Here is a 72,089-nt window from a genome sequence, read left to right on the forward strand (position 1 = left end):
AATTTTACATGGAAAACACTAGACTACAAACTTGTGCAGTCATTTACGTGCTGGTCTGAACGTTTTGTCTTGATGAGCTTGACTTTTGGCTCTTTCCATTCATCTATGTCTATCATAAAGAAAATTCTGGCAACATTTAAGAATTAAAAGTGTACGTCTATCATAATGATAGAGCGATGTTATGTTGAGATAAGCATAAAAACCAACACAAAACATGACAGATAAAATATACAAGATTTAATACTAAAATAATGAATCGAATATATTTCGGTATATTGAATTGTAAACTAAATTGTAAATTGAAAGCTATCTATATAATATAATGTGACAATTAAATAGTTTAGTAAAGACATAAATGTGAAAAGCGAGAATTATCGAAAAAGTAAATGTTCAGAATGTTATATCAGTTTGTAGTTTTCTTATCGGCAACTGAAAAGATTGTTTTATTTAGGGATGTGTGTCGCCATTGACGCCACGTTATGGTACGTATCACGTTAAAGAAGTTGCAATTCTGTACGTATCACATTACGGAGGATGCAACACTGCGTATCATGTTAAAGAGGTTGCTATATGACCGTATCACTATAATGAATATCACCGCCATTGTTGAAAAACATGTCTGATTTGAGGCAAGTTTTTACCTCGAATATTGATATAAGCAATTTTGGGGGTGAAAACGAGGTAGCGTACAAACATACGTTGAAATAGCATATATTTTTCTTTGCTTTTGATGTTGTTTTTTTGTGTATCTGTGATGCTTTCTTTATTAGGCTGAGTTCTAAAGCTAATGCAGAAAAGGCCAGACTCAAATGACCCTGACATAGTATGGAAAAACTGTTCCATTATGCTAACATTGGATAATTTTTGCTTTGTTATCGAAAATTATTACTACCTGCCCACTAGAATATTGTTTGAACAAAAAAAAGCAAAAAACAAAAATCCATGCAATTGAATCTGTCCGCAACTCTAATAACTAGCCAACTTGTAAGCGTTAATAAATGTAACAAAATATGCCATTAATTCTGTTCTTATGTATTATTAGTCATATTGCGATGCGGGTGTGACAATAAGTTTTATCGTACATATATAAAATATCGATATTCTGAATTCGAAATTGTTTTATCGTCACAGCTCTTGGTTTACTTTTTTTTTTAAAAAAATGAAAATAGCTCTCATTTAATACTATAAGGTGCATAAACATGAAGTAAATCTTTCCAATTAACCCATATTAAAAACCAGCAATGTGGTTTGAGCATGTCGATATAGAAGAGAATATCAATTAATTAAAATAACTTAGCCACGGTATGCTTGAAGTTTGACAAGAACCAATTAGTAGCATTGTCTTTTGGCACATTCTGACAAACCCCGTCATCATCTATTCGTTCAGTACCATAATTATTTACATACAGGCAGTGGAGATTTCATAGATGAAATTAAAATGATGTCACCAAATACTTGACTCCGTGATTACAATAACAAATGGATCATTGTAAATTGCTAGTTAGAGCAAAAACAATCTTTGTTATGGATGCGGTGTTTGGAAAAACGGGAGATTGTGACATTATGTCCGTTTGGATGTGCGTGTGTGTGCGAGTTATACTGAGCCGCCACTCCAACGCAGTTTAAACTTTGGGATACAATTTGGGGTTGTATGTTAATGTGGATAATGATTTCCAAAAAAAAATCACTCCTAGGGGTTAGGGTGGTTTTACAGGGGCAAACCTGCTAATCTGATACATATAAATAAAAATCATTCTCATTAAAGACCTGCCTCAGTGGATACATTTTTGCAAAGCATACCTGCTTATAAAAGACCCGCTTTAGTGGAGACCGTTATACAGACCGCACCTGTTCATCAAATAGAAGCCTTAGGTACACCGTTAAACAAAATAAACCTGATCATCAAGGACCTATCTCAGAGGACACCTTTATTACAAACACACATTCACATAATGGATACGTTTTGAAAGTACACCTACTCATAAAGGACCTGGCTTAGCGGAAGCCTTAACAAAAACCAACATGCTGTCAAAGGACTCGCTTCTGAGAACACATGATACAAAACGTGTTTGTTCATAAACAAACATGACTCAGCCGACAACTCTATAAAAAACACACATATTCACAAAGGACAATGTCAAGGATTATTATAGTATGGCACTAGGTAAAACAAATTTTGATATATTGAGTGGCTTCCCCTGTACCTATATGATTTGACAGCGTGCTTGTTTCATATTAACCACCAACTAGTCAGAGACCAACCAGTCTTGAGCCCTCAGCTATGACAGTCCACTACAATTACATACACGTCGTTCTGCAAAACCTAGCCCAGAAACAAACTTCCGTCAGAAATCGATAAACTTTCCTTTTGAATTTCATCTCAGAATGAAACGTATCGCCAGACAGTGTTATTAAATTAAACCAGTTTTTGCGCAGAATTCATTATGCTGGATCAGCTTCGTTTTAGTTGTCACCATTGTGATCCTGAAAAGAACAATGCTGAATTGGCTGATTAAAGAGAAAGACGTGATGCGATCCAGGTACCCTTTAAAATGATAAGATAAGAAAACAATTCTGTTGGGGCCTTGGCACCTTGAGAAAATAGAAAGCGTTATTTTGAAAGCAGCTGGAGCGGAAGCGTTACAATAGAAAAAATAGGTACATATAAAACGACTCCGTCAATGCAGGCAAAATAGTTCATTAGGTAAAACCAGGTAATTTATCAAGACAAGTTACAGTTAATTCATTGTTTTGGCATGTAGTACTTGGGTTCTTTTAACAAGGATTTTTGAAGAAAAAATTACAAATCGTCAAGAAATCGCTAAATTTGTAATTTATGTGCAACGTCGATGCACAAGTGATTAAATACGCAAGGAAGATTTAAAAAATTGGTGACGTCATCAAAATGCACCCATTAACACATTAACCACTTTTGTTTTCGTCTGAAATTCGAGTAGGAAACGCATTTTGAAAGCTATTTTTGAATACACCCTAAAACACCAACTTCCAGGTGATCTTCCAATAATATACTGCCTAGCTGTGTTAGAAACATCGCTTTTCATTAGCCATTTGGCTCGGGGACGAGCAGAAGGGTAAAAGTTAGAATGTTTTAATTTTTTTTTTTGCTTAACGGACCCATTATTTTCGTATCGAGACCACTCTTTATTCCAAATGCCCATCTTATCCTATTTTTGGCAAAGGTTCATCTGTCTGTTTGCAGTTCATACCGGTCTGCCTTAGATCTGAGACCAGAAAGTCTAAAATCCGGACACAAAATCGGATTCCGACCATGGGCGAATTTTGGGTAGAAAAAAATCGGGTCCAAAAAAATGAGGTTTTTCCCTCTGTATTTTGTAGTGCAACTAGAAACTCCAGATTATTTGGTATCATTGTAGAGCTACATCTGTCTACCTTTCTATATTACCACCCACTTTAGTGTACCTTACATGACCTTGATGCTACAGAGCTCAGCAGTAGGCTACTACCTTAATGTGTTAAATACAGTATTGTTCATTTCCATCTGTTCTTTAAATGAAGACATCGCATGTCAATATGGCTTTAGACATCTTGGCAGACTCTTAACATCAGATCCCGTTTTCAACAGCATCTCAACACTTATCATATCAGGGTTGTAGCAGCCGAAAACTGGATAGAGTGGCTGCGACATATTGATCGCATCGAAAGTGTGTAAGATACGGTCCGCACCCACATCTAGTATTATCCATTTCTTCCGTCGGGCATCGAGGAGAAATCCGTAGGTCACATGAACTTCAAGACCCGCTTGATTTTCCGAAAGCGGGACGTAGGCAAGAAGGTCGCGATCATGCCAGAATTCCTGAGCCAGCTTTCCACCTTCTGGGTATCTAGCTACGTAGAACGATCGCGCATGCTCATGACGTTCGACAGTATGGTGTTTGTCAATATCTTCTAGACGACACAGTCCGATTTCAAAGACCAACCATGTTTCTTCAAGTGGTTGTTGGATATTGAAAGTTACATCAAGTTCAAAATAAAATTTCCCTTGACCCTTGAAACCACGCGTTCCCTTTGTCCCTTTGTACTGTTTAAATTGTTCATTAGACGTGTTGGATGTGTCACTGCTACCGATTCCGGTTCCTGTTTTCTTATTTCTTAGCAGCTTTCCATCGTGTACAACTTCTCTTTCTTGATGGGCCGTCGTTGAGTCGAAAAGGAAATCTGGACCTGTAGATAAGCAAAGAACTAAGAGGTATTGTTGACTTTTTTAAATATTACATTCTAACCTTTTGTAAAATTTACAAAAATCAAAACAAAAGACCGTCTTGAAATATACCATTTAGCATTATTCTATTAATTTTTTTTATTTTCTTTTCAAAGTTGCTTAAGTATCTAAAATATTTTTGAAAGATATTAAGAAAACCATCTCTTTGTGGGGAAACATTTTCACTTAATTCAACAACTCTTATCCGTTTTCTGTCTATTGATTCTCAACGCATGGGGGGAGTGTGTGTGTGTGTGTGTGTTGACACTCTTGTACACTTTACGTTGGTACTATCTTTTTTCGTCATAAATGACAATGGTCACACTAATAAATTCTAATTCTGTTTATATTTATATATTTGGATAAATCTACTATATCTCTATAGCAACCAGACTCAAATGTATAGCTAGTACATGAACCATAAATTAATCAATAAATAACGCATTACTAAAACAGGTTATTTCCTTGTGATCAATGTGTCATACCACAGACAGTTCCAAAGCCTAAAAACGGAATATTATGTTTCCAAGACTTGACCTGCATACAAAAAACGAAAATGTTACTGATTAATTTTAATTTCAGCACTAATTTCATGAACTAGTATATTATAGTCATTATTATCGCTATACTGAAATCGTGCTACGTCAGTATGTTGCGATCTTAAAGTTCATGTATGCAGTAAAAATAAAAGCAAGTATAGTGCACTGCCGTAAGTGCAGTGAATCTAACACCACACAGAATATGTTAATATTGTTATCTTATACGAAATTTAGTAAGAGGTTGATGGTTATGGTGCAGTTTCTGTTATACTGCCTGCACATGACAAGATTTGGGTGTTAAAGGGGTGATGGTCGTGGTGCAGTATCTTTTATACTGCCTGCACATGGCTGGGTTTGTGTGTGAAGGGGGTGGTTGTCATGTGAAGGGGGTGGTTGTCATGCTGCAGTTTCTGTTATACTACCAACAGGACAGAGCCTAAAGATACTGAGGTAGGTTGTGTTTGTATTTTGCAAAGCATTTTGATAAAGGTTAAAGTGACTCCTCTGGAAGGTTAGTGGTGCAATTTCGATTTAAATATACCCAGGTAAGATTATCTAAAGACAGTGAGGGGGGCATTTTGCATTTTGTATGACGTTAAATGCTTAAACACAAATGGTTACGTATACATCGACGAACTGCAAGTTAAATAAATGAAAATGGCGACTTCTGTTCTCGATGAACCTATGCTAAGACAAGTGAGAAAATAATTTATAAAAAATAACGTTTTTAAATAAACAAATGTAAACATAATCATCGCTAACAAACTTATAGATTCATCATAAAGATATATATATATATATATATATATATATATATATATATATATATATATATATATATATATATATATATATATATATATATATATCAGAAACTTTTTAACAAACCTCCTACACCATAACATACAGATAACAAGACTTGAAGAAAACAGCAAACAAGAAACCACTGACCGTGATCAAATATAGTAAACAGTTAACTGGACACAGTAAAATTTATGATGTGAAAGTTAATTGGATATCCAAATGTTTGCACGTTAGAGAGGGTTAAAATTGAAGCAGCGACTAAACAGCGCATTTAGATTGCATTCGTCTCCAGGTGAAACCAGCTTTTGATTTGTCAAACGCTAGTAATGTCGCAAATATATAAAAATAATGGATTTGAAAAAAGTTATTGCTTACACTGTATGTCTCCAAATGAGGTGACAGATTGGTTAACGGGACTTACTGGCGTTCTGGGTGTTGTTGGCGTCGTTGGTGAGAATACTGGTAAGAACTGCGTCAAAGATGACGGAGACTGAATGACAGGCGACCTGTCATGTGTATAAGAAACTTCATGTGTCTGCCGATTGTTGCCATCTAGAAAAAAGCACGTGCATGTCTACTAACCATGTTCATTTCAATTCAAGAAAAAATTGAGCTAAATATATTGAATAGACATTTGAAAACCTACAAGTATGACGCTATTTGCAGACATTCCCAGACATTTTTTATAGTTTATAAAATATTCATAATAATGGAGAAATCCGGCAGATATAATGGATAAGAAAGCAACAAGAGGTTCATATGTGCATTAAAAATTTTAAATTGTATTTTTTTAGAGAAAGTTGCCTTTGACTATGAGAAATATTTGTCAATTTAAATTAACTTCCAATGCTTAAATTAAATTAATAACAAATAATATTACTATCAGCTACTCTGTTATAATGTAGATTACAAAAAGGCACCAAATAAAAACGTACAGTCATGGAAACCGTTACTTCCTCCTGCCGCAGGCTGAAGGCTTGCATTGAAAGGGTACTGACTTTCTGATGAATCCAAGCTTGCTCCTGTTAAAATATTTGTAATAAAGACAATAATGTATTCCATGTACATGTATGTAAGTATGAATGTATATATATTTATATATGTGTGTGTATGTGTGTGTCTGTGTGTGCGTGTGTGTGTCATTTTGATATTCACGAGGAACCGTTCAAACATTTTCTGAATAAGAGTGGGAAAAAATTATTCATTTTAAAAGGGAGACAAAAATTGGCAGTTGTATATTTCTGCAAAAATTTTAAGATAACATAGTTTCTAAAATATGAGCCAAAATCTGTGTTGTTGCAATTTAAATTAAGCAATCATTAGGCATCTATGAAAGAAAGACGGTAAATATATTAAATGTTTGCCTTCCGTATGTATGTAGGTAGGAACGTATGTGTATGTTTGTCTGTCTTTCTGAATGTATGTATGTACACACCTACATATTTATGATACTGGGAGGTATTTATGCGTCTGTTTACTTCATGCGTATAAAATGCCATTGTTGTTTAGTGATGACATTAGTTATTATTTTTAGAACATGGATACACTTACAAATGGGTACGAATTACGATTATTGAGTTAGAGTTCGAATAACATTATCAGATTGTGTGTGTGTGTGTGTGTGTGTGTGTGTGTGTGTGTGTGTGTCAATTTCTGAGAAATCCTATGTATGATTTAAATTTAAATATATTCAACTTGAACGGGAATTTTTATTAAAGAAGTCGCACAACCGTAATGCATTATATATATTAAGACAATACCATAGCACGTACCGTGATGAAATGTAAGTGTGCATGCCAGTGAAAAACGATCTAAGCAAATGCTGGAACGTGCTCAGCCTGATGACGAGAGTTTTGTGAGAAAGGCATGCAAAGCTGTTACTTAAAACATTGAGTGTGCACATAAAATTAATGAGATATTAAAGTAAACCAAAATACGGGTTGAATAAAGCCCAGAGTAAATATGAGTAGGGATATTTTTGTATAGACCCATGCACAGAACTAGAAAGATGAAGTCGAAAATATTATAGTGAAATATGGTCAGTAACACAGATCATAGCTATGTGCATCGAAATCTCTCTTGCTCTATCATCTGTAATTGACAAAGTTTTGTTGTTCTGTTCATAAGATTCTTTTATGTTTGCTTGTTTTGTTGTTGCTGGGGGGTAGGGATAATTTCTCTCATTCGGTTTTCACAATAATGACGATGCGCCTCCTAACTTGTCAGCTACTGGAACTCGTTCGACCTGTACTTTCATTGATTAGAAAATAACAGACTGGTGACTGTAGAACGAACAATCACAACATCTCGGGTCCTTCCGCCAAAAGCCCTAAAAAGCCTCGCATGCCATTAACTGTTCTTCCACATTAAAACTATTTTTGTAAAATCCATAGTAGGTCCACCACTGAGTCATACTTGGTCTTAAATGCTACTACTGCCAAAAAATCCCAAAAGTATTCCGATTGGAATTCGATTGACTTGGGTATCGTGTCCCTATGCATGGTACCCTACCCGTCTGTATTTTTGTACTGATGATAGTGCAGTTAACCGTGATACCTGGATATCACAAGGATTATACAGTAGACGAGGAAACCAAGCGTAGACACACAGCAGACTGCAATCGGATCATCGTCATATTTTGTCCAAAGAGACACACTTGACTGTTTACCGAAAGATGTGTACACAAAACTGCATGCGTAATTTGTTCCGAGTCAGTGAAAAGAAATATTTGGATATGGCGTAGGGATACATCAATGCAGTCATGCAATAACAAACGAGTTATTTCCCCCGACTGAGTACAAAAGAAAAATGTGGTTTTGCATTTATTATATACCCCCCCCCCCCTTTCTTCGCTTTCTAAATATTTTCTAAATATTTATATATTTACTGTATGGATAAAATTCAAACGAAGTTTATAATAAATAGTACCACGCGAAGGTCAAAGAAGGCAGCTACGTGGTTTGAATCAGGGTGTGCAATGCGGACATAAAGACTAAACAGCTGAATCGAACACCGGATCAAACATTTACAATTAAGTGGGTATGTAAAACAAATGATCCATTTGAGTAGTAAACCGTGCAAGCCTTCATATGCCATTCGTTTTGACCTTCAGTGGTTAGTTGTCTTGTTAAAAGAAAGAAAACAACTTCCACCATCGGAATGACATTATTCAAGCATTTCATACCTTCAGTTAATCTTCGTTATATTTTCTAAAAGGTACTATTTTTGGTTAAAGTAAAATAGTAACTTGCATGATACCTACTCGCTGCAGGGAAAAGATATTATTACACAGCTGTGTGATATTATTGGTTCTAAATATTTATTCACATGTATATCACAATATACAATACATTTTCTGTCATTGGATCAGACAGTTTCATTTGAAAAAGACAAAATACAACCACTATTACAACGAAAACAAAACCACCATTAAAATAACATTAATATCAACATTACAAAAACGCAATTAAATGCACCATTAAAAAGACCAAAAACATCATTAAACTTATATATTCAAAAACATAATTAAAAAGACCTAATAAAAACCAATATTCAAAAGGAAAAATTTAAACCACCATCAAAAAGACAAAGTAAAAACAATCACAAAAAAACAACAGAAAGCACAGTGTGTTATTCTGTAAAATCGTGTTATACAAATTTATAATTTTACAAATATAATGAAAAAGTTTTGATTACAATAGGGACTGTAACTATGAGAAAGATCATTACCTTTTTTGTCATTAGATTCCCCGACGTTAAAGACTCAGTCACAAGAAATTGGGAAGAATATGTAATAGAAATCCAAATAAAGTTCAGTCGTTGAATGTGCATGGAGTCTTGATGAATCAGAAAGAAATAACCCAAAACGCCTTTAAACGAATTCGAAGCAATTCAAGCAGTTACTAAATCCAAAAGGTCGGAGCACTTTGTAATTCCAATGAATAATCAACATAAAAAATAAATCCACTCAAATGATCACACTTATTTGTCTCTTCTAAGACTGGTGTTAATTTCCAGTAAATCATCCCTTATATCCAAAACTGAGTAGCAATACAGAAAGCAGAAAGAAGCTCATTTTGGCATTTCGAAATCACTAATTGTAAACATGGTCAGTACTTTATTATCCAGCAATCAAGAATTAGGTTAGCTGGATTCCCTTTGGAGGAATCATATGACCTGTACTGAACTCATCAACATGTTTACTTCAAAAAAGAACTTATCAATATCCTTGATACTATGAATAACCCCATCTTAGAGTACAAACCCACAAATATATATATATATATATATATATATATATATATATATATATATATATTATTTAGTAGTTGACCTTTCAATATGAAATCTTGAAGAAAAAAATCAACACACATAATATAGATATACATAACATGTCCCAATCTCATCCAACTGAACTAGCGCGGCTCCCAGAAACCAACACAGAGACCGTCGTGGTAGATATATACAAACCGAAAGAATATGTTTACGTAGGGTAATATGTATTAAAAAAACGTCAAGTGGCACAGATTTTTGCCAACTGCAGATTTACTGGAAAATGCAATCTATGGATTAAATAAATATAATAATTAATGTTGAAAGCCAACATTGTTAGAAAGACAGATATTGAGTTGTGATTTTCTGCCATATTTATGTGGATTCTTTAGTTTCTTGCTCTTTTTCCCATCATTATTGGTAACGTTCTGTTGGAACAATATTAATACAACAACAGAGAACCACATTGAGGAATCTTAGATTTTTTGTGACGCCTGTTATAATAGTTCAAATATTAATTTCATTTCTGTTTTCGGCAAACGTCGTTAACATGGTGTTCTGAAATATAGCCATTGATTTCTTGGCAACTAAAAGGGCAAACTACATGCAAATCTGAAAAAGCCAAATCATAGCAACTTGGGTTTTATTGGATGATATAAACTCGAAGAAATTATTTTAGTAAGTAGTTTTAATCAACATTGTACCATGACACATGTCCTCTTTTGGCTTAGTTAACCTTTACTTTATTAGTCACGTGCTATTTCGCTTAAGAAAGATTAAAAACATAGATATTTTCAGCAGAGTTTACATATTCCTTTGATCTGGCACCTGAAAATAACTTTACAGTATTTGTGAATCAGTATTTAACAAAACCACTTGCAATTGCTGCTGGACAAATTTTCTGCTTTATCCAAACACTTTAAAAGCGATATGGTCAGAAGCACGCTCCTTTATTTTTTTTTATTCTCTGCTACCACGGATATTTTCAAACAACCGCGGCAATTCATTCCTTTGTAAATCTCATCAAGCGACCTCGTGCAATAATTTCAGAGCTGCAAAAAAATGTTTGTTTACTACAGGAGCAATTATTGTTTGGTCATAATCATTGCAGCATTACGAAAACATCAGCACCATTTCCCAGCTCTCCAGAATCTGGCAACTTTGCAAAAATGTCTACGTATTTCACCATGTCTCAGTTAAATGGGTGCAACTTGTAGAGCTAAGGTAGCCTCGGGTAGTTCTCTGTTATTGTCCAGTAATGGAATATATGATTTAAGATATAGCAGGTTAGTAACATGCAAAAGATACGAAGAGCAGGAAAGACAGCTAATTGTAACTGACCGAAGTTATCCCTCAAAAATAATTTACTCTTGGCTTGAAGCTCGTCTGGAAAATAACAAGGCCATTAAATAAATTAGACGATTAAATTTGACGAATCGTGATAACAAGGCTTTATAACAAGGCAAAATCTCTCTCTCTATCAGCCGATCGATCGATCAATCGATCTCGATATATATATATATATATATATATATATATATATATATATATATATATATATATATTGATATTACTTAGAATATAATGCAAGTTTGATAAAGCTCCATCTAAAAGTATTATAATCGTGTATCGACACTTATCTAGCTCGCTAGCTAACGGTGTTTGCTCGCTTGCTTGCTTACTTCTCGTTCGCAAACCAGCTTATTAGTTTCTTCGTCCTTTCTCTTCTTTTTTACCTTTCTTTTCTTTATTCAGTGCCATGATTGCAAAAGCATCCATATAAAGTTAATTCCTGAACATGACTAAAATATGCGTACAGTCGCATTTTGGGGGTACAACAATCGACTACAGGACGCACTAATTCAGCTGCCTTTGTAATACCGTGTAATCCAGTAACTTTAAATTTCTGAATCTCTAAATGCTCATGATCAAATCAATATTTCTCAGCATATACCCATCCTTGATGCAAGCTTCTGTGTAGAGGAATCCACTCGAGATGAGGCATATTTGTGGTCTGCATAATGGTTAAAATATGTGTTTTGAATTCCACACCTAAAGAATCGGATGCAAATTTAAAAATTAGAGTTTCGAAGTCAACTCCGTAAAAGGACTGAAATTCCATCAATAAAATATTGTCTCTACTTTGTTTAGCTTGTCAGTTACAAATAGGATGGTTCTTACAAGATCATTTTAACAAAAATGTTTACTTTTCGTTATCAACCAAACGTGGCCAAACAAACCGAAATAAGCACTTATATATCTTCACTCCTTTTAGACTGGTTCTCATTATTCCATATAATTTGTTATTGTTGTTGTTTGGGGGTTTTAATGCCATTTTTTCAGCCAATGATAAGCGATTAATGGTGGCCAGTATAACTGCTGCTGGAAGAATCCAGGAAAATCCCGGTAAAAACCATCGACCCACGGGAAGCTACTGGCAAGCTTTCTCACATACCCACAATGGCCGAGCCGGAGACTAGAACCCACGCGGACAAAGGTGCGATGGCAGTAATCTTTAAAGGCGCGAGATTTAGACCACTCGTCCACCCGAGGCTCCTTTAAATAATTAATATCTTGAGTCCAGTCCTTGTGCAAACAAATTAATTCGACATTTGCAATTCGCGCTTCCTTTGTGTTATTGCATTATTCGCTTGGGTCTGTTGTATGCATATAATGATCAATATGGTGTGCGTTGACGCTGACCAAATAACTAATAACATAATTCACTGGTATTTGCGTGATCTACCCTAATATCACTGACATCAAAACTCACTGTAATTAACGAATGCCACATAAATCACAAGAAGGTGTGTGATCAACCATGACATCTCTGTTGATTTGGGATGCTTTACATTATCTTTTTTCTGGACATGTCCACCTTTTCGGTTCTTACATTTCTATACAGATAATGATACAGACACGCCCACTATCCGGATATGGATTGTCCTCATTTTTGAAAGTTCAGATATGGTAACCCAGTGTTCATGTAATTGACTTTTATCAGCAAGTTTCGTTTTGTAAAAGTACAGCAGCATTGTTTCCAGTTAGATGCCAATAAATAAGCTACAAACACAGATTTGTACACACGTCCATTAAGATTGGGAAGAAAACGGCTGAATGATTTCAGTGTCTCATAAAGCATAGATAGTGACTTGGTATTAAGAGTTGGTACCTAATATCTGCAGTAGTTGTCCGAAAAAGTAAACTAATACAATATGATAATGAGTAGCTGGACAAATGGGCCGACCCAGTACTTCCGGTATTTATCATCTTTACCTTCTTGCTCTGATTGGAATAATGCTAAACCTTCTTCATCTGTTTTGCCGTAATGTTTATCTATATGGCATTAGTCAGTATACGGATAGCTGGACAGACCCAGCAGGTCCGCTATATATGTACGAAATCGCTGCCCTTACTGGCTGTATCTAAACACATTTTCATTTGTGACAACTTTATGTCTCTCCGTACGAAATTCACGGAGTTTTAAGGAGACGGGAAAATTCTTAGCAAGTTAGCAACAGACAACAACATAGTGACAGTGGTCGCCATATTTGCAGTTCAATAAAATGTGGACAACATTCTTTCACAACAATAAAGCAAAATATTTGGCAGCAATCTGTTTAAATAAAAAAGTAATTATGTTTTTGTTTGGGTTTTATTGGGGGGGTGATTTTTATAATAGGACACATGATGACTAAATCTGTTAAAACCTTGTTCCATCTATGCGAACGGAATATGCATAGTCTAATACGTCATACGAAAACCTCTAAATAGACAGAGAAAATCCTAGCAACAAGAAGCAGCATAGCAACAGTGGTCTGTGTTAGATTAATTTTAAAAGAAATAGATAAATCAGTATATTCAAAGTGAAAGAGAAAAAAACATTAATATATAACAAGCAACAAAAAAAATGGAATAGCAATCAAAATATGTTTAAATAAGAAACTTAATCCTCTTTTATAAGAAGAGTATCCAGGGGGAATAAATCTTTCTGGAACACATTTATAAGGAGTTATTGAGTGTGACAGAACGGCCATCATAGTGTCATTCCATCTTCGCGAACGAGATATGCATAGTGCAACAATATGTCGAACAAAACGGGAGAACTTAGTGGGGGAAATAATTTTATGTCAGGAGGGAGTCGTGTTTATTAAAATTATTTGATAGATCGGGGAAGTTTTGGTTGATATTTTGTCTCATCTGTGGTATAAAATACAAAGGAAAATAGAAAATAGGCGCACTACATATACAACTGTACCAAAAGGCGGTTCAATTTCACATAAGTCACTATGTGGCTATTAATACTCAGTAGGTATATTGACTCTGAACTCTCTTTTCCAAGTTGCATACTTCTGTTTTGATGCATACCAATTTGACTGATAAAGTGAAGACTAAATTATAACTACAAATAATGCAACGTTATAACCTTCAAATTTAAATGCAACCTATCAAATGTATACTCACTGAGAAAATCGCCTAAAGCAACGGGTTCTTTCCTTGGCGAGAAAACCGGAGAGCGCAGTCGCAATGGGCGGCCCAGAACGTTGTCTTCTATGGGAGACACCTTGACGGCACCTGAAAATTAAAATTTTGTAATCGTTCTCAATGCTCTGTCTCGATTTTGCAATGATGATCCGCTTCAACATACATACTTCGTTAATGTTAAATAGGGTATATTTTGAAGGATGGAATATGTAGGAAATCTTAATAATGATATTAAATTGAACATTGTCAGACCCAATTCGAAATAAATCTGTATATTGTTTTTGGACACAAGTTAACAGTTTAGAAATATGGGAAACGTCTACACTTTTTTCGAGTGGAATGAAATCACATCCTCGAGTCTAACCTACAAAATATAGTCAAACCTGTCATAGTGGACACCTTCCTGAAAAGGACGCATAGCCATGAAAGACGCGGTTATAAACTCGCATAATTAATTTTACTAACATATTATATCTTTATGTAGAGGTCAAATTTCCACAAAGGACAAAGTCTGTGGTTCTTTGAGTGTCTGATGTGGACAGATTTAATTGTATCTACAATTGGTTTCCTTATTTCCATACCTAAGAACTCTCTGACTTATAGCGAAAACAAACGAATATCAAAGAAGAAGTCCAGTTCTTTACTACTAAGAGAAAGTTAACTCCTTTGTGTGCCACGCAGCCCATATATTCCACAGACATAAAAGTTGGCTCTTTTATTCAAAAACAGATTTTAATTTTGACTAGATACATTTTAGCGATTAATGATCTGGAAATTTTGCACTAAATATAAATTTACTATTTTGATTTTTACGATCTCGTTCTAAATCATCTCTAAATCTGTTTATTATAAATGTGTTCGCTGCTAAAAGTTTAACGTTATACGATTATAGTATAAATGTATGTTAAAGCCTGTCCAAAAATGTTATGATATTCGTTAATAGGATATGTGTATGTTAAAGCCTACACAAAACTGTCACGTGATACGATAATAGTAAAGATATATGTCAAAGTATGCTAAGAAATTTATGTTATACAATAATATTACAGATGTATATTCAAGCCTGTCCAAAAGTGTATGTTACACGCAATGGTACAAATGTATGTGAAAGCATGTCCACAAAATTGTCTGTTATACACTAAGAGTATATACGTATGTTAAAACCTATCCAAAATTATTACTTTACACATAATCCTGACAAAAGGAGAGCGACGTTGTCATCAATTACCTTTAGAGGAAGGAAAGGTCATATTTAACGTAAGGTTTGGCCTCTTGCTGCTTGTATTAATGACCTCGTTTGGCTGGGTTCTCCCCAGTGTGTGAGTTTCGGATTTTGACTCCAGGGTTCTAGTCGCTTCTTTTACATTCAAACCATTACTGCCTGTCTCAAAATCAAGCGATCTTGCTGTTCGCAAATGAACATTGTTTTTCTGAGGCATTCGTGTCGCCGGGGTGAAGGCAGAGTTTCCGTTGGATACAATCTTTGGCGACGTAGCTCGGATATATGACGTTTCTAAGTCACTTAGCAGTCGTACATTTTGGGCGTTCCGTAACTCAATATCGTCTTCACTCTCAAGGTCTTTGGCCACGTCTTCTGGTTTGCTTCTAACACTCTCAGTTATGTTGGCATTTGATTCTCGTTCTATTTCGTTCATGTCAGATGATCCGTCGTCAACGATCCTGCCGATGTTTCCAACAAATTCTCGAAATGTCTTGTCCTCGATCTGTGGATCGAATTCAATTTTTATCGAATTATTCCTCTCTTGCTCTGCGTGGCACTTCATTTGGGACTGGAATCGACGGTGAATATACCCCTTTAATCTAAGAAACTCGCACGGATTCGTGAAAGCCAGCATTCGAGAGACATAGTTGCATGCGGTCTCCATATTAGTTTTTGAGAAACTAACATTCTGGTGCAATTTCACCATAGATTCCTTCTTAACTCGACATATTTCGTCTATACGCTGTTTTAAATTTTCCCTTCTTTCTCGAAGTACGTTTTCATATGATTCAAATAGAGTGTCAATATTATTTTTTATTTCTCTTTTCCTTTCTTCCACAGATTTCTCCAGAGCTTCAAGAGAGTTCAGAGAACTGGAAACCGCAGAAATTTTATTAAGCATTTCACCCATCATCTTTTCGACTTCAACTTTATTCTCGTTACACACATCATCCAGGTTTCTGATCACATGACCATTAACTTCCCCGTGCTCCTTCACTGCGCATAAAGGGCAAATGGGAATTTGGCAGTCCCTTTTATCGCAGTAGAAAGTTAACTGCTGGTCCAAGTGACCCTCGTGTGAACATTTATCTTTCCGGATGAAACTTTCCAAACCTGATTTTTTTAAACCCTGAATTGATGTAATGCTATGCCGCCTTGTTATATGCGTCCTCTTGTGCGCGGTGGTACATTCGATACACAAAAATGCGTAACATTCCTTACAAAAGTTAACTCCCTTTCCATCGTCTGGACAATCGGAGCACATAATACCGGATTCTCGTTGTATTCGGATCATGTCAAACATATTCTGAGTAGTGCTGTCAACTGGAAGTGGTTCATTGTTATTTAAGACATGTTCTTCTGTACATACGGGACACTGAATCAAGCCATTGTTGGCTGAAGTCTGTGCGCATATGCTGCAGATAGTATGGAGGCAAGGAAGTAGCTTCGGGCATCTTTTGTTATCATCATATTCATCCTTGCATTTTTCACATAGCATGAAATCCTCTCCTAGGTCATCCAGATTTGTCATCTTTATGAAAATGTCGGACTGAAAGAAACGAAGAAAAAAAAGACAATGTTACATTGATATGATAATAGTGGTTACATCATATCATATGGAAAATACGGTGTTAGCTGTTGACAATATGTTGTTAAGCAAACCTAAGCCGATGAAAATGATATGAGAAAAATATATGGATAGCAGTTTAGTTAGCTAAATGATTAGTAGTTTAGTGAGTTTATCCGTTCGTGAGTTAGTTAATCAGACGATTAGTGAGGTAGTTAGCTCGTTTGTTATATAATCAGTCAGCTGGTAAGTCAGTTATTTCGTGTTTTCTTATGTTCATTTGTTTATTTGCTCTTTCATTAGTTGGTTATATTAATAGTCTAAATTAATTATTTCCCTCATAACTCGCGACTATTTGCGAACTTCGTACTTCAAAATATGCATAATGCGCTGGCAGATCAGTCTCTACGTTGACTGTTTTAAATTATAGGTAATACGAACAGCACTGATACCGAATCGCTGGCGCATTATCTCTGGTGAATTATGTGACGGTAGATCGAAATCGTTGCTATCAGCAGTATTACTGCGTGCGTGAGTGTTATATAAAGTTATATACGGTTCTACTAACTCCATTAGGCGACACGAAAATAGCATTGACAAACAAGAAATTTGTAGGATTCTGTCACGTATAAACAGTTAAGCTACACTTGCATAAGGCTAGGATAATCTAAAAATAATATCTTGTAGTCACGATTCTTGAATAATACAGGAAACGTGAAATATAAAATAATTTTTTATTATAAAATTAAAAAAAAGAATCGAAGAATAAACTAAATTTTCGTTTTAAGTGGATGCCAATATCTCAAGTCAGATCAATAGGGTTCTAAAATAAGAGTACATTAGCGTTTACATGGTATATATCAGTGGTTTCCAATGTGGGCTGTACTGATTATAGTCAGTGAATTCGATGTTACACTATATATATATATATATATATATATATATATATATATATATATATATATACCTAGGGGGCGCTAATGTTGAATAATGCTTATTACGGGGTCGAGAAGGAAGCGCTAAGGATAACCAAAGGGGCAGTGACCCGAAAAACATTGGGAACCACTGGTATAGATGATTATGTTCCATAAGTTTGGCTAGTTATCGTTTCTTTTTTGCACAGCTGTTTAAGTTTTGGCTTAATTTGTAAAGAATTCTTAAGCTTTGCTTTAGAATATCTAGCGCATAGTAGCATAAATTCTGATTTAATTATGACTTATCTTTCAAACAGTATTTGTGCATATATGCATTATACACGTTTTGCTGTGTGATCAAAAAATTTCTAACCACAATGGATGAGTTTAAACCCTAAAGTACAGCGTCCTTTGTGTGTGCTCTGGTAAACGCGTGCACACAGAAAACCATGTATGATAGATATTCTTCCATGACTAGTTACGGAGTAAATACAGTTGATTACCAATTACGGGCAGAGTGGAATTTTAACACGTACTCAAACAACACTTGTAATTTTAAAGTCTGAGTACAGATAAAAACCTGCCTGATCATGTAATAATGCCAGATTGAGTATTTAGATAAAGAATATGAGCCTGTTGTTAAATCAGTCTTTGTTGTATGATAAATTGCCGTGATATATATATCACATATACACGATCTGCTGAGAAGAAGAAAAAAGATTAAAAGCTTACCGGTCAGTATTATACCATGCAGCTATATAATATTAATAAGATTAAATTCAATACCGTACGTATACCTGATATGTAGAGGGGATAAGTATATACGTAAAACTTCACCAGTAAGAAGAACGACGGAATCAACTTACCACTCCCAATTTTAACTTGATATGATTAACTATATGGCGCGAAACTGGCTTTCAACAAATTCCAGATATGAAAACCAAGTCTGTAAATCATATCAGCAAACATTCATTTGTGGACATAATGTCTGTCTCGAACGTCAGTTAAGAAGATAACTCAGCAATGGCCTTTTATCACGGTAAGGACCACGTTAATGGAATGATTAAAGTCAACGAATTCGATCTTACATTATATATATATATATATATATATATATATATATATATATATATATATATATATATATATATATATATACACACACACACACACATACATACATATATATATATACACACATACATATATATATATATATATATATATATATATATATATATATATATATATATATATATATATATATAGATACATACATACATACATACATACATACATACATACATTCATTCTTTCGACATGCCTACCTTCCTACCTATAACAAAAATGTCTTTATACATACACACATATATATCTTCTTTCCACCTACATACGTACCTGAGAGCGACGTTAGCTCATTTGGAACAGCGTCGGACTCATAATCCTTGGGTCTTGGGCCCAGGCCAGCCCGAGTGTGCCTACCTCAATGTGTCTTTGGGAAAGGCATTAAGCTCCCATCTCGTAGAACTTTTTAAAGTTCAAAAATCAGCCAACCTACTTACCTATATACCTACCAACCGAACGACGTTCCTACCTACCTAATTTCTTGCCCACTTTGTAGGACCTGTGAAATAGTGTTTAGCGCTCTAGGCGAACCTTCCACCTTGCGGCACCTCACCCCACCTACTACCTCGAGGTATCACTTATTACAAACTGTTCATTAGAAATGATTCGGTTTGTTAAGTTATTAATTTTATTTTTAGTCTACATATTTAATCATAAGAAATCAATAACAGTGTACATTGTTTTTCGTACCCCAAATTTTGGCGCGCTAGGCAGTCGCCTAGTTAGCCTTTTGGTTTGAACTGGCCCTGCCTCCTAGGCAAATTATTTAACAGGCAGGCCCGGCACTAGGGCAAAGCCCCGCGCTTTCAGGAAATCAACCCGGCAATGCAATTTATTTTGCTTGAGGCCCCGATCTCATCGCTTGCTGCTTTGGGCCCCGCACATCATAAAGCCGGGCCTGTTAACAGGTGTGACTATAAGATGTGTCTAATATGCAAATATGTCGTCAAAAGGGAGATATAAAAAACGTGGTTAGGTTGATACTGACAACCGGTACACATCCCGAAAGGTAATTAACCTCAGGAACAACACAGTCATTTCAAATATAGGTTAAATATGTATTGATCGTTCATAAAAAAAAAATCTTATTTAACACTTCTTATGAAAAATTGCGATTAGTCATATTTTCATTCGAATAAAAAAAAATACGGATAAATTTCTCGTTCCAATTTTTGAATATGACGTTAGGGTACATGAAAGATATCGGGACCTTAATTTTCATCCTGTTCAATTGAACGACCTTATTTCAGTTTTTATCTGAATATGAGAGTTAATCAAAATTCATGGGCATTAAATGAGGACCATTAAATATACAAATTGGTTTTCTTTTCTATAACTCACTGTATATAGATAAGTATACATCTATGACAGGCGCTATATTCTGTGCACAATTAACACCTTTGTATGTGTGGTTTCGTTCGATAAAGTTATACGATGAAAATAGAGTTTCATCGAATATCTTTAGACTCCTCGCGAAGTGAATGGCTGTGTATGAAAACTGATCTTTACTTAACTTTAATTAGTTGTATTCAGTAAAGGTACATGACCTATAGCCAAAGCGCTTAACAAATTGCCATAAAAAGCAATATATTCACAAAAATTAATTTGCACCACCACCCCCTCTGCCTGCTCACTCTTACCCCACAACCATCCTCCGAAATGAAAGATTGAACCGTGTTATATCAAGCACGTTTTTTTTCAGGAAGTGTTGTATTCATTTAAACGCTAACAAACTACAGCTAACAGTGCAATTGATAAGTGGAACATATGACCATACTGAAACGTAATAAATATCGATCACAACTACCAAGTCTGGAGAGAGTCATGATGGTTCTGTGGTTAGCATGCCAGACCTGTTACTATTGGAACGTGGGTTCGAATCCTACCATCGAAATAGCCTGGGTCAATTACTGAGGTGTGGTCTAGGGCTAGGCAGTTTACTTCAACTGTCTCGGCACTAAACAATCTACTTATGTTGCTCTGTGTGTGTGTGTGTGTGTGTGTGTGTGTGTGTGTGTGATATTTGGATTTTTAACGTAGCTTTAACAAAAATCAGTCATATCGCTACGATGTCTGCAGTGTGGCAGTTTATAGTGATGTCTAGCACTTGGGCATCATGCCGCAGACATGTATCGTGATGTCCCACCCAGTCACATTATTCTTACACCAGGCCGGACTTTCCTAACGCTAACGTCTTAATGCTGAGCGCCTAGCGAGGCGGCTGTTAGTATTATTTTTATTAGTATGACTCGGCTGAGGTTTGAACCCGCGACCTTCCGCATCTGAGACGGACATTTTAACACTAAGCCACTGGATCGGCCTCGTGCATTTCTGAAGTTTTTCACTATTTGAAGACAAGCTGATGACGAGGACAAAGGTCAGATGGGCAGGACCTTCGCTTAGGTCTTGATCTGTGCAGATTTGACAATGCCATTTTTTTACATTTGGAGTGTAATATTCTTACATGCACATTACATTGTGCAAAGTAAAATCGAATTAGCTAAGCATGTTATAAAGATTTGCAAGGTGATTATACTGTTAAACGCAAGGGATCTCACACCGATCGAATCCAACAAGTGCGGCTTGGTAGTCCATGTTTGCTTCCATTTCCAAGGACCTTATGACAACAGTTGTTGTAAACTGAAAGGTCCTTGAACACGCAAACACTATACAAAATTTTCTCTAATCAACTAATGACACATATCATTAAACTCTAATAATTGGTGTGATCCCATAGTAAGCCTTTCTAAGCCGAATAATATTAATTCACGACATGCGACAACAATATGACCAGAAACCTAATACAAAGAACTATTCTTATCTCAAATTACTAAAAACATTTGTCTAAAAATATCCAGATCATTCCCGTGTTTAGAAATTAGGAGGGTCCATTTTACGAAATTAATCCATATTGTCAAAAACCCTTGTAAATGATGTGCATTATGACGTCTGCTCCTAGCAACTGGCTCATTACTGGGGCTGAAAAACATCTTCCCAACACCGACTTCATATAATGATACAAATAATCATTAGAATAAAACATAATTATATATATATGGATACATGGGATAAAGTATTATTCAAAGTAAAATCCAGGGATGAGTACAGTGGCGGAAATACTTTTATTTAAGCATTGAATATGTATCTGTCGCTGCAACAATTTAGCTCTGTGTGTGTGCGCGTGCTCGTGTGTGTATGTGTGTGTGTGTGCGCGCGCGCTTTGGATTTTCAACGTAGCTTTAAAAAATATTTCAGTCAAATCTTTACACTGAAGTGTGGCAGTTTGTAGTGATGCCTAGCAATGGGGCATCATGCCGCCGACATGGAGCATCATGTCTCACCCAATCACATTATCCTGACCCCAGGCCAACCAATCCTAACACTAACCTGATAACGCTGAGCGCCAAACAAGGCAGCTGCTAGTACCATTTTTATTAGTCTTTGGAATGACTCGACCGGGGTTTGAACCCGCGACCTCTCGCACTTAGGGGGACGCTCTAACCAGTGAGAAAACCTGAGTGGTCTCTTCAGACGGAGAATTGGCAGGCGTTACACCATAGCAGCATACATTAAATAATAAGACCGGACTGAGAGTTTTATTTATGTCATAATAGGATGTATGTCAGCTTTGTTTAGGTATCCAACGTGTACCAGATGATAGTCGATATCCTGCTCAGAATGATTACCACGATTCTGCCATAATGCGTAAGTATAAGCATGAGCATACGGTTTTTAAAAGCATTATGCATCAAATGTTTGATATGAAATAATGACAAGTTCAGTCAGTCCGATTTTCTTCCCAGTTTGTGACGAGAAAAGTAAATATAGTTGCATAACAATTAATGATCTGTGGGAGGGCGAAAAAAAAAATCATCAATGTTTTTTTTAAATCATGTCTGCTATTTCACATGCTGGATATAAACTGGGATGGCATTTAGTTTTAATCCATGTTAGGAAAAATATGTTTCCTCTGAAGCAAGCTGAATAAAATAACTGCCACATGTGTGCTGAGGAAATTTCTCTTGCAATAACACTAAGTACGTTTATTTTGCCTGTCCTTGTCATATAGAAACGAAGTTTCCACGTGTATGCATTATGTGTATGCATTACTAATTTCTGAAAGTGTACTTATGAAATTTTAACACGCTAAGAGCTCTATAGTTTAACTCTGATGTTCACGAAGTAAACAAATACGCAGAGCTATACATTTTTAATGAGATGCACATGCGAATTAAAGCATATCTGTGTACTCAAAGACCCACATCAACGCCATATTTAAATGTCAAAGTCAACAGCAGAATATCTCGTTTCATTACAAGGATTACAGGTGGCAAGAAAACATCTAGGGTACCTTAAAGTCAACGTTGATAGGTAGGTAGAAGAGACCAAGAATCGTTGGCGCATTATGTCACAGTAGATCTGGATCATCGATGTTAGCAGCTGTGTTCTTGTTAAAAATATGAAACTCAAGAGTAGAATCAAGCACAACCATTCTCAATTTCGATAATCCGAAATCGCGCTGAAAAGTTTTGTTGCCGCGAGATCAAGGGAAATGAGGATCGTGACACAATGGGAATTGCATTAAAAAAAAGTTTGTACTCGCTAGAAAATATTTTCATTTTGCTTATGTAATAAGCTGCTTGAATATGCATGTTATTGTTGTTCTTACTACACATTGAAAAAAAATCAATACAAAAGACAGATTACTTAACCTGAGTTGCAGGAAACACAAGAACATTAACTCTAAATTGCGTTTTATTCTCATGTTCAATGTATATAGATTTGGCGAGATTGTCCAATCATCTTCATTGTCTTCTAACTTCACTTATTCGTTACTAAAATATTCAATCACACAATTTATTATTCATGAAACATTTAATAAAAATACTTTTAACAGTAATCATCTTCGACATTGTATATTATCTGTACAAAATGATGGAATTCAAGAGTGGTATTTTAAAATTGCATTGCTGTTTCTTAACACAATAATACGTTCCAATATTTTAATTTCAAGAAACGATCACATATTTCTGAAAGAAAATATGACAATGGAAAAAGAAATCCTTAATAGTTTCCACTGAAGTATCATAGTCGGCAGATTATATTTCATGCTACATTATTTTCAAGTATCCTTCGACTTGTCAGTTTTAAAATACCCAGAATCACGGAACCTATTGCGGAAACATAATGCCATTAAATGAGTAAGCTAATTTGTCCTTTGTATCTTACATATAGGTCTTTAGTGAAGCTCTAATTATTTTACTAAATTTGTCCTGGAGTAAATCAAAATCTTAACTGCTTTTTTAATTGATAATTAGACCGTAATTCTCTTAAATCTGTATATATCGTCACACCAATCAAATAATGGTTGAAACTCTTTGACATGCAAGATAAGCGATTGCCCAAATTATATTATACAATAAAACCTTTCAATGCAAGATAGTCAGTTAACCAAATTGACTTGAGGGTACCAGCAGTAGCTCTTCAATTTGGGCTCATAATGTTAATACATTTTTACTGAGTTTACTGAGATAGATTTTGGTGAAGATTGCTTTAACCATGGTATGGGGAATTTTTATATCTTTGATGAATTTTTTTAAAGTCGATGTTTAAAGATATACAGAACTGTCACACAGAGGTGAATAAAAGGACATATAGAGAGTATGATGGATATTGTAGTCAGATGTATGCGCTAAGGATTATCTACTTTGTTTACACAAGCGGAATTGTATGAATATATTCTGTAATTGAGAGGGAGCATACTTAATATTGAGGTTAATGCAGGACGTATTGAGAAATTTAAATATAAAGATGGACACTCCATACTGCGATCATGACATCGTGGAAACAGATTTTAATAGTATTTGCTGCTATTCAACCGTTATGGACACTGAGAAATTTTTAGATGCCTTAATTTTAAAAAATATTGTATACATTTTGGAAGTTTTTATTCCCTAGAAGGGTGAAACGAAAACTAGTATCAAACTGTTTTACTTGCCTCATGTATGTATGTATGTATGTATGTATGTATGCATGCATGCACGCACGCACGCACGCACGCACGCACGTACGTACGTACGTACGTACGTACGTATGTATGTATGTATGTATGTATGTATGTATGTATGTATGTATGTATGTATGTATGTATGTATGATTTAGAGTTTTTAAAATGCGCCTTTCTTACGTTCTTTTTAACTAAACTATTAAAATTACCTTTTGTCTGAAGTAACCTACATTGGTAGAACTAATCACTGCTACACATTATTGCTTGAATTATTAAGTACCAACTTTGCGGACTTGCAGATGCTTTGCTTTACTAGTAGTTTCTTCTCTCAGTTTCGGAAACATACATTCTAAATATAATTACTTATTTCAAATTTCGTTGTAATAGATCATGATATCTAAATGGGCAACTCGGTACTTCATTGCTTATTTTTTTAATTTTTTGTTTTTGTTTTGTATACTCAGGGATCAGTTGGCTTAAACCGAAATAATTTCTTTTTCATCTCTATATAGCTTTTTGGACTTGTTCTAATTAATCCTTTTCTTTCTCTTCATAAGACACGTGCTCTCAGCAAAAGTCACGTGCTTTTCAGTAGACTGATCTGAGAGATATTGTTTTAATTTTTACTTGCCGCAATTACGGGAGACAACCCATGTATTTACACGATATCACCGAGAACGTATGTAGAAGCAACACTCCTATCTCTTCTATCAGCATGCCTTACTTTCGATCACCAGAGAAACTTTCAATTAAAGCTAAACTTTGAAACTAATTTCACAATAAATTTAGAATTTAACAATTGAATTCCGTATTTTAAAAATATATGTCCTTCTAAATTATCCGCCCTTGTATTGCCTACATTGTGTTCTTATGTGTGATTCGATTTCACGTCAGGTAATGTCTTTCAAAATCGATTTATACCAAAGTTTCTTTTAGCTACCTCATAACCTAACATTCATTTTCCTGAGCTAGTGTATCTTGTTAATATATCTCGAGTAGCTTGGGTGAAACGAAAGGTGCAGGGAATTTTTTCATCTGCGATACAAACGACGGGTGTGTTCCATCACATAATTGATCTAATGAACCACGAACACACTAACAGCTTTGTCATAAACAGAAAGCTCAACGCCTATCGCATTTAACATGGTTTCAGTCAGGAAATAAACACACGGATATTATATACTTTTATACAAACATAGTTATTGTGTGCAGTACTTTCAAGGTGTCACTACACTAGGATAGCCCCAAAGAAAACGGTTCATATTTTTACTCTGATTTTTTCGTGGACATTTGTTCGCCAGTTAAGAATGCTACATGTATTAAATTCGTAGCAGTAACAAAATTCTGAATAGAACAGAATATGCTCATTAAGCTCAGCCTGTTGACGCTTTCTGGATTGCCACAAATGCTCTCTCTCTCTCTCTCTCTCTCTCTCAAACACACACACACACACACACACACACACACACATACATACATACATACATACATACACAGGTTTCAAGATAGAGAGATATAGATACAGATAAAATTCGGACTGTCCTTCAGCAATCCCTAAGATATTTATGGCATAGCAAGGACAGAGACAGACAGACAGATAAAGCGACTTACCTTTTATTCTGTTCACATTGGGTATAGTTTACTCCACTTGGACTCTGGAATAGGAACGGTAATTGTTTTGTTTGTACAGGAAACGTCTTAGCCTAAAGGTATTAACTTCAAAAATGAAGTAGATAATTGAACTCAGGTTGACACAAACTTAACTATGAAATTACAAAATGTAGACTTAAAACCTACTGTAAATGACGTTCAAGTGGTAGGACTACCTTCGTTCGGTAAGTAAATCACGGGTGAAAAGGCATCGAATAAACACACACTCCTATACCAATTAAAATATATTTGGGGATAGCAAATTGCGGGAGTGACTACGTAAGTGAAACTATGTCTGAACATGCAACCGATTGACTTCGAATCAATTTTATACAATTTCTATTTGAAAAGTTTGCTGATTTGAAACTGACAATAAATTCTTTGATAATGATGGAAAACATGTCCGAACGTTGAATAAATTCCACAGTCTGACCGCTGTTTACCTGGCAGAGAATAGTTAATACCTGGCCAGGTGGAATAATAATATATCACGGTAGCACGGCATCTTGCACAGGTAATCGAAATGAACCTTACCGACTGGTTCACGACCAACATCAGAAATCGGCACATACCGATTAAAGGAAGTTATGAATTAAAGAGAATATTTGGTTCAAATAAAAATTTGTATCAGAAAGGCATATCCTGGAGAGTTACAATTTTGTTTACTCTAGACCTGAATTATCCTTTCTCTGAAGGAGTACGGTAAGGATTCGATACCTGTTAAGGTACGAGTTAGATATAAGTCATTATCTTGAATAGTTTGAAGACCACACATTACTATAATTTGCTCATCTCAATTGAAAATGGCAACAACAAAAAAAAGAAGATCGCTGCGATCTCAACATTGAAAGAAGTTGCTACTTGCAGTGGGAGTCATAAAACTGAATATATTGCAGTCGTTCTTCTGACACAAGCTAAGTTAAGAGTGTGCCGGCGCATTTAAGTGACTATGATGTATATATACTATTACTGTAAAGGTTCAAGAATAGTCTCTCGGCAAGATTTATATCGGCGAAGTTAATATAGAGGGGTATTACAATACATATATATACGTGTAGAAAATGCCGCGCATGCGTATGCGTGTATGCCATCACACTACATGACATTACCATAGATCAAAATTCTTTTAAGACAATATACTTTAGTAATGATTGGTTAACAACACTAAGTCATTGAGAGCGCAGATTCGTGTGTCTGGCTATGTGAGTATATACGCGTACTCAAGTAAAGATTGTTATCCCTCATTAAATAGACTGAGCATATTCATAGCCGAAACGGGGGGGGGGGGGTCATCCGGGCATTTATCACCGGGGCCCGGGCCGAAGAACACTGTTTAATTTTATATAAGAAAAGTTTGTTTGAACAAGAACTAGGAGACGCCCGGGTATTTCTTACCCCTGGGCCCGTGATCGCTTATTTACAGCTTTGAGCATAGTGAGAAATTGGAACATCAAGATTAAAAGGACGAGATCAAAACCGATGAATTCCAAACATAGAGAGTAAAGTTTTTAGCTACGTGGTCTTCACTTCGACTACTAGATGGCACATGTAAGGTAAAATGTTCCCATGCCTGGGACAGTAGTTTATGCACTCAAACAAGGGAGGATCTGGGATATCTCATGTGCGTTGAATATGACAAACATAACTACCTATCTACCTACCTATTTGCAGACAAACAGACAGTCGGTCAGTCATTCAGTCGGTCAGTCAGACTATTGGCAAAAAACAGCAATAAAAGGACACTGCATTTCCTATCAGTAACTGTATTGACGTTTAGGATTTTACTGACTCCACCCAAACCCACTCCAACCCCTCATCCCCATCCCCGATTGTGGGCACGATATAACGAGGTACTGGGTCCACTATTGTCATGGATATTACGCCACACTGTAAGCTCTCTAAAGTACGTTGTAGGTATCTGTATGGACGAGTTAAAGAAAATAATGTTTGAATGATAAATGTACGCATTAAAGAAAACAATTCCAAATATCGATGGTGTCTACATCACTGAGTGATTCATTTAACAGTACATAAAACTCAGAAAACTTCGAACAGCAACGTTTAAATCAGATTTCTGCCGGCGACTGATTGTCTGCACTGTTCGCTCCAGGGACGTCATTTCAACTTTTTCGGGGGGGGGGGGGGCCTGACGGGCTTATTAATTTTCGCATATAAGCTACAGCAATTTTACAGCACACGCAAATTCGTCCCTGGTTCACTCTAAATTGATCTCAAGCAAACATCACAAACCCTGATATGTTATCGTCTTCTGGTTTCGTATGGTCGCTGTGGACACTGTTATTTTTAAGTACGGTAAAAGTTTGCAATTGATCATGATATACAAGTACTTGACTCCATACTGCATGTATAAGACACTTCCTGTCTTAGTAATTTTTCTTCTGTTGTATTTTTCGGGGGGGGGGGGGGGGCGAATATAGAGATGGGGAGGGTGTGTGTGCGCCTACCCACCCTGCCTATAGCAGGGAGTCGTTACAGATTTATATGCCTTTGAAGAGGTTTCATGATGTCCAACCTCTCCTCAACCCGGCCACAGACCTGAGATCATAAACTCCGAGTCTGAGTTAAATACTGATATTATACAGTAAGACTATTAGCAGCGACCGAACATAATTAACATTTTCTGTGAACTATCGAAATAGAAATAACCTCATCTTGATTAATCGAAGCAAAATCTCAGGCTCAAGGGTTTTATTATTTCCAGACCATGACATTTTATGCCTCAATTAAGAAATATACTATTTCAATTTTTTTATTTAACAAAACACGCATATTTAAGCTTTTGAAGGGCGATGACAATGAGGTAAAAAGATAAAATTTAGATGATTTCTTATTTAAACAATATTTAAGCATAGTTGCCCACAAGGCGCTGGAAGAATTTGTATACTCTGCTTCACAGACTATGTATGACTGGCAAATGCAATTCTTCGCCATAGCTGACCGTTCCGGTGGCGTAGTGGCTAGACTCTAGAGCGTCGTGCGTGAGGTCGTGGGTTCGATCCCCAGCCGAGTCATACCAAAGACTTCTAAAAATGGTACTAACAACTGCCTTGCTTGGCGCTCAGCATTAAGAGGTTAGTGTTAGGACTGGTCGGTCTGGCGTCAGGATAATGTTACTGGGTGGGACATCATGCTTCACGTCTGCGGCATGGTGCCCTAGTGCTAGACATCACTGTAAACTGCCACACTGCAGACATCGTAGCGATATGACTGAAAAATTATTAAAGCTACGTTAAAAAAAAACAACAAATTACACACACACACACACACACACACACACACCATAACTAATAACAATATAACAAACGCGACTCTGAACCAACTTATGAACCGGAAGAAGGTATTTAATGATGAAACAGATGGTTGGAGAAAAGATGTTGTGATGCGCTCGCTTCAGCCTCTTAGCCGGTAGTGTGGTAACCACAAATCTCCAACCAAAAAGAAAATGTTCTTGTGTTTCTTTTTGTTTTCCTTTATATTATCTTCGTGCACGTCAAATGCGACCAAATGGGGACATTTGAGAGTATTTTGACATAAATTACTAAAAGGAACAAAATATTCATCTGAAAAATAATGTTCAATTAAACTGTGATATAACCTACCGGACTTTTACAGCTAGATTCCAAAACTCCAAAACTTATTTTGCTCCATGGAATGGAGAGTCCTGCCACTCTGCTTCGATTTGTTGTAGGAGAAGAGACACTATTTACATGTCGGTTCGCCTTACCTAAAGGCACCGGATAACGGTAACACTTATAATTTCCATTCAGACATGAACAACAGCTACGAATAATACGGATAGTATCGTTATTTACTGAGTCCAATACAATACGACTAGGGTAGGACTTTTTGTTGAAGTATATGGGCTATAATTGCGTGACAAATCTCCAGTCTTGGGTGCCTGCCATAAGAGCAGACGACGTTTTTATTGAAAACGACCCACTTACATATGTGATGAATAAATGTGTATAACAATGATAATTATCGGTAATTTACAACTTGTACCTTGACAAAAGAAAATGCGAAGACTTAATATGAGATTGCAAAAAAAAATATGCAGAAAATATACACTGAGCTGTGATTTTGTTTTGTAAAAATACTGGTTGAATTTTGTTACGATTTCACATTTTAGCAAATTACCGATAAGAGCTTTGTGTATATCATAGATCATACATTGCAAATGTATATGATATTTTATACTTTATTCGGTAAGAGGTCACGTTCAGTAATGATGGCCAAAAAATACAACAACAACAAAACTCAGCCCATACTTACAGATTTAGAATACGTTCCAGGACGCCATCATATTTCAGCTATTATATTGATTTTATTATCATCAAGTATTGATTTTGTCATCATCAAGTAGATATGTGCAGTCTGCTATTGTAGCATAAGTATGTACAAATGATGGTTGGTAAACAACTGAATGTCCACTTTTTGTACAACTCAGACAAAAATACACACGTAGCAAACTACTGTAGTGAAACAACGCTGTAGAAGAGTAGGCTGGATAAATACAATGATGTATTCAGCAGTGGATGTTAGGAGGGCGGATTGACTGTTTGTACAAACTTAATTATGTGGCATTAAAGGAAATATAAACACCCTCAGTTGAGTAAAAGTGTCTGGAAAGGACAACTTTTATTAATTGTCCCTATTGTGATGTGGATAACGTTCATGATTGCTACTTATAGTCCCTTGTTTGATATGGATAGTGTTAGTGAATGTTACTTATATTCCTTAGTGTGATGTGGATAACGTTCATGAATGCTATTTATAGTCCTTAGTGTGATATCGATAGTGTTCATGAATGCTTCTTATGGATCCTAGTTTGATATGGATAACGTTCATGAATGTTACTTATAGCCCTTAGTATGATTCGGATAACGTTCATGAATTATACTTATAGTCCCTTTTTTATATGGATAATATTCATAAATGCTAGGGCCCCGAGTGGCCGAGTGGTCTAAAGCGCTCTCCGTTACAGTTCACTGACATCTTACCTCTGTCTGTGTAGGTTCGAGTCTCAGATTCAGCCAATATGGGTATGTGAGAAAGCTTGCCAGTAGCTTCTCGTGGGTCGGTGGTTCTTTCCGGGGATTTCTCGGGTTCTTCCTCCACCTTTAATACTGGCCGCCATGTATAGCCTATCTTGTGCTGAAAAATGGTGTTAAACCCTACAACAACTACAGCAACATAAATGCTACGTATAGTCCATAGTGTGATATGTACAGTGTTCATGACTGCTACTTATAGTCCCTAGTGTGATATGGATAACGTTCATGAATGCTACTTATAGTCCCTAGTGTAATATGGATAGTGTTCATGAATGCTACTTATAGTCCCTAGTGTGATATGTACAGTGTTCATGAATGCTACTTATAGTCGTTAGTGTATATGTACAGTGTTCATGAATGCTACTTATAGTCCCTAGTGTAATATGGATAACGTTCATGAATGCTACTTATAGTCCCTAGTGTAATATGGATAGTGTTCATGAATGCTACTTATAGTCTTTAGTGTGATATAGATGTTGGTCATAAGTATTATCTATAGTCCCTAGTATGATAGGAACATGTTCATGGCTGCTAATTGAATGATTTAGAAGTCTTACACGTGTTGAAAGTTGCCAGAGAATCGCTGCTCAAATGGTGTTCAGTTTGCCGTACAAGAGATGATTAAGTTAATATTGGACTCCCCAACACCCTGTCTTCAAGCGTGAAACAGCTAGAGCTTTTCAACGATGCAAAGGATCTCGGTTACTAATATTTATAGGCAGGGCCTTAACAGAGGAACTTTGCAAAATCGAAAGGTGCGACCGTCTAATAATTCGGGGCAATAATTCCACAATATGATGATGTAGCATGTTGGGAATTAGACTCGTGTAAAAGTTTATAATCATAAATCTGCACGTTAAATTCTCTTGAAATCCATTGTTTTCTGGTGTTGTTTTGCTGCCGAAACCTAATTCTAAAGAACTGGAAAATCAGGAGGACACAACAATACGTTCGGCGTGGAGAGATGTTTAATGGCGATGTTGATACAAACCCGTCAGGCATGCTCTGTCTCCAATGCTGCGGCCGCTACTGCTGATGGTGTTTCTTAGACGCAATAATTGATTTTAAAATCGACGAATAATTGATAGCGAAACTTCGTTTTACTTAGGATTCAATAAATAGTACAAGCATCTCGGCGTTCGGATCCCTATGGTACAGATGCAATCACAAAAGAAAGACATTGAAACTTTCGTTTTCAAATGAAAACGAGCCGTTAACAAATGGACATAGGATCCTGGATGAAATAACATGTTTTCATTACGCAAAATATTTTATCAACGATGAAAAGCAAATATATTTGTCGATTTTGTGACGGCAGTTTCTTTGAAAGTTCTTTTGTAGGAATACGAACAAAGAATACAGTCATGACAGATAAACTAGTGATGCATTTCAGGGTCATTTTGGATGGGTTTGTTTATCATATGTTTTGGCATACATCAAGCGGATATCATAGTTATAAATAATACCCAAGAACAAAACAAAAATAGAGAATTAAAATGTGTCGCTTCTTACATATGTCGTGAGATCTTGCAAGGGAGCCTTTTTTTAGGTAATTCCAGTTAGTTTATTCTATATTTTGCCTTTCACATGAGGCAGAAGGAAAATTAGGTTGTTATGTACCGATCGAAGTCTCTATTGGTGTCAGAGTGTTCTCAGTTTTAGAATCGTTTCGTCATCTATAGACATGCAGTTTTACGTGACTACGAATAAACAAAGGATATTTTCCCAGCCCTTGTATCTGCAACGTTATTTGTGAACCTTCATTTCACCAAAAATCTTCTCTGGCAAAGTTGTGGCTGAGGATGCTTTGGTGGTCAACACAGAATTGTGAACTTCAAGGGCACAGTTAAGATATCAACGGCCAGTGTTCAGCATAGAGATGGCCTTGACTATACTGTAATAGGGTGACCACACGTATTTGAAAAGCAGTTTTCATTGGTATATCACTTTGAGGAAACTGGTTGAAGTAAGACAGAAATGAAGCATCTTTCATCTTCATTGTACTTTTCTGTAATCCATTCGTCAAGCTTGCATTATTTCCAAACACTATAGAGCACATTTGTAAATTAAATTCAAGTAGTATGTATAAGTGTGCGAAATAAATGAACGATGACTCGGCTCAGAATCTAATATCAATAAAGATTATAAAATGTTACTTTAAACAACAAAAAACAAAAAAAATAATCTTTGAGAATGAGGTCGTTAAGCCTTATTGTTACGGCTGTATCTAGGTCCGTATTATCAGTTTCGGAAAAACTCGAGGATCCATATTCTCGTTTCCGGAACGAGCTTGTACGAGGATTTGTAACTCAAACTATGTTTCAAGGTCCCGCTAAAGGATTGCTGACAAAGGAGTTTACAGGATAGTTCATTAAGTCATGATATGTGTTGATATGTGTTGAATCAAAATGACACTATCACTGCACACAGTTCGTATCATATGGTATCATTCGGCAAGGGTTAAAGATATCATGCCTAATGAACAACGACTGTCACATCTTATTTATCAAAACGCTACAAATAATTTTCTTTATTCATTTACGTTCATGTGTTAGATCATAGCGTGACGTACGTTATGATTTTCGTGATGTAAGTATAAATGTGATTGAAAATAACTAATGCAATGTAATCTAAATAGTTGTGCATCTAGTTTGTGAAACAAAAGGATATATACATATATATATATATATATATATATATATATATATATATATATATATATATATATATATTCCGAGGGAACACAAAATTGGAAAAACGCTCATTTGTACAGCACTGAGGAAATATGGTTCGTTTTTAAAGGCAATTTTGCATATTTTATCATGCAGAGTAAATGGAAGCTAAGTGTCTTTCTAAATGACACACCAAGATAGCTAACTGGGGCTGGCAAGGGAGGGTATTGAACCGGCTTCTCTTGGAGAAAGGAATCTGACACTTCACCAATTAACTACCGCACATGTAATGTAGATCAGTTTGTGGGTACTGCCATGAATATTGATTTATTTATACAGGCTGACCGATTGATTATTTGTAAAGAAGAGGAAGTAAAAAACAAATTGCACAAGTTAAATCATTTTTGGCAGAGATTTTATCTTACTTTATCAGTAAATTTGGGCTTTTAGCTGTGATTTTCCCAACCCAACCCCCAGTTAATTAGTGTTTACGCGTTGTTCCATATAGCGTTGGAGTATTACCAGCACTGCATATCAGAAAGTGCCTGCTGTCAAACAACCTTAAGATAGTAAGTACAAAGACGTTGACCTCGGTACGTTGAGAGTAATAAATTTCAAAAATGTAAACATTCTGCAGTTAGAAAAGATATAGCGTTACAGAGTATGTAAAGGTAATAACAATCATTGACTGAAAGAAAAAGTCACATGTTACAGAATGATACAATATCACTTCCCGTGGGGTCGATTTTCATTATGATATCGACCAGAATTTGCATGCTAATTGAAAGCAACTTATTTGGTTGCCAAGACAGTGACAGATATAATCAGCATTTTTTAAATAGAGCGGATTTGGATTATGCGTCTAAATACTAAGGCTGATTGCCACATTGGTGTTGTAGTGTTGATTGAGAGAGAGAGAGGGAGAGAGAGAGAGAGAGCAGGTCCAGCTTTAGGATGTGCGGGGCTCAAGGCAGCAAGCAATGAGTGGGGTCCCAAGCAAAAAAAATCTGTTCAATATCACCACAGTAAATAAAATGTATAGCCAGGAACGCGCTGAAAGCACGGGGCCAAGGGCGGTTGCCTCGTTCGCCTTGCCCTAGGGCCAGGCCTGAGAGAGAGAGAGAGAGAGAGAGAGAGAGTATCTGGTTAAATAGGAATTCTCGTGTCATTCCTTCCGTTCGGCACACAATATTGCGATTGCAGGTAGCCCCCTTGTTTGTAATGCATTGCCGTGAACTTGGCAAATAGTATGACCATCACTTGAAGATATGCATTTCAACAAATTGGTTTGCACCCATAATTTTGAAAGAGTTATTGTACTTTTTCTACTTGCACCTGAACGCGGTGTGTGACAAATCTTGTCAACGCAACTAGCCTTTCAGTTTCGATATATCGCTGGTAAACACAGTGCATATGATCGTCATCATTGAAAGATATGCATGTTGGAAAATATATGTACTCTAGCGAGGAATGCAAGAAATATTGACCTTTTTGACCTTCAATTGGATGTATGCAATATGCTCAATATGGTAAATATTTGCAGTCATTATTCGAAGATGTGCATATACTTTCTGTTAGAGTTTATTGTCTTCCTGATGAATGCACTGTAGAGTCAGTTTGTGAACACAACTAGTCTCAGAGCATTGTGTGGATCGTTATGAAACTTTCAAGGTATGGCTATCATGAACGTGCTCACATTGTCCTACCGCTGTGTTCCTGCGATTTTGTTAGAGTTATTGCCCTTGTTGACATGGACCCTGATGTAGTTAGTATATGATGCAGTCTTGTGAGCACAGATAGAATTGAAGTATTCAGTCCATCGCCATGAAAGTTTGAGGTCCTTACGGTCATAATTGATGATAGAAATATTGACAAATCGCAACGTTCTCGCACTTTTTGTTACTGTTACTGCTATGTTTGTATTGCAGCTAGATACAGAGTATGATATAATCTTGTGAACACAACTGTTCTCAGATTTTTAATGGATCACTGTGAAACGTGGTAAATAATATGGTCATTGTTTAAGGATGACACATATTGACATATCACTGTGCCCCTGCACTTTGCTTGAATATTCATCTTCGATACGAGGGGTAAGGGTGAGATGCTGGACGGATGAAAGTAAATTCCTCGCAGATCGTCTTATTTTGTGTGTTTTTTTAAATTGAAGTAGTAATCAAAGCAGTCTTTTTATTATTTTTGTTATATTTAATATTAATAAAAACTGTTAACCACAAGCTAGTTGAATAACAGACCAATCGAATGGATATTTTTATCGTCTCTTATCAATGAACAGCTTTACTCCAATTTCCTCCTAAAGGGCAAACTAGCGCCACCAGATGAACTGTCCCTGTTGAAAGTAGTTTGTGTAGTTTCTTGCACACACACACACACACACACACACACACACACACTTCACCTCCCATTGACACAATCGCATTTTGAGCTTCACGATCTTCCTCAGGTCTGCATATTGGGACCTGGTCTTCATGTAGTACAGTACAGAATGCTAACTTATGTGCTTCTACTTCTCATTACCTAGTACAGGCTATTTCTTTCCTTTGTGTTCCTTTCTAAACGTTTAATGCACACGCGTTATGTTAAATTGGTTAATTACGGTTTATTTTGATTATGTACTGCCACAAAGTATTTAATTATTTCGAATCTGTCTTCGACAAACTAAGGGTATGAGGTGATACATTCGTGTAATTCTAAAAAATGTGAAAAAGCCATAAACATTAAGTACGACCATTTTTGCTTGGAGTGAATAATATAATGAGCACTTGCAACCAAAATAGCAGTGTTATTCCTGCTGTTATCACGACATCATTGATTAAAAAGAAACTCGGGCGGTAACTCGAACAGATGGCCGGTTCGATTTTCTGTCTCCTACAACGGAAGAGAAGAACCAGAAGCGGAATACTAAGTCTAAATCAAAACAGCCCACATACCCCAAGCACTGTCATAAAATGGCAAAGTGCATTGCCACTGCGTATTGGACAGTGGCGATGATGGAGGTAGATGATATACATTACTTTCTACATTTGTAGTTTGTTGCCATTTTCTTCTCAACTTGTTTTGCTAAGTGAAAGCTTGGCGCTCATTAAATGCCGATATATATGACCCTTAGGCTGCACTGGTTATGACCGCTGTCAAACGGTACATACAAGTGAACGTAAATACTCTGTTCACTTGTTGGGGGGGGGGGCTGGAACAATTTACATTTTCTTTAAAAGTATCGCTTCAACATTTTGATTTAAATTTCCTTACGTGTGGTTTGAAACTGTTTGAAAGAGTATAAGCCCGAACAGAAAGTCATATTTAAGAAGGAATTATAACCAATTTCTGAAGAAAAGTGGAGATCATAGGATAATAGTCGCTTTAGGCAATCGCAGCTCCTTTAAAGATAAGTCGTTGCTTTTTCTTTCTATTTCGATACACCACCTTACAATATCTGTACTGCTTGTACAGCTTGATTTTTGTACCATTCGATTCGTATTTTTGATGTATTTAACTGTAATGTTCGTTGATTTCTAAAATAATGCAATATAACACATGCACACACGTATGTATGTATGTATATATACATACATACATACATACATACATACATATATATATATATATATATAGAGAGAGAGAGAGAGAGAGAGAGAGAGAGAGAGAGAGAGATAGATTAGTGGGAATTCATTTCCCCTGAGTTAAATCATTCCCTATCAAATAATTGCCATCAGCGATCCGTTTAATGCCATTTACCTTAGATTTAAAACTATTATTAGGAAGAACTTGTATTTCTCTACTGTTACTTTTTCTGACTTAAAAACTAACTTCTTGTCTCATTTTTTCCCGTATATACGAGATCTAAATTTACATGTATATCTTGCAAACAAGAAATATTTTGTTTTGTTTTCTTTTTTTCGTAAAGTGGAACACTTTGCCTCTCTTTTGTATTTCATGATCGCTGACAATATTGTTATACAATTTATGTAATATTATCCATTATCAACTATTTTTTTTAAACAAACGTAAATAGGAATCTGTTTTTTTTTTAAAAGTGATGTAGTGTAAATATTGTCCAGTAAATTAGATTGCACAACTTGACATCATTTCGTCACCACTTAATTATGTCAAAATGTTTCAATGTTCTACACTAGCTATAAGCAGCATCATTAAGTGTTTTTCGCGTGTTGAATATCAAATCTAGTTTGAGATGATGTTGTTTGATTGTAGTCATTTATATCAAATTATATATTTTATTATCACTTTAATATTTAATCACAGTTCGGTGCCAGCCAAGAATACTATGATAATCCGTTTTGCGTGAGTTCAGTTAAGGCTTTATTGCCAATGACACATAATTAAACGGTCAATAGTTTATTTTATCTACTAATTACTTCGCTAGACGTTTGTCAGATTGATCTAACGGTCATGAAACTCAAAGGATATCAAAGCAGATAGTATCTTTAGATAGTAATTAACCCTATTTCGTTTTGAACATGCTTGTTACGTGGCGGTTGTGGTGGCTATCGTTATCTAAAGGATGATCGACTACGGTGTTACTGCCCGGATTTGGGTGGATAACAACAATATGAAATTAATGGATGGAGTAAATATAGATCTGAGCAGTGATATAGAAAAGAACAACGCGAGTCCCCCCCCCCATAAAATATAACAAATTAATAAATTAGAGCGACAAAATAAAATTGTACGACACACTTGAAGAATACACTTCTTTTAGAAAATAATTGCAAAAGGTTATTACGAAATGCAGTTAGCAGTTCGTTAACACAGATAAAATCGAGTGAGAGTGTTTGAACTTAATTGTCCGGTATGACTGCAGAACAAGCTGAATGTTTGCGGGTCACTCCAAATTCAACAGCGGTTTAAGATTGGGGTGATACGGCTTCTTGCATCCAGCTTCTTGCGGATTTCAACTGCAATATGGATCCCTTCTAGGTCCTCGTTGCGTTACGTTGTTGTGTGGAACTATTTCCCTTTAAGATATATTAGTTTGTGTAAGCAGTTTGTTAGGTCTTTAGTAATCAGATAGAAAAATGTCTCCTCGTTACGTCAGATATCGTCACATCGTAATTCAAACGGATACTAATTGATAATACGATTCTCAGGCCACACATTTGCGTACTAAGTGTAATCTGTGCACATACCACAGATTACACTTAGTACTTAGATACTTATTGAGTTTTGAGACCAAACATTGAATACGCGATTCATTATTGATCTCTGGGACGCGAACATCATGCACGTGAGTAAAAACTCCAAAGATAATAGCTATCTCAGCATCATTTGCATCTCGTCCCCAGTGATATTATCATCAGAATAAATTGATGATTTAAGAAGAATATGTTTGCAGGCCAGGCTATTATCAAATAAAACCAAACGTTTATGAATAACCAATGTGGCTCATTGGCATGTACATACACATTGTTTAAAGTACAAATTATATGTTTTATACATGTTGTTTAAATTGGTGATGTTTCATGATTTGAAAAGAAAAAACAGAAGAAAATCATGCTGCCGAAAAAGCCTTTCATTTCAGCCTCAATGGCACCAATTGTTATTAAAGAGAGATAGACGATGCCGTCTCTTCAAAGGCGTTGATAAATGTATATTTCTCAATCTCAACCAGCACACTTCATCTCTCTCCAACACACACAAAAAAAAAAAGTTTCGCAACAGAACAAGTGAACAAAACCAAACTTGAACTAAGAAAGCGGGTAATTCAAACGAAGCGATAGAAAGAAGGAAACAAATGGCCATAAAAGTTACTTGTGGAACTGAAAGAACCGTGACATATGGAATCACTGAAATATTAGAATATATGAAGACAGAAATAAAACACAACATATTGGCCCGTGTTTGTAGAGAGGCGAAATCCACGAGGCTATAACTGAAATGGAACTTTTGTAAAGGAAATAGAACATAATGATGGCGGTTGTAGCTCTACATGAGGAGCAAAAACTGATGAGAGACAAACTCCGTGAGGACAGATTTCAAAATGAAACCTTAGCCTGAGACTAGGAAGAATGGAGAGATATAATAAGGCAATGAAAGAAGAAAACAATGAGTTGCACACATCAAATGCTGCATTGGAACGGCGACTTGATAAAGTAGAGCAATACAGCTTTATGCACAATATCAATTATGCAGCACTGAAGATTTAAGTAATGATGAAAGAGTAAGTGGAAAATGATACAGCGTAGCAGAAGTACACCTCCCAAGAGAGTATGTGGAAAGTGATACAGTGTTGCAAAAGTGACCCTCCTAAAACAGTATGAGGAAAGTGAAACAGTCATTTTGCAAAAGGAAACCTCCCAAGAGTGTATGTGGAAAGTAATTCAGTGTTGCAAAGTTAAACTCCAAACCAACGTAGAACCACGTGCTATTTGCAGTGTCTATCGTTTCGGAAAATAGGAAGAAACCAAAACCAGACCCATAATCTGGCAGTCCACTAGGTGCATGACAAATATAGAAGTTGTGCAAACAAGGGATATGTTGAAAGGATCAGACATAATTGATAAGGGAAGATGTTACAAAAGCAACGTTGGAGCTCATGGAAAAGCAATCAAACTGGAGAATGGACACAGTACATTGGTATATGACTGTAAAGTAGTCGTTAAACTCTGCAATAAGAAAGTTCTCATCTCATAAATCATTGACTAAATTATAAGCAATAAAGCAAACATTTTGATAACTGAACCTCTTGACAAATGTGCACAGGAAAACAAAAAGAACGAAACATCAGTAAGAATACGGACATTTAATGTTTATAACAATATGATGGAGGATAACTCACCTAAGTTAATGTGAATGCTTAAGAGTTAGATTCCCAATATTCTGTCAATGCTTAAACTGATCTGCATATTAGAGACACTGTATCAGTGTGAATTTGGTTAGATGTTATGCCTAGACTGAGTGAACGATGCAGGGTCAGCGTAACATACAGCCAATGACGAATGTGTTTAGGTAAGGTGATACGATTATGACCTGAGCAAGAATACGGTGCTTAATGTTCCTGGCTTAGGCATGATTGGTTTTTAATGAGGGTCCATTTGAAGACGGTCAGGCAGATCGGCCAAGGAGAGTTGAATTGGGTTCTAAGTATTGGAAACTGCCAAAAATTGAAATGATGCAGACAACTTTCGTACTTGTTGAAATTTGTGTCAACTTTCCATAAGGCGCCGAGGTGTTACTGAAACATCAATGACCATTATTAGTAATGGCAGTTAGATAAATGTCATCACAACTGGCTAAGCTACACAAGTGATGTGCCTCTCGTTTTTTTTTTTTTATAAATGTTCTACATAGCAAAATAAGTCGGTCCATGTTTTGTGTGAGGCGAAAGTCTCAACTCTGAGGAGAAAATAGAGTATTTGATCTTGTTAATTGAAAGTCTAAGAAGACGTTTACTGGAAGTTTTGAGAGACAATTTTGTAAAAGTACAGAAATAATTCTGGAAAAGGGGAAAAGAGAGTAAGGTAGCGTATATTAATTTCAAGTTGTTTCTTTGATATGATTCTGAATATAAATGTTCTAATTTAATCGTCGCCAATGTTATATGATTCGTGTATGCTAAGAATTTCATATATTATTTTCTTGGCAGGATTTTTGAAATAATTGTTGCATTTATAGGTTTATGGCATACGAATCATGTATGCTAAGAATTGATATCGTTATGGTCCATAGAAAGAGATGACACTGGATTGTTAGTTAGCATATATGGTATCTGATACATGAAGTGAACTTTGTTAATTCATTTGTATATTTAAGATCTGTATTCTTTTAACTGAGAATTGATTGTGCCTGAAGGGCTGACAGTGAGTCCAGTGCAAACTGGGACAAGGTCAATATCACTTAATCAGGTCTTGAAACCCTCTCAGGGCATCAACATATTCAATATGGCTCCATAGTTTTCAAGACATTTTACCTGCAAACTCCATGTGATGGAGGGACAGAAAGCCCATGGATGGATAATGAGCATGCTTGAATTTCACAGCCCACTAACGAAAGGACATGCAAATGATTGCAATCACAGATATAATGTCTCATTTCATTCAGTCGAGATCAAGTATTATGCAGTGGTCATTATCATTGTTCTAATAAAAAAAATCTACCTTTATCTGAAATGATCTCAAGGGCAATAAACCAATGTACAAAAAGAGTCATAAGTCACATGTACATTAAAGACCAATTATCCCCCTAATTAATCTGTAATTTATACAATAAAATACAATGATGCTACAGCAGTGGATATATAACTGTTTTATAAAACTTATTATAGTATATATAAAAACTGACTATTGCTTAAATGTAAAATGAAATTATTTTTTTTACAAGCCTTTCCTCTCTCATTAGGCGCTGGCTTCACAGAATCCAAACTGAATTTCCATTCAATATATCAAATATAATAAACATTAAGATAACAAGACAGATTTCAAAGAAATGGAATTTTATTTTAATATGAGCTGAAAAAAATGTACAGAGACTTTTAACAGAAACTCATTACAACACAGAGCTATATGCACTTAACAAAAGCTGAAATGAACAGAACAAGTATATTTAAGATATATATGTACATATGTTGTAAATCGAATTTCAGTTTAAGATGCAAGACAAACTCGATTCACACCTTCTCAGTACCACATTGCTGTAAGGCATTGTTGAAGATAAATTCTGTAAAAGTTATTACTGATGAAAATACTAGAAATGTGTTCAGGGAACATGAATGCCCTGCAAAAGTGCCTTAATACCCAGCCAGTGTCTGTACACCCTGCCACAGTACCTGAATACTCTGCCAGTGTCTTAAAACCCTGCTGAAGTGTCTGAATACCCAACCACAGTCTGAATATAATGCCAGTGTCTGAAAACCCAGCCACAGTGTCTCAAAACCCAGCTGCACGTGTCTTAATACCCAGATGCATGGACTCTGATTACCCAGTCAGTTTCTTAATACCCAGCCAGTGTCTTACATGGTTCCCATGCTTTTCTAAAGATAAATTTTCACGTCATTTCCAGGATGAAATAAAAAAATGTCAAGGTTCACATATGATCATTACTGAATGGAATTAAAGAACATTTTAGATTATAAAACATGCATTTTCTAAATCTAAATATGTTTCCCTTTCAAGACTCTCCAAAACATCTAAGTCAGAAAAGATGATCATGTACAAAAACCACAAAATGTATCATACAAAACAAGTTTGATTAAATTCCTATAAATTGTCAAGTAAAGTCATTTCAAGTTAGAGGATAAAAATTCAGACTTTACTTTGCTGACCTGCATTATGTTGCTAAGTGGGAACAACATAACAAGCATAAATTAGTTTTGTTTCCTTTCAAACCTTTAATTCTAAAGAATTATAAAGCAATATATATACGTCTTAAACATAGTAAACATTTCCTGTTACAGTATATATAAAAAAACAATAAACACAAAAGAATTAGAATCTTGTCTTGTAACAAAATGAGTTTAACCCTGAATTTATCTGTGCCAATAAAATCCCAAACAAGATATTTCAAACAACCTAATCTCCTCAAGACGATCTAGTTAAAAAAACATTTTCAAAAGGACTGATTAAAATTTTGACAAAAGACCTTCAAAATTAAATATTGTTGTGTAAACAAAGACTGAATTTTCTGTACAATCAAATTGTCTTCTTGTAATTTGTTAAACCAGTCCCCAAACCTACAGGTGCTTGTATCAGTTTTTAATATTAATACAAGGGATGACAATTTCTCATTTCAACTATGAGATTCGACATTTTGGACAACAGATTTGGCTTAAAACGAATAGCAGTCCGTTTTCTAATCTTGATTTCCTCCAAATATTCCCACCCCATTTTTCACATTTATACTGGAGTGTAGAGTCATTGCAATTGCATATCGAAAATTTGGAATATGCCACCACCATGTGGTAGCGGCATATGGAAGTCATTTACCAGCAGGCCTAGCAAATTTAAACTTATGTTATTTCAACTCATACCTGCATGAAATCAATAGGAAAATGATTTATTTTCTCAGAAATGGCAAGCATTATAATTGTTACATCTTTAATCCGCTGATAGACTTGACAAAATTATGGCATAAATGAAACCTGACCCGGTACTTGCCATTTACTAGTCACATGACTTCATAAATCTCAAACAATGCCATTGAAAGTTAAAAAAGTCACACGATATCAACAACACACTCCTTTTTAATGTTGTTGTACAGAAATTCAATTATATTAAACAAAAGTCAGATAACTTTTGTAGAAACCAGAAAGAACATAAATCTCAACATATTTATTTTGAGAAAAATGACAATAAGCTTGTCACTGTCACAGCAATCTGGCCTCTCTGATCCATCAAGCAGAGAGCACATGTCAATGTGGTAATCACATGATACAACAAAACTCTGGAAGTTGTTCTTGGAATAAATATGGAGAATTTTGTGCTTTTTCATTTTTTTTTTTTTATTACAACCAGTATATGACTTTCATTGAAGTTTTTAAATTTTTTTCTCTACAGCATTCAAAAATGTGGGTTGTGAAATTTGTGTACTCATGTGACTAGCAATGCAAATACCAGATCATATTTCGTCAGAGCTGTAGTTTTATCTGGTCTTTCAGCAGATTAAAGACATAATGATTTTAATACTCGCAATTTTCTTATCGATTTCATGTATGTATGACTCGATTTAACAACATTTAACTTTGCTATGATATTTGGTAAGCAGCTATGCTTTGCCACCACCTCTTATGATGCTAGCCTGGTATTCATACCTTCACTGTAAGATAAGGATATTGAACTGACTGAAAATAAAAGCCTAGAAGACAAATCTAATCCACTGAGCATTTGGATTGACTCAGCAAATCTGTTTATTGCAAGCACCCTTATGATCTATACTGCACCCTCAGAATATTTTGGTTAGAACTTGATAAATTTAACTCATGATCAGTTTAGTTACAACTCAATTATGTGGTTGTTTTGGGTGTCAAGTGGTGGCAGAAAATTCCCAGGTTTTTCCTGACTTTCATCAATATTTGCAAAATTCAAGGACATCTCACGGTCGGGAAAAAATATAATTTCTCCCGACTTTTTTCCGATCTCCCAGCAGCATGGAACTCTGGTCTTAATACCTACCCAGCCAGTGTCTGAATACCCAGCCACAATGTCTTAATACCCAACCAGCCACATGTCTAAATACTCTACACAGGTGACGCCATAGAAACAATCCTGGGTTATATAGTTTATTGAAAATTGACATAAAGGTAATTTTCCCATAGGATACTTGTAAATTATGTTACTTCTTGAGCAAATTATACTTCAAAGTTTTCAAGTAATGATTCTTTATTCATAATTTTCACACAAATCAATGCATTGCATAATGTGCTCTATGCAGTATGCTGTCTGAAGGGGTAATCTTTAGAACAATACAACATAGTCCCTGATATGCCAGCACATTCTACATGGGTATCAGGATCTATTTTGTTTGCAGTTGGATTCAAATTGTACATGAGTATATACGGTATGTTACAATAATGCCTGCTGCCTAAGATCACAATTCTATAAATGTATGCACACTGCTGTCACATCTAATCTCTACTGATGCCAAAAATGAAGACAGTGATGTTGAAAACAAACACACTAGCATACATTGGTGGTACAACATTTCAACACCTCATAAATGTGGTACAATAGAGCAGACATTTTCTCCACAGCCTCATTGAAACTGCCCTAGTTAGTTAAAGAAAAAAGATTTTCTAACAGTCTTATGAAACTCTGAACATCTTTCAATCCAGCATTAGACTTTCAAAATACTCTCTCTCACTTTCTAAAACACATTGCCACATAACTCCCAAAACTTATGCAACATTAGGATCAAATTTTGAACAAATGAAAGGGGCATTGCTAAATGTATTATGCAGTTATTGATAAAAAGATGTGAACATTTAATGTTTTTAGAAGATAGTTTAAAAAAGTTAAGATTTCATAAGAATGACGTGGATGAAAATTCATTGCAAACTTTCTGTGGATCATAAAGAGTATTTATTGGCTCCACCCCCACTCCAATGACATATGCTCCACCCCTTCTCCTATGACATTTGCTCCACCCCCACTCCAATGACATATGCTCCACCCCTTCTCCTATGACATTTGCTCCATCCCCTCTCCTATGACATCTGCTCCATCACCTGTCCTTTGACTTTTGCTCCATACCCTCTCCTATGAAATTTGCTCCACCCCTCTCCAATGATATTTGCACCTCCCCTATTCCTATGACACAGAACCATAGTAAAATGTCTGCTATCAATCAATCACTGCAATAACTGTTTTTTTAATGGACAAGTCCACTTATGAATATTACTGTAAAATGGCAAACCAACCACTCATTAATATCATGCATTTCCAATCGTATCTAAATAACTTGGGTTTATGCAAACCAATGCTTAGGGCTGTTCCATTTAAGCATACATGGTACCCAGGGAAGGCAGTTTTTAAAAACAATATATATGCCAGGTACTTTAATTTCATCTAGTTCATATTAAAATGCTAAGAAAATTCAAACATGCATCTATGGGTGAGTACCCCACATCAAAAGTGCCTTCCCTGGGTCCCATGTATGTTTTACTGTAACAGCCCTAACCAAAAGGGCATAAAAGCCACTCTGTTTTTTCTTGCTGAAATTTCCTACATTTTAGTATGCATATAGCCTATCATGTGTCTGAATACAAGTAACATATCATAGAATCACATATTTAAAAAAGATCTTTCTAAGCATCACTGGCATAAAATAAATGTTCCTTATTAACAGAAAAATATCAACAGCTCAAATATTGTGAAGAGCTGTTTCAGATTTTGTTGACATTTAAAGAATCTGACTGGCAAAGTATAATTATCATCAAAGTCATTTAAGGCTTGCATTCATGTGCTGTACAGTATAATCCGTTATGAAAGACTACCACTTCTGCCAAGAATCAAGGTCTCTCCAGACAGGTCATAACATTCAATAAATCCATGCAGAGAGAATCATGTGCACCAAGACAGGTGGTCACTTAAAGTAGTAGTCTTTCAATACAGGTTTTGCCAGATTTCTATGTTGACAAGACTATTCTTAAACTAAGCCTACCCCTACTCCTCTGGAGAAACTTTTGGAAGATATGGCGTCCCTTAACACCTTGAATTTTGCTGTGTGCAAACAGGAACTGTATGATGATCAAATTACATTTAATAAGCTAACTTAATTGTTAGGAGAAAAAAAGAAGACCTGATCCTCCAACAAGAATGATACTAATGAGTTTAATAAGATTGTTCAATCAAAACATTTATCCTAAACAAAAATACATTAACATTGCTTGATTCTATGGAGATTGTAGTTCGATACAAAATTTTGCATGGACTTTCATGCCTTACTTTTCACTTCTCTGCTCTAATTTATATAATTCTGGTGCTATTAATATGACCAGATGTTGCAATTTTGTTAGTCTTGTTGACACTGACAGGTTTAATCCAACTCTGCATCCTCAAACTGTCACATTTCCATGGCAACAGGTTTAATCCAACTTTGCATTATCAAAACTGTCACATTTCCATGGCAACATGTTTAATCCAAATCTGCATCATCAAACTGTCCTGTTTCCATGGCTTCATCAACTGCCTCTTCTGAAAAAAAAACAAAAACATAATAAAGACACTAAACTCTGTGAAGGAGAAAGTATCTAAAAAACCCACAATCCAGATTTGACCACAAAAGAGATTTTTTTCTTCAAATTTTGATTGTCAAGATGATACAAAAACAAAACAGAAACAGGAGAAGGTATCTTAAGGGCCCACAATCCAGAACTGGCCATAAAATTAAAACTTAATTCAGTTTTTAATTTTTAATTATTTTTTTGCCACCCTCAATTAGAACTTTTATTCAGAAATTCTTATGGTATTGAAATTGGTACCCCATACAACAACAGTTTACAGTGCTAGAAACTAGCTTTTGTCCACTGGCCAGACATTAAAAAGCATTTGTTGGGTCAACCAAACATTTCAGTGGCTGGTCATTTTGGATAGCTCAAAACATTAACAGCTTATGAAAAACAAATCTGGAAAACCAGTGAATAATTTGGAGATAAGGAACTTTTAAAAGTTGTTCATCCTTTTAGTCAAAACAAAATGTATGAAATGTGGGGAACACTGTTAACAAACTAATGCTTTGGGGATATTATCACACAGGTGTTTGTAGATTTATTGCACATGAACAAATTATGCTTGACTGCCATCTATGTTCACCTATTGTAATGCATTTTGACTGCAGTGCTGGCTCTAGTCAATGAAACAGTTCACTCACAGAAGGCACTTGGTTTTCTGCTTACTATTATTAGTAACTGGACAATATCTTTTACTGGCTGTTCCTTTTCACAAGGACAACCAGTTGTGCTAGAAAGCATGCAATAAGATTGATAGAAGAAAACAAAATTGTAAAACTTGAAACTTAAAAGGAAAATGCTACTGTATAAACTTGCTTTTGAAAATCCTATATGCGTTATTATAAACTTCATTTATGAATTGCATTTAAAAGCATGGCCTTTATGAAGTTAGCACAGGTATTACATGCCCCTGATATGTAGAGGTCATACTATGAAAGGACTTCATCCCGCAACATTTCTCTATGTTCATAGAGTAACAGTAGTTTATGATTTTTAAAATTATCCCTGGACTTAGCAAGTAGTTACAGTGTTGTATCCATGGCAAGATGTACTGCAGCCTTTGCATGCCTTGATATCAACATCACTAACAAAAGAAACTCCACAGTATGTTTGTTTTATAGCTGATCATCTATTTGAAACACTCTTGATAACTGGATGTCATTTTGCTGGGCATTCCCAACACATCAATGAATTCATGTACAGTGAGCAGGATTTGGCAGGGGATGATAATAAAGGTTTATCTTACTTTACTTTATATGTCTTTCCTAAATATTTGTCTTTTTGTCTGTCACTGATCGAGTTGCGCAAATAATCCGTATATACACAGCATTGATGACAAACTATCCAACTGTACATGATTTGAAGTGTCATGCATATCAACGGATATTAACAAAGTGAAGCAAAAACTGTCAACATTTCTTTATAGTGTGTAAAATTTAATGCACTGTGGAAGTCCTTAGAATTCAAACTAAGCTATTCTGTGTTTTAGACATTTTTGACTCAATCAATGTGGCTGTACACTTAAGCGGTAGGTCACTTGGCCCTAATGCTGACTTCTTGATGGGGGACCAAACCAAAACTCCTGAGACGAAAACATTTACTAGGGAACTGACAGTATTTTTATCATGCTATGATGTTGATAAAAATGGAAAGTGGCATTGCTCTGTCTGCCAGAGGTTAGGATTGATAACGCATACTCTAGATGACATGGAATCCTTACAAAAATAAATCATTCTTTTCAAGCAGTATGCAAGTTAGTTTCTACAAGATATTACATCACTATCACAACAAATATTTATAAATACTTTAAAGTTGGCATCATTAAAAAACAATAAAATAATAATTTCACACCAATTTTATTAAACAAAACATTGTCTCTTTGATATTTCAATAACTTCTTAGATATACATGAATTACATATTGGACGAAAAAAATCTTTAATTCTATCTATTTTTGTATATATTTTTTAACATTTTTCTAATTTCATGGTGTTTGTTTTTGTAAAAATATTATTATATGTTTTTTTACCTTATAGGTGTTGTCTAATGTTGTAAAGTGCTTAGAGCTTCTAAAGATTAGGTGCTATACAAAGTCCTCATTATTATTATAATCCAACATTATACTACTATTACTATTATTGTATTAGTATCATCTTTATAGGCATGAAATATACAGTGAAATATAGTTAAAGATTAATATACATTTTTCAGACAGGATCTGGGTTCTTTAGAATAAAAACCAAAGTTGGGGGGTGCCTCCCCTAGTGGGGATTCAAGGGGTGGCACTGCTGATCAGTTGGTGCATTTTAGGTTCTAACAGCACACAAACCTGCTCCTGTAATATTATGTTGTTACTTCATTCATACAAAAACAATCCATTTTTGAAAAACAACAACCCACCCAACTTCAAACAATACTTGAAGAATTTTGCGATGTTTTACTATCACATCAACTTATTCTACAATAATATTAGTGTTGAAGTTATTACATGAGCATGTGAGCGTTCACACAATTACTCAGGCACAAATAATTTATTAATTTTTTCAGCACAAATTACATGTATTTTAAACTTTTCTCATACAAAATAGTTTTATTACCATAACAAATTATATTTTTTTCTCGCATGGTAATTTGTTTTTATTGTATACATCGGTGTTATAAAAATATTCAGATAAATTCACTTGTCTTTTTGCCCCATTGGCAACTATTTCTTATTACAAGCTGTTGATACAGATCTTGCTTTTCCGGAGCCTTGGCAAATATTTCTTTTGCTTTCCTTTGTGTAACAATTGATTTTGTGGCTGAGATGTTCAATATTTGTTAGCAAACTTTTTTTAAACCTTAAAGCTGCACTTTGTATTGACCACATGTATTTCACATATTCCAACAGCAAAGGTCTTGCTAGGATTTTAAAACTAGGAGTCCAGGACTCCCATTTTGGTAAAAACAGGAGACCCACCATCAAAAGTTGCAGTTCTTTCTTTCCTAGAGAATCAACACAGACCTGAGTGCATCTTTTTTTAGATGGAAAGGTTTTCGTGATGTAATCACTCACTTTAATATAGCTTCACTACAACAGTCCATTGACAGGATTGCAAATTTATGGTTTATTTATTTGTCTGCATCCTTGTAGTAATTTTAGGCAATGGTTAAATAGTATCTGATTTGCTGTTCTTTCCCCTTATTTTCACAAATACGTGTCAGGTCGGAAAACATCTTAGACCGTAAAGCACATCCCATGAATTCCACAACATAGCAGTGTCCCATACATTTCTGACCTACATAAGTTGCATTTTAAAGTTAAATCTTTAATAAAATAATACCTTGGCTTTGATTTCCATGATCTGTATATTTTTCTGAAAATATCTGCCCGATGATTTACGAAAACAGACAATCTAATAAACTGGTACATCCCAGACTTAGCGAAGTCCGCCATTATTTCCCGTTAGGCCTACTGGTTCACTTACAGTTTCAAACTAATTTAATGATGAAATAGTGTACAAGAGGCAGTTAATATATATCCAGATCACTGGTTCTGATCTTAAAACACATGTTTGTATGCTTTATCATCAAAGGATATCATGCAGGAAATTGATAGTTGCTACCTTACTCGGAAAAGGGTTAATGGTCAATCAGCTATCAAAACATATGCTTATGAATGGGCAAAAGTTTGTCAATGTAATTGGTATCAAAACTAGGCCTAGCTACTGATGTCTTGATGAATACATTTCGCTACAACACTAGAACTAACCGGGCTAAGGCGAGGGGGATTTGGAAAAATGTATGGTCAGTCATTGTACCTCTTAAATAGCTCTTGTTCGTCCATCAGTGATACTGAATTTTGTCAATCCAAATAAGGACTTATTCCAAAGCTTTAGCACTCTTCTTAATCTCGTTACAATCTTCATAAGTTTGCGTTTAACCCCAAAATACTTACCCAAATTTATGAATGGCATTTTGTCTAAGTCTCAACATGTCTTGATTCTTGTGCACTACTTATTCTGATACATTCAGAAATGAGCACAATAACGAAAGCTAAAGTTGTTTATCTTATGTACTTTTATAAATGACCACACGTACATCTCTGGGTTTTTCTGACTCTGAATTCAATCACTGTAAATATCAATACTTTTTCACATCCGGCTGCCAGTCAAAGCCTTTGAAGTTGCCGCCGAGCTATTGCATCATGTTCTTTTTGATGTACTCTTATAATGGCAACATGTATGTACATCAAGGGGTCTTTCAGCCACTGAATTCTGTCCTTGTAAATATCAGCACAGCTAACTGATCAACACATTTTCCAACAAAGCAGGTGGCTGAAGCAGGAAGGACTGGCAAGTCTTTGAATTTTGCCGCACATCTATTACATGTATACAGAGGACTCCTGCCTCAGTGATTTCTGCGTCTCATACAAAAAAATTGGTGTCCAAATAAGCGTAATTAAGGATTTCCGAGATCTCTGCAACAGTCTAGCATCTGCTCTCTCATGCAAAAAAGTCATAAAACACGCTATTGCATTCAGACCATATTTTTATGTTTTGTACAAAGTTTTAGGTTTCAATTTTTATCCATTTTGCATCATTAATATCATTCACGTCATTGAAGAATGACTACCTGTGGGCCATGAAAACAGTTCAGAATAGATATGACTCTCTTTTACAGCAAGAGCGTCTGGTAACCCTGTCATCACTTCCCCACCAGTGATCTATGTATTGACCCTTCTAAAATTCTGGAATCTTCCAGATTCATACTGATCCAACTACAACAATAGTTCAAATCTTTCTGGCAATGGTTACAAATAGTAGTCCTCTAAAGTTCAGTTTTCTTTCAAAATAACCAGCTACATTTCCAGTGACTTTGTGTTCAGGTCACTCTCATTTACACATTTTTCAACCTTTATCCAAACTTTAGGGTCTGTGTCTCTAATGATAATCCAAGATGCCATGTTTGTCAAACAAGCTTTTGTTGCTGTTGTTACAAGAAGAAAAACTTTTGACCAATCAATATACTCTTTACAATGATCGTCTGTTAATCAGCATACAGAATAAATATTAAGTGGACAGACCATTATTTAAAAACCAAATCGGAGATGACAGAAGGAAAGGAAGACATCAAGAAAAATTAAAATCTGCCCAGGAGAACAGTGGTATTCCACTTTAAAACAAGACAAAAATTAACAATATATACATATATACAACCCACCCAAAAACATGGTCACATTTTAGACTGGATTCTTCTTAGACCTGATGATAACATTCTATGGTCCTCCCTGGTATCCCATGACCTTGCATCAGATCATCTCTGCATTATATGCCATCTTGACGTATCAGTCCCTAACCCTCCACTTTTATCTGCTACTAAGAGAAACCTTCGTATGATAAATAGAACCAAAACTAATGCATGACATCCAAGCAAACCTAACAACTTGCTTACGTCCTACAGCAGAACAACTCAATAACGGCCTGCGTTCATTGCTTGACAAACATGCCCCAGGCTACCAAGTGCAGAGTATCAATTCAAAAGTGTTCTCCATGGTATAGCAGTGTTAGGGACCAGCTTCGCACTGCTAAAAGAGACCGCCCACCGTAAAGCTGAGAGGCTTTGGCTTTCCACCAGACTCACTATTCATAAACAAATGTATGAAGCCACTAAGAAGAATGTCATAAATATAGTCCATGCAGCGAAATCAGCCCACTACACTACTACGATCATGGAAAGTTCCAGCTGCAAAGAGCTCTTCGAGATTACTAACAAGCTAATGTCAAGGAACAAATCTACACTACTTCCAACTACCTTCTCTCCAGTCGACCTTCCGGACATGTTTGCAAATTTCTTCCGTGACAAAGTACAAACCATTAGAGATAAGCTTGACACCACAATTTCAACTGACTTGTCGTCACCATACAGTTGGGATATAGAATTATAGCGGCAACCATCAGCAGCATTTGAACCTGTCTCGTGTATTCCGTACGTACAATGCTGATGAAGAGTGCACCAAAGTCATGTGAACTTGATCCAGTTCCGACATCACTGCTGCTTGAGTGCTTAGATCCAGTATTGCCTTCACTAACTGATGTTATTAATACCTCTCTCTCATCCGGAGAATTCCCATCATTTTTCAAAACTGCCATTGTAAAGCCTCTGCTAAAGAAACCAACACTAGACCATAACGATTTAAAGAACTACAGCCCAGTTTCTAATCTCCCATTCATATCAACAATCTTAGAAAAGGTTCTTCTATCCCAGCTTGTATCTCATCTGAATTCAAACAGTCTTTTTAGCTATGTACAATCTGCATATCGCCCTTGCCACAGTACTGTAACTACTCTTCTAAAAGTAGTTAATGACATTCTCTCTGCGTTGGATAGCGGAAAGATTACAGTCCTCACCCTCCTTGATTTGTCTGCAATATTTGACACAACAGACCATGATATATTACTTCACCGTCTCCAGCATGTATTTGGCATTCAATATACAGACTTACTGTGGTTCAAGTCCTACTTGGTCAACAGGACACAAATTGTATCTGCAGATGGAATACACTCCAGCCCAGTTTATCTATGTTGTGGTGTTCCACAGGGGTCTGTTCTTGAACATGTTCTCTTCATTCTGTACACTCAGTTGCTCTCAAGTGTCATAGATCATCATCCAGTGTCTCACCAATTGTACGCTGATGACACCCAAATATACAAATCTAGCCACCCAACTGAAGTTGATGCTACCATCCAAGGTGTAGAGAGGTGCATTAGTGATGTGAAATCATGGATGATATGTTGCTGTTGTTGTTGTTGTTGTAGGGTTTAACGCCATTTTTCAGCACATGATATGCTATACATGGCAGCCAGTATTAATGGTGGAGGAAGAACCCATGAAAACACCGGAAAGAACCACCGACCCACAAGAAACTACTGGCAGGTTTTCTCAAATACCCACATTGGCTGAATCCGAGACTCGAACCCACGCAGACAGAGGTGAGATGGCAGTGATCCATAATGGAGAATGCTTTAGACCACTTGGCCACTCGGGGCCCCCATGGATGACATGTAACAAGTTGCAGATGAATGATAATAAAACTGAGGCCATTCTGATCACAACACAAAGACTTTCTCATTCACATCCCTTACCTCAAACAATAAACATCAGCAATGCCAACATTAAATTCACACAATCAGTATGAAACCTAGGTCTTACTTTGGACAGTATTCTCACATTGCACCAACATGTCATGAACATATGCAAGGCTGCATATCTTGAGCTCAGACGCATCAGCTCAATTCGCAAATATCTTTCAGTTGATGCCACTAAAACACTTGTGTGTTTATTAGTACTTTCAAGACTCGACTATTGTAACTCAATTCTGTCTGGTTCATCTCAATATCTACTCCAGAAACTTAAAAAAGTTCAACTGCTCGGATCATACTTAGAGTACCACAATCACAGCACACCTCCCTGCTGCTCTGTACCCTACACTGGCTATCCATTCGATCCAGAATCAAACACAAAATTTGTTCTCTGTGCTACGTTTCACTGTCGAACTCTAGTCCAACATACCTATCCGATCTCACCCATGTGTACACACCAGCATGATACTTACGCTCCTCTTCTGACAATCGCATACTCATTATTCCCACTATGAAAACAAAGTCATATGGACAGCGTTCTTTTGCATACCAGGGCCCAGCAACGTGGAATGAATTGCCCCCTGAACTGAGACACAAAGATCACATTTAAGAGATCTCTCAAAACTCACTTAGTTTCGACTGCAAAAACAAACTTAAAGACCTAATAATATTTCCTACCTGAAATATTCTCAGCATGATTTTTATTTTTTAATGTTTTTCTTATTTCATGGTGTCTGTTTTTGTAATATTATTATGTTTTTTTATCTTATATGTGTTGTTTAATGTTGTAAAGCGCTTAGAGCTTCTAAAGATTAGGCACTATACAAAGTCCTCATTATTATTATTATGTCATAGTGACAAAGAAGCCATCTTTTCTACAACATGGTCTGTAGTATTATTGGGATATTAACAAAAATGAAAAAACAAATTATTAATTTTTTTGGGAGGGGGATATACTTAAAATGTGTATTCTGAATACGTCTATGTGTAAGGCATAATTTAGTGAAAAAAGCATAATGACTATGCCAAAAGCATAATGGCTGGCATGTATGGGTAACTGTTGATGATGCAGATCCCAATCTAATTTGAGGAAACTATTTGTCTCTTTTCAGCCAGTGATCTTGACCTTTCACAATAAAATCTAAATATTACTCTGTTACTACAGGTGCATGCCATCCATAAAGTTTGGCAACTGATGGTGGAAAACAGAACTTATTGCGCAGGAACCATGTTTTATATTTCAGTCACAGTGACCTTGAACTTATACCTTTTGTCCAAGAATTCAATTCAGTTCTTCCCTACCCCAAGTGGAAGATATCCACAAAGTTTGTTGGAGGTACATGCTGTAGAATTGAAGTTATTATATAGAAGATGGAAAGTTAAAGCTGGATAAGGTGCTCAGAACAAGGTGGAAGACTAAAAAGTAGCCCATTTTTCATCTTTAATTTGTGACCACATATTGCACAGAGTCAATAATTTTTGCTTGAAATGACTGCACAATCAATGCACTTATACATCAGTAGCAGGTTGTTGTTGTTCAGCACTAGATGGGCTATACATGGCCAATAGTATAAATGGCGGAGGAAGAACCCTGGAAAACCCAGGGAAGAACCACCAACCCACGAGAAGCTACTGGCAGGCATTACCACGTACCCATGCTAGCCGAGCCTGAGACTCGAACTCATGCAGACAGAGGTGAGATGGCAGTGATTCAGAATGGTGAGCACTTTAGACCACTCGGCCACTTGAGGCCCCCATCAGTAGTGGCCAGATTCATTCTAGAATGACCACATATAACAGGTATGGGAACTCTAATCATGGGAGATAATGCAACCAGTAACTTTGGACGATATTACATCTTCAAGTTTTACAGTACATTTTAGGAATTCAGCCAGAATCAATTGTAACAGAAAAATATTTTAAATTTACATATAATATTCTAAAAAGAAAATTTTAAAATCTACATATTGAAGATTTTCATCATAGTTAACAATTAAAAATGCAAATGTTTCTCAATAATTGTGAGTGCTTAAATGTGATTGCTACTGTACTACATTTAATTCAACTCAAGTAAGCTCCAACAGTTCAGACTATCCCTGTTTGTACTTTTCATTTTTCCAATCTTATGGGTAGTCAAGAGTGCAGCAAAGATACTACAAACATGTATGTAAAACGTTTTTTGGGTGCTAAGACCTTTTTAAAAGTAACATGCGAGGATGAAATGCAAAAGGCATATACAGTGTGTAAGCAAGTGAAAATTTTAAATGAAATTAGTGTGCTGTAAGTATCATGTTTGAAGAATGCATCACCTTTCCGTACCTGTAAAAGATTGCTAAAAAAAACAATTGATATTGAAAAACATTCTATACAAAATGAACTTACCTTTAGCTTCTAAATTTAATCATTTTATCAACAGAAGAAGAAGAACCACGATTTCTTTTACAAAGATGTGTACTTTCTGGCAATTATTTTCATAGTGATACTGTCAAATCTTCTTTCTTCATTTTATTTTTAAATTACAATGTTAATTATGGTTTTAAGCAAGGGTTTTCAACTAACCTGTTGTATTGCCATTCGTATGTAAAGGTACAACATCTCCCTGTCCAACCTGAAATATGTTCTCCAAATGTTGCAGAGTAGCATGCCCATGTTCTGTCAAGTGTTCAGCTCCTTCACATTGAAAGAAGAACCCCTCTAAAACAGAGATGAAAGTCCGTCAGCCTAAAATCTGCAGATTCCTGCATTGCGAGATTTTTCATATAAAATTTTATGAAACGTTGTCAGGTTCAGGATTCAGCAATAGATATCAACAATAGTGAGTCCATTATTTTGTTTGAATACTGCCATACACCATTATTTGGCACTTTAAAAGATACAAAATGTCACATGTCTTGTTATGGATCATGGTGATCTTGGCCACTTACACCAAGGGCAAGTTACCTACAAAGGACTGCAAAGCTATATTCAGTAAAATCCAATTCTGCAAAACTGATTTCCTATTTGCAAACATTTGCAATAAGTAAATTTTGATGCACATCTGTTCAAAGCATATTCACTGCTTTACTGTCTCCATAATAATACTTCAAATGAAAGTTTTTATTTTAATGTTGTTGTTGTAAGGTTTAATGCCATTTTTCAGCACACAATAGGTTACATGTGGCAGCCAGTATTAATGGTGGAGGAAGAACCCAGGAAATCCTTGAAAAGAACTGACCCTCGAGAAGCTACTGGCAAGCTTTCTCACATACCCACATTGGCGGAATCTGAGACTTGAGCCCAAGCAGACAGGTGAGATGGCAGTGATCTGTAATGGAGAGTGCTTTAGACCACTTGGGGCCCCTTCATTTTAATGTAGATTGTGTAGGTAGTGATGATTTGCTATGCTTTACTTACTTATCAGTCATTTTTGTGCTGATCTGAAACTCCATTAGACTGTTAACCAATCTCAGCTTTGGCTTGGGTGCATCCTTACACCTCAAAAGCAGCTTGACTAGTTCTTATTTGTAATGATTTTCTGGTAACTGGACTGATCACCATCACTATTTGACATGTACAAATGCCAACTGATGTAACTTCATTAATTTACATATAACATTATTGAAACTTCCCCAAATTGGCCAATCATTTATGTTTAATGAAGCAGTAAAATTTTTCACAATGTTTTGTTACTCATTTCAACTGTCTAATTTTAAGGTTATTTTCTCACAAATTTATAGACAATATCTAGGTGTAAAGAACAGGACCTGCCTACATCGACATCCCCCTCTTAAGTGTGCAGGGACAAAACAATTTAGCCGTATTAAAAATCACAACCAATTACCTGAAGAAAACTTTAAAACTGGGAAGGGGGATTTTATTTAAATTTCCCCAATATGTAATGAAACAACACAAGTCTACACCAAGCTGAGGGATTTCAAGGCAGCCGGACATAAATTTATAAGCTACTGCTTCTTTACTCTCAGCACAAGTCACAATTCATCTGCATAAAATTCTAAGTTAGTATAAAATTCTAGAAATTTTCAAGGATTTTAATAGACTTTGTTTTCTAAGGAACAAAAGAATGAAAATTTTGTTCTTGTTATACAATTTTTAGCAGTGTACAATTCAGCCATCACAGCTTATGGGAAGAGGGAGCAAAAGAATGTCGACTGGTATGAGGCAAACTGGGAGGAGATGGAGCCCGGGACTGAGGCAAAGAGGAAAGCCCTCCTGGCATACAAGGCTGCACCTAGCCCCAGAACACTACAAGCCCTCAGGATTGCAAGGAACAACACCCAGAAGACTGTCCGCCGCTGTGCCAACACCTACTGGCTGAACCTTTGCAACAGTATACAGACAGCTGCTGACACCGGGGATACAAGAAGAATGTACGAGGGTATCAAAAAGGCGACAGGCCCCCACAGCTACAAGACCACTCCCCTCAAGTCCAAGACGGGCGAAGTCATCACATACCAGTGGAAATAACTGCAGCGATAGGTTTAGCACTATCTCGAGCTATATGTAACCCAAAACAATGTCACTGGAACTGCCCTGGACGCCATTCCAGACCTGCCTGTCATGGAGGAGCTAGAAACACAGCCCAACCTGGAAGAGCTCGGAAAAGCCATCGATTGCCTTGCCTGTGGGAAGGCTCCTGGAAGTGACGGCATTCCGCCTGAAGTCCTCAGGAGCGGAAAACCAGCACTGCTCCAGCCCCTACACACACTCCTCTGCCTTTGCTGGGAACAGGGATACATCCCACAGGACATGCGTGACGCCAACATCGTCACTTTGTACAAAAACAAAGGAGACCGTAGCGACTGCAACAACTATCGGGGCATCTCCCTTCTCAGCATCGTTGGAAAGGCTTTCGCCCGTGTTGCCTTGGTGCGCTTGCAAATCCTAGTCTCCCGCGTCTACCCAGAGTCCCAGTGTGGATTTCGAGCCGGCAGGTCAACTGTAGACATGATCTTCTCACTACGTCAGCTGCAGAAGTGTCACGAGCAGCAGATGCCCCTCTACATTGCCTTCATAGACCTGACGAAGGCATTTGACCTGGTTAGTCGGAGTGGACTCTTCAGACTCCTGCAGAAGATCGGCTGCCCCCCACATCTGCTTGCTGTCATCATGTCGTTCCACGAGAACATGCACAGCACAGTGTGCTTCAATGGCGCAACATCTGAAGCATTCCCAGTCATCAGTGGAGTCAAACAAGGCTGTGTCCTTGCGCCGACGCTCTTTGCCATCTTCTTCTCCATGCTTCTCCAGTACGCATTCAAGGACTGCAGCGAGGGATTGTACATCCATACCAGGGCTGACGGCAAGCTGTTCAACATCGCCCGTCTCCGTACTAAGACTAAAGTCACAGAGGTACTCATCCGTGAATTGCTCTTCGCCGACGATGCAGCCTTGACATCACACACGGAAGATGGACTGCAGCAGCTGGTATGCCGCCTCTCCCATGCTTGTAAGGAATTTGGACTGACCATCAGTTTGAAGAAAACGAACATCATGGCGCAGGACGCAGACTCCCCTCCCTCTGTCACCATCGATGGGTACAACTTGGAAGTTGTCGAGAACTTCACATACCTAGGGTGTAACATCTCCAGCTCACTCTCCATTGATTCTGAGGTGAATGGCAGGACTGCCAAGGCAGCAGCAGCAGTGATGGCCAGACTTAACCAGAGAGTCTGGAACAACCCCAACCTCACAGAGAAGACCAAACTGCGTGTCTACCAAGTCTGCATACTCAGCTCACTTCTCTACAGCAGCAAAACATGGACCACCTATGCAAGACACGAGAGGAAACTCAACAGCTTCCATCTGAGATGTCTGCGGCGCATTCTGCACATCCAGTGGCAGGACAAAGTACCCAACACAGAGGTTCTAGAACGCGCCAACATGAACAGCATGTTCTCCATTCTCAGCGAGAGGCGCCTTCGCTGGCTTGGCCATGTCAAAAGAATGGACCCAGGTCGCATTCCCAAGGACCTGTTATATGGGGAGTTAGCAGAAGGTGCACGACCAACTGGACGACCACATCTGCGCTACAAAGATGTTTGCAAGAAGGATATGAAGATGGCACACATCAATGTCAATGACTGGGAAAGCTGTGCAAACAACCGTTCCAGCTGGCGCCTAGCTGTCAGGCAGGGAGTTCAAAACGCAGAGGAAGAGAGAAGAATAAAACAAGCTGAAAAGAGAGCTAGAAAGAAGGATAGACAAAAGCTTACTTTGGAGCTACGCCATCGTCTCCCGTAGACGGATGGATGCCAAGATATATATATATGAATCAATGTGTTGATTCATATCTTCCATCCATCACACAATCTCATGAATACAACTAGTCCTGCTGCCATCTAAAGTGGGGAGCTTCCCCTTGTCACAAAGTCAAAGGGAAAAGCCATATTTCAATATTTACCCAACACATCAATATCTGTTTCTCCTTATTCCTGCTCCACTCTGGGACAGCTCTATTGAAATCAAAATATTTTAAAGATGTCATCTCTAGCTGTATAAGCATTAATCTGTTGATTGTTTCTGCTCTTAATTTGTTCCCTATCTGTACATGAATGTTGTTCAGTACCGAGATCCCTTTTTCACGGCCTGCTATCTGAACGGACATATAGATAGCAAGCTTAGACAGTTTGAATAAGCAAAGAAACCATGTTTTAAAGTTGTTATGTACAATTTTCCACACCTCATAGGTATTGCCTTTTGGACACTTCTGCTACAAAATAAACATTTAAGCTAACTTAAGCTTTGCCAAAGTTACACTTTCTTTAATCAGTGCACTGCCGACTATTATGACAGATTTATAATCTGCTCTAAAATGCTATATTATAGTTGCAAGTCCATCAATGCCATATTGTCCATTTTAAGATAGAGCTATTTTTATCAAATAAATATCTAAACTGTTTATTTTCATTTGAAGTTCTTATTTATTCAAATTTATCTTAAACCTTACAGGGTTATATAGTTTGGAAGCAAAATATCCTGCAGAGAGCAAAAATATGAAAATTGCACTCTACCTTTAAATTGTCTGTATTTTAAATAGGCTTGGTAGATAATTTTGGGATTAAAAATCACTCACTGGTATCTTCATTAACATTTTCCCAGTTCCAAAAATATGATATAGTTCATAACTTTAAAAATTACTGCCATCAGCACTATCACCAGCCATTATTTCCACAAAAAAATCTTCATCTAAAGATGAATCATACTGGGAATCAGCCATTTTGGTGTTCTAATTTGCCTGTATTTTAATCATGCATTTGTAAAACTTCCTTGATGCCATGTTCAAACAACAGAATGCAAATTCCCAACATGCCAATCAAATTTAGTTTAACAACCAAAAGAACCCAGATGTTTAAAAAGTTACTGACCTGAAAAAAGACTGATGTCAAGGCAAATGATGCAATGCCTCCACTGGTGGCATGGCTTATGTCATGAAAAGCACTTTAAGAGTTAACATTTAAATAAAAATTGTATACTGAACAAAGTACAAATTTAAATGCTCAACTTGAAAAAAATTTGCAGGAGTTCTCACATATCACTGATCTCCAAGTGTGCAAATTTCTAAAAATTTTGTGTGATTCTCACATTCGCATGTCCCTGCAGCATCTCTGCCAATGTGAATCCGGGTATGTATTATTCTCCTCATATAAATATGCATTTATCAACTAATCACTCTGCAGCTGCAGTTGTTTTTTTAATAAGTTATGGACACTTTTGACCTGCAGCTTGATGTTTTAATGACAGAATCTTGTGAATGCTACTTGTCTCAGATTTCAATGAAGCACAGTGAAACCTGGGAATTTGTATCGTCCTTGAAAAGGTCTGGAAAAGCCAATTTTGAATTTAAGATTTTTTCCAAAATTCCAGACCCATGCAGAAACCACAATATAAACATGGACAAAAGCCAATACACAGCAATATTTTATGCAAACAAACTGTTCACTATTCCTCTACTTTCATTTGGTTCTTAATCAACATATTATGCTTCAATTATTTAGTCTTTGTTTCAATCAATTAAGAGCTCAGAAAATCATATTTGGCTTTCCTATAAAGTTCAACACTTCCATACACTTCATTTGTAGTTACAAGCCATGAGAAGGGAGATAACCCTCACCATCTTCCTCCTCGTCCTCCTCCTCAGAATTGGTGTCATTTTCATCTGGATGAAGGGCCTGGCAATCTGACATTGCTGAGAACATTCCTTCCACTAGAATATTTAAGACAGTACAGAATTATCTTTAATTATCTTTAAACATTTAAAAATGATTTGTGTATTTAAAAACAGTGATGCAAAGACTTAATACAAGAAGCCCAAATGGATCAGCTATCACTTGCATGGCTTACATTTGACTTGATAGTTGACCACTTCACTAAGCAGGTTTATTGTTAGGAAAATAACCCATAAAACTGTTTCCCACACTATTTTATGTTGATTTTGCCTCTGTTAGTATATCCGGAAACACTGTTCTATCTAAAGATAAACCCATAATATGCACAATCTCTTGATCGTAATCAAAATCATCCATGATCTGTCAAGATGAACCCATTCACAAAATTTAATAGAAATTAGACAAATTATAGTCTCTATCTCAAATGGTAACAAGCCCAGTCAATGAAGTTCATTAATATACATAGATCTCACTTAATACAGAACCAGTCTATTAAAATGACAATAAAAACTTAAAAGGATTCCTTTTTAAATACGCAAAGGTCGTGATAAAAATCATCCAACACCCTGACAATATTATCCTATTTAGCAAATCTGATTAAAATCGAGTCTGAAACTAAATGCAAAAATCAAATCCTTAATATGCATGGATCTTACTCATAACAATCGCATCAAGGATATTAATGAATGGATCTCACTCATAACAATCGCATCAAGGATATTAATGATCTAAGCCTATTTGATCAAAACTGGATCACAAAATACAACCTCCAGAGCTGTTACAAGCTCTGCCATCAAATACAAGATCTTGAGCATAAAAGCTCATACTAAAACTTTTATCAAAATCAGAAAAGAAAAGTAAGACCTCTGGAATGGTAAGAATATCATCCAATCATATGCAAGATCTTATAAGTAATATGAATGATCATGATTATTATCAAACCCATCCAAGTGTGTGTGTGTGATTTGGATTTTTAATGTAGCTTTAAAAAAGTTTCAGTCATATCACTACGATGTCTGCAGTGTGGCAGTTTATAGTGATCTCTAGTACAGGGGCATCATGCCGCAGACATGTAGCATGATGTCCCACCCAGTCATTTATCCTGACACCTGGACAACCAGTCCTAACACTAATCTCTTTTTGCTTAGCGCCAAGCGAGGCAGCTGTTAGTACCATTTTTTTTGTCTTTGGTATGACTAGGCAAGTGATTGAACCTATGACCTCCCACATTCGAGGAGGATGCTCCAACCACTAGGCCACCAGAACAGCAACTCATCCAAGATCTTGAAAATACAAGTCCCTGTTCCAAGTTCGATCCAGATCAGATCAAAATTATGGCCTCCAAAAAGTGAGCCAATCATATACCCAATCCCCTCAATAATATGCATCAATCTTGCTCGTTATATTTAAAATGTCCACCAATCAGGATTTGTCATCTTGCTCTTTAGTGAATCCATTCAAGATCTGGATGAAATATGCCCACATATCAAGTGTGATCATAACCAGATCAAAATTATGGCTTCTAGAGTAGTAACAAGCTCACCAAGTCAAACGCAAAATGACTTTAATTATACCCACCTCTTGCTCAGTATCTGTATTTACAAAAATCTTGTTCATAAAAAATACAAAAATCTTGTTCATATATTAATAGATTCAAAGGTTTGATCAAATTTGACCAGAAAAGTACCCCCCGATTCACAACAAGCTCAGTCAATCATATGTGAGATGATCTAATTCATATGCATAGATCTTTCTCTTTATGAAAATCCTCCAACATTTTATTGATATTAGCATAAATTCCAGTCTGATCAAAAGTGGATCAAAATCATGTCCTCCAGAGTGATAACAAGCTCAGCATACTGGGTGTTGGTCCTCAGTATACATGGAGCTCACTCTTAGACACACATAGTTTGTAGAACTGCATACTCAGTTTCCTCACTTTATTATATTTTTTTTTACAATTATACTATTGATAATTCTATGGATTATGCTTGTTTCCCCAAAAGCATGTTGTTATTTGATATAATTTCTTTCATAAAAAAAAAAACTACAGCAACATTTTAGGCTCATCATTGATAATCTCCAGGGTTCTAATTTAAAACAGTATTAGATATATTCTAGACCATCATGTTTACATTGACTTAGGGTCTTAAACTGAAATATGTAGTATAATATGCAACCTTATGCAATAACTACATAACTTTTGTTAAAACAATATTTGTAAATGTCACTTAATTAATTTTATGTAAACTGACCTTTCTTGTACTTGATGTAAGTGTTAGCATTTAACAGCTCTTCAATACAATATGGTACCAATAAATGAATTCTAAAAATGAACTTTTATAATAACACTGTTCAAGAATGTCTTAAAAATATACTGTGTTATATGCAAAATGCCTTATATTGGAGGGGGGTGCATTCTACACATATTATGAACTTCTGAGACAGTGGCAGGAGTAAGGCGAAGTTGTTTACATTTGTAACAACAGAGGAAATGTTGGTATAGCTTCATGTTACTTTCATGCACTGTGGCTGAAATTTCTTTGATTATTGTACTTGTATAAACTGTACATGATCTAAGCACACAGCTAATTAAAATGACTGCTCCCTTGTTCAGCCTGAATTACTCTAAAGTACACTATTTTTACTAGTTAATAAAATAGGGAAAACAAATTTTCCCAGACTAAACAATACCAGCATCTGAAAGTACAATGAATGAATTATCAATTAACTTTAGTTGTAACACATACAGTGCTCTTTATTAGTTGGTATAAATCTCAACTCGACAAGGGATACTTCACAGTCTTCTTGAGCATCTTCTTCATCTGAGATGTTTTGTTGATTTTCCTCATCATCTAAAATAGAACAGAACTACATAAATAAAAAGAGGTTTGTTATTATTATACTGAATAATCACATGCTTTAAGCAGTCAAAACAGCAATAAAATCCATCCAATGTTAGAAGTGTGTATGAATGAAATAACCAAATTGACAGATGGAGCTCTTACAAGACACAAAACACATTTTTAATTGGTAAATATATCATTGAATTCATTTTCTCACCCATGCTACTGAGAAATCTAGCTGTTTTGTTAACCTTACTTTTCTTATCTCAGTCTAGTCATCTCAGACCAGTTGTTTCAGTCAAAAGAAACCCTTGTTGTCTTCTGCTGTGCCTGATGTTACTAGTTGTTCTAAAATCAAACAACAACAACAAATATATAACAAAAACATAGTAATTTAAGGTAAATCCATCTTTGAGAACACACCATACATAAACATTTCGAGATAGACAAAGACACACACACATATGATGTTGAGCTTTTTGGTATTATGCTTCTACATTCCACACAGCATGTTCAATTTTATCCCATATGTAGGCCTAGCTCAGTACATTTTAAGGTCAGCGTCATTAAATGTAGTTAAAGCTACATAACTAGTTTTAAATACTGCGTGTGAAACAAATTATATACTATTAGGTACATTGAATGACAATGACTTGAAGATTGACTGTGCTACACATATGATAAAATTCTCAACGCTGTGTGAAATGAACCATAACAGAAAACATACCAACAATATTTGATGACAAATAATGCACTTACTAGCCAATAGGAATCATTTATCCATAAGCAAACTTCACAGTAGCACTTGCCATATTTCCAAGACAGAAAAATAAATTTCCAAATACTCTGTGAACTTAAAAGTTTAGCACATGCTTATCTGCTAGGGTTCATATTTGTAGGGTCTTTTATACACGGGGGTAATTTTATAGTCTATATTAAGGTCAATACAAGTATGTCACAAATAGTTTTACTTCCTCCAAAGAAAAGGAGTTATATATGATAGTGTCACATATCACTAATTACCCATGAATAATTGAATGCAACATGTTAATCTTCGTAACACTTGTACTAAGTATAACTACAGTAGAGCTGAGTACCCAATATCATCTCATTTTTTTATAATATCACTTTTCAAACTGATGAAAATGAAACAGTTTCTTGTAATAAATATTAATTATTTATTGTGAATTTCATATAACATTCATATATTAAATGTGATAATACTTCATTACCATGCAACGTTTTGTGTTGTTATTTTTCCTTGCTCACGTGTATAAACTGTGTACTTTGGATGAAACGGTCACATCACAGCCCTCATTAACATACTTGTATTAATGAGCCACATGTAAACATTTGCATGTGAACTATATTACACTTTGAAAAGTTCTTTTTACTTTAAAGGAAAATATTGGGTGAGAAAAATAATCTACGTTGGGGTTTAGATTGAGACAAAGAAATCCCAGTCATTGGGTTATATTATACATCTCCCCACTCAGTAAGCCTCGTGGAGAGACAAATAATGTAACCCCATGACTGGGATTTCCTTGTCTCATTCCAAACCCCAACATAGATTCTATATATCTCTCTGCACTTAACACAAAGTCTTTTAGTGAACACCCCCATTTTAACATGACCATCCATTCAGGTGGAGTAGCGATAACAAGGTTCTAAAAGATTTCTGCTGTGGTGGCCATATAATATGTCTGAGCAGAACAATTTTATTCAAAACTAGTGAACAATGCTCTGGTGAAAACTCCATCTTGATGTGACTTTATCTTAAGGACGAGTTATGCATGAATTCCCTATAACCTTGCCCTACAAGAGTAATATGAGCAATAATGCTCTAAACTAGTGGAGTATGGTTGACTCTGGAGATTACTGACCTGCAGGCACATCTGACCTTCATCATTGGTAAAGGTGCAAATCTTGAACTATACTTACTAAAAAAAATTATTTTCTTATCATACTTTACAATGACTATGACCATCAACATTTATATGCCAAAACCAAAAATATCTTTATTACCTTATGGGACCATCCATTTAGTATGTATGCATGGAGGCGGGGATGGGGATCCAAATGCATATGCTTGGGGGGGGGGGGACTACTGTAAATGTACGTATCCATAAGAAATGGGAGGGGGGGCCTCAATAATAATTTGTCTAATACATAACCTGTTCGACTGGGTTCAGTCAGCATTTGAATTTTAGCAGACACCAGACAAACCGTTCAAAGTTACCCAGCTTATTTCTTTGATGCAGCCAGACATTCAACATCGGTGGACTATCAGTTTTATTAAACATGTTAATATCATTAATCCTGTATGGTTTCTGTGTGGATTACACATAGGCTGTTCTGTAGAATGGGGTGTGTGTGCATCAAGCATAGAGTACACAGGTGAGGAGTGCAAAAAAGTATGCAGGGTCAAGCTTTGTCAGATTTTTGCATAGTAAATGGATGACCCCTAACTGCAAGCCTGCCACAATGTATGATCAAAGAATTTATTCTAGAACAAAAGCTACTGTGCAAAAAAAAAAAATTCAGTCACAACAACCACCTTCTGACCCAAAAATGACATGATGCAAGCCTGCACAAACTCTAGCCAAGGTATGCACCATAGAACTAAAGTCATTATGCAAAAAACACTTTTTTCTTCCATCTAATGGACTTGTTATTGGCCAGAAAATCAATTGGCTTACCCAATGTGTACTTTACATGAACATTGGTGAGAATATATAGTCCAGAACTATGCAAAAATACACATTATTTATAGCACCAATGACCATATCAGTCAGCTTCTACCTTGGTCCAAGCATAAGCCATCCATAAAGTTTGTCTAGGTCTATACTGAACTACTATTACTGTGTGGAAAACATTTTTCCTCTTAAAGTTAGTGACCTTGACCTTTAATCTGTTTACACCCAAATCAATAGATATCTTCTGTACCCCAAAAAATTTTGTTGTCAGTTTGAAACTCTAATGTTACTGTGAAGAATTATGTTTTCTTCTTCCTAACTGACCTTGACATTTGTCCTTTGTCCCTGTAAGCTAAAGGACTCTTGTTAAACCAATACTGTAGTCCCCGTCTTGAACGGCCCCCCTGACCAGTGGCCACCCACTCCTTACGGCCAGAATCCATTGGCACCGACGAGTTTGTGTTCAAAAGTACCCCTCACGAAAGGCCACCCGGCTAACGCAACCAGCATATTAGTGCAATAATATAAAATTTACCCCTCACAAGCGGCCGCATTTTTATTTTGATATGTATCCAGAACCAGTATTTTATTCATAACGTGTGTTAAGTAATCCAATTTCCATTTCCCGATGTCAGGTTTTCGTTACTGAAAGAAGTGTTGACTAAAGTACATGTACCACTAAGGTTAATATTATATCATTTATGCCTCACGAGAAGCCACATTTATTCCATAAAGCTGAGAAAGACTCAAATTTTAATCCATACAAAAGGGTAAGTACGTGTAATCCCATTTGCCTTACTGTTCTGTTATCTTAAGATGTCCGGTTTTGTCACTTTGATAATTGTTAAAATTACAATTATTGAACAGTAGTAACAGCTGAGAAGTGGCAGCACTGATGTACAATACACAATTCAGCAGGAAAATGGTTTGATAGCCAATATGGCTTCCCTTAGTAAGATGTTCACTTTGACAATTTGTGGCTATTACTAATGACAATAATTGTCAAAATTACAAATCCTAACGGCCATGAGGTCAAATCTGCGTGATGTTAAATGGTGCATATCTAAGCCGTTTTGGCTTCACTCACTTAGTGTAAAGAAACAGGGTACCAGACTGCGACTAATGAATCAAGTGACAAGATCACTTCCTTTAAAAATACATGGCAATTTGTTTAGATGCATAAAAAATTGTTTTATCAGTATTGTAGTTGGCAACATGAATAACTTACTGCAAAAAGATCAACATGTCATCGAGGAAAATAAAAATTCTCAGTTTAGAAGAGAAAGTATTTCAACTGACCAAGAGGTTCAAGTGGGGTCGAGGATCCTTGCAAAAAACGATGTCGGAAAGACTCAGATAAACAATATTGTGAAAGATAAGGAAACAATTCTGCAAAAGTGGGAAGGTGAAATGGACAAAGAAAGGAAGATTGTTTGAGCCAGGAGATGTCTGTATCCTGATTTGAATGTCAAGAAAAAGCAACAATTTTGTTAGTTGAATTGAGATATGACTTTACCGCAATGGATGGTTGCACAGATTTCAAGTGCGACACAATATTAAATGTTATCAATATTAAGTGTTACGTCCTTAGTGAAGAATCAGCTGATGTTAATAATGAAGTTGTCGAAGATTGGAACAAAAGACTAAACGATATATGCAGGGGATATGACAGCAAGGATATCTTTAACTGTGACGAGACTGGTTTGTTTTTTAGCCTGTTACCAACAGAGTGACAGATGATGTGATCTGTAACATAATTATAAAGACAGTTTTAAAACTATATCAATGGTTATTCATAACATTCTTTTGAAAATGATGAAACAGTTTGTTTTTCATTTATTTCACAACATGCATGTTATATTTTAATGAAAATATTAAATGTTTTAGAATTAAATGTACTTGTGGCTTTCTTCATATGTATTTACTATTTACATTTGTCATCCCCCTCTAGAAAGGCTACCCTCATTATAAGGCCATTTCTCTGCTGCAGTAGGGGTGGCCTTATAAGAGGGGGACTAACTACTGTACAAGCTATTTACAAAATCTGATAAAGGTCGATAGTGGAGAATGAGTTAGTCTGTATTTGCCATTAATGAGAAGAACCTACCTATCATTTTACCATCCACTTGCAAGTAGAGACATTCATCTGGAAAACTGTTTAAATCCCTGGATATGGCATGCAGACTGATGGCTGGGTAAAACAAAGAAAATCCATGTCCTTGCTGGCCTAACCATGACAGCTGACTGAATATAAGCAAAGAGAGTGATATATGAAATGATTATATATTATCTGAAATCTGAACATGTTTTATTTGTATGGTAGAAAGTATAAATTCCCCATCTCTTAAAATCTTGGGAACAATAAAATATAAAATATCAACATGAAATATCAGAATGTTCCCTGCACATCAAAGATGTTAAGTAGCAATACTGCCTAAGGTTGCTTACATACTACATGTAAAAACTGGCTTCTCAAAATTCCCCTTGTTTTTGAAGAAATAAAAAATGATAAAATCTTCCCTATAAATGAACAATAGGAAAAGAACAAAATCTACTGTACTAACAAAATTTCAATAGAATCTTCAAAGCAGTGTGTGAAAGGACATACAAATTCTCAAAGTACCCCACTTTTTTCTTTGTTTTTATATTTTTTCATATGTCCCCAAATATGGGCCAGGTGAAAAGGTCGCACCTTATTTTGCAACTGCACAAGCCACATATCTCGCCAAAAGAAATTCAATAAAATGGCAATTTTAATGGATGATTGGCAGGATTTTATAGTTTTAGTAAAGGTGGATCTGTATCATCTTTTGAAATCTAAGACCTTGATGCCAGGACACTGTTTAATATTTGGTTGAAATTAATATAACAATTTGTGAGAAGTTAAAAATAGCAATTGTTGTCAGGAGGTCAATGACTGACGATGGCCATGTATACCAACCTCATTCTGCTTATGCCCAGGTGGACTACAATCGCCTAAAGAAAATGCAGTTG

At 36.1% G+C, this 72,089-nt stretch overlaps 2 protein-coding genes across 5 annotated transcripts in view; both read right to left on the bottom strand.

Annotated features, from left to right (window-relative positions):
- Nucleotides 1-222: 222 nt before the first annotated feature.
- LOC149799449 (E3 ubiquitin-protein ligase TRIM33-like) lies at nt 223-30,600 on the bottom strand. 4 transcript variants are annotated; one of them, XM_089958796.1, is made up of 8 exons: nt 30,446-30,600; nt 26,787-26,830; nt 15,569-17,111; nt 14,320-14,430; nt 11,197-11,241; nt 6,519-6,605; nt 5,959-6,135; nt 223-4,203 (listed from the first exon to the last, which is right to left on the bottom strand). In XM_089958796.1, the coding sequence occupies exons 3-8, from the start codon at nt 17,091-17,093 to the stop codon at nt 3,548-3,550; spliced, it is 2,601 nt and encodes an 866-aa protein (XP_089814922.1). In that variant the 5' UTR covers nt 17,094-17,111; nt 26,787-26,830; nt 30,446-30,600; the 3' UTR covers nt 223-3,547. The 4 variants fall into 4 exon arrangements, with proteins under 4 accessions (XP_089814922.1, XP_089814921.1, XP_089814924.1 ...); XM_089958795.1 differs by lacking the exon at nt 30,446-30,600 and having other exon boundaries at nt 26,787-27,116; XM_089958799.1 differs by lacking the exon at nt 30,446-30,600 and having other exon boundaries at nt 3,983-4,203; nt 6,005-6,135; nt 26,787-27,129.
- Nucleotides 30,601-43,022: 12,422 nt separating this feature from the next.
- The window catches only part of LOC149799450 (methylosome subunit pICln-like), a 32,693-nt gene continuing 3,626 nt past the window's right edge, over nt 43,023-72,089 (bottom strand). The window contains exons 2-6 of the mRNA XM_089958800.1: nt 71,203-71,339; nt 66,304-66,408; nt 63,499-63,591; nt 57,948-58,082; nt 43,023-48,233 (exon numbers count right to left, since the gene is read on the bottom strand). Of these exons, the coding sequence (XP_089814926.1) occupies nt 48,175-48,233; nt 57,948-58,082; nt 63,499-63,591; nt 66,304-66,408; nt 71,203-71,339 (529 nt within the window). The 3' untranslated portion in view covers nt 43,023-48,174. The remainder of the gene's footprint in view (nt 48,234-57,947; nt 58,083-63,498; nt 63,592-66,303; nt 66,409-71,202; nt 71,340-72,089) is intronic.

This window comes from Sinohyriopsis cumingii, chromosome 5 (assembly GCF_028554795.1).
Source record: "Sinohyriopsis cumingii isolate HCF-2022 chromosome 5, ASM2855479v2, whole genome shotgun sequence".
In the NCBI taxonomy this organism is placed as follows: domain Eukaryota; kingdom Metazoa; phylum Mollusca; class Bivalvia; order Unionida; family Unionidae; genus Sinohyriopsis; species Sinohyriopsis cumingii.

Excerpts from the sequence above, each read along its gene's own strand:
- LOC149799449 (XM_089958796.1), bottom strand. The coding sequence starts at position 17,093 with ATGACAAATCTGGATGACCTAGGAGAGGATTTCATGCTATGTGAAAAA. Across the intron at positions 14,431-15,568 it reads GACCTTTCCTTCCTCTAAAG|GTGCCGTCAAGGTGTCTCCC; the intron begins GTAATTGATGAC and ends TTTAATTTTCAG. Across the intron at positions 11,242-14,319 it reads TGCTTTAGGCGATTTTCTCA|ACGAGCTTCAAGCCAAGAGT; the intron begins GTGAGTATACAT and ends GTTATTTTCCAG.